The sequence below is a fragment of the Schistocerca cancellata genome, chromosome 1 (assembly GCF_023864275.1).
Source record: "Schistocerca cancellata isolate TAMUIC-IGC-003103 chromosome 1, iqSchCanc2.1, whole genome shotgun sequence".
Classification (NCBI taxonomy): domain Eukaryota; kingdom Metazoa; phylum Arthropoda; class Insecta; order Orthoptera; family Acrididae; genus Schistocerca; species Schistocerca cancellata.
The window spans coordinates 927,190,937-927,263,025 of record NC_064626.1 but is presented as its reverse complement, the minus strand read 5'-3'; positions in this window follow the sequence as shown (position 1 = coordinate 927,263,025).

Here is a 72,089-nt window from a genome sequence, read left to right as displayed (position 1 = left end):
TTTTGGTCATCAGTGTTCTAACTGGTTTGATGCAGCTCGTCACGAATTCCTCTCCTGAGGAGAAGCGCTTGTAACCTACGTCCACGAATATTTGCTGGATATATTCCAATCTGTCTCCCCTACAGTATTTACCATTTACGACTCCCTCTTAGTACCACGGCAGTTACTCCTGATGTGTTAACAAATTTCCTATCAGCCTGTCCCTTCTTCTTTTCAGTGTTCCCAGACATATCTTCCCTCACCGATTCTGCGGAGAACCTCCTCATTCCTTACCTTATCAGTCCATCAGATTTCAACATTCTTCTGTACCTCCACATCTCAAATCTTTCGATTCTGCTCTGTTCTGGTTTCCCCACAGTCCATGTTTCACTATCATACAATGCTGTGCTCCAAACGTACATTCTCAAAAATATATTCCTTAAATTAAGGCCTGTGATTGATACTGGTAAACTTATCTTAAAAAGGAATGCCCTTTTTGGCAGTGTTGGTCTACTTTTTATATCATTCTTGATCGTCCATCATAGGTAATTTTGCTGCCTAGATAGATGAATTCCTTAATTTCGCCTACTTCACGATCCCTAATTCTGATGTTAATTTTCTCGCTATTCTCATTTCTATTACTTCTCATAACGTCCGTCTTTCTTCGATTTACTGTTAATCCATATTCTGTACTCATGAAACTATCCATTCCCTTCAAAAATTTTTGTAAATCTTCTTAACTTTCACTGACGACAGCGAATCTTCACATTGACATACTTCCACTTTGAATTTTAATTCCAGTCTTGAACCTTTCTTTTATTTTCGTCATTGCTGGTTGGTTGGTTGTTTTGGGGGAAGAGACCAAACTGTGAGGTCATCGGTCTCATCGGATTAGGGAAGGACGGGGAAGGAAGTCGGCCGTGCCCTTTGAAAGGAACCATCCCGGCATTTGCCTGAAGCGATTTAGGGAAATCACGGAAAACCTAAATCAGGATGGCCGGACGCGGGATTGAACCGTCGTCCTCCCGAATGCGAGTCCAGTGTGCTAACCACTGCGCCATCTCGCTCGGTCGTCATTGCTGCTTCGTGCACAGAGTGAACAGTGTGGGCGAAGACCGCATCACTGACTTACACTATTTCTAATCCTAGCACATTATTCTTGGTCTCGTATTCTTATTGTTCCCTCTTGGTACTTGTACGTACTGTATTTTACCCGTCTTTCTCTATAGCATTCTCTTATTTTTCTCAGAATTTCGAACATCTTGCACCATTTTAAATTGTCTAACACTTTCTCGAGGTCGACAAATTCTATGAACGTGTCTCTGTTTTTCTTCAGCCTTGCTTCCATTATCAACCGCAATGTCATAACTGTCTCCCTTGTGCCTTTGCCTTTAGTAAAGCCAAACTGACCGTCATCTAACGCATCCTCAATTGTCTTTTCCACTCTCGTGTATATTACGGTTGTCAGAAACTTGGACGCTGTTAATCTGAGTGTGAGATAATTCTCGCATTTGTCGGCTCTTACTAACTCCGGAATTGCGTGGCTGTGGTTTTTTCGAAATTCTGATAGTATATTGTGTCTCATACATTCTGCACACCAGTGTGCCACCTCCCCAATGATTTCAGAAATCCCAATTGTATGTTATCCACCCCTTCTGCCTTATCTGATCTTAAGTCTTCCAAAGCTCTTTTAAATTCTGACTCTAATACTGGATCCCATATCTCTTTTCTATCGACTCCTGTTTCTTCTTCTATGATGTCGTCAGACAACTCCTCCCCCTCATAGTGGCCTTCAATGTACTCTTTCCACCTACCTGCTCTCTCCTCTACCTTTAAAAGTGGAATTGCCATTTCACTATTAATGTTACACCCCCTTCTTTTAATTTCAACGAAGGTTGGTGTGATATCGGATACTGAACATATAAAAAGAAGGTCAATACGAAAAGTCACAGGACTATTTGACCCATTGGAAAGTGTCACCAAAATGCTGAAAAATCTAAATTGGTAAAAGTTTGAGGATAGATGCCAGCTATTCCAAAAAAGCTCACTTACAGAATTTCGAGAACCAGTATTAAGTGAAGAATCTAGAAAGTTACTACAAAACCTACATATTGCTCCCGCAGGAACGGTGCGCACAGATGCTGTTAAGCAATCACTGTTCTCGCGCTCCACACGTGAATGAAACGGAAAATAAACCTTAATACGTGTTACTATGGAAAGCAGTCTCCGCCATTCACTTTGTGGAGTACAGACTTGGAGGTATTTGTGGAATATTTTGTTTAATAAGCGGTACCCTTTTTAAGAGTACGTAAACGTGTTATTTTTCGAGAGGTACACAACTAAATTTTTCTCTAAGGAGCGAACTTCCCTAACCACTCACTGAAGACAGACCGGCGCATCTGTCACGTTGTTAGCGCCCCGGTTGTCAAGAGTGCAGAAATTTATGGCCGACCCAATTACCTCTGGGAAACGCCGTGCGCCGAAAGGGCAACAGCTGCACTTTGCACGCCTCGTTCGTACGTTCACTTGCTCGAAAACATTACTCAAGTCAATGCGGCTGTGCCTTATTAAATACGAAGGCGAAAAGTCCAAGTGCTCTTTATGCAGCGGCGTACCTTTCTCCTCTTCGATCGAGGCTAGAGGTCGCAGGCAATTTCGGAGTAGCATATAGCACTGCAGATGTTAATTTCCACACCTAGACCGCAGCTGGGCTGCCCTCAGGTTCCAGGATATCCCCCACTGCCGGTGGCCGCCTCGCTTGTGCCCTTGGCCTTCATCCTCAAGACAAGATTCCGGACTGTGCCCGTTCTCCCCTGTCCCCTTAATAGCCGGCCTGATTGGCCCGCGGAGCCCGGGTTAAGGAACCGATATTTGTCTGCGCCGATGGCCGACCATTACTGAACGAGCCTACCTCTTGAGGTAACGGCTGCCGTTCAGGAAAGAGTGCGAGGACAAGCGAGTTAAACCGGGTCCTCTTTAAGTCCTGATGTCTATCTCAACCCGAGAAGGCACACAATGATACACTCCACATCTGTGGTTCGACAGTAGTAACAATGCATTCTGTCGAGCCACGGTCTCATTGATACATCTGTGAATACGTCTCAAATTCTCTTTGCTGACAACACCAGGAAAATGTGAAACTTTTACTGCAAAGCATACGTAATCTTTAAAAAATAAAATTTAATCGCAAGATCCAAACGCAAGTTCTGCATTGCAACAAGTAATTTGTATTTTCAGTGTTCTGAAAACTGAGGGGCACAGTTCGCATCGTGGTGAATCAGATAGGCAGTTCTCAGGAATGTTCTAAGTCGTTACAAACTCATTTGCACGTTTTAAACAGAAATATTGCTTATGGTCCAGCGACAGATATTAAGTATTTTGTGTAATGTACTTTCCTAGTTGATAAACTGTTTATTACTTTCTTACGTAGCCATAGTGACAAAAGCCGGAATGGACTAGATAACGAGCGGGCGTAGCACAAGACAGTGTTTGTGCAAGTTCTTTTGTTCTTTGTGCTTTATAGACAACTTTAGCAAAGACGAAACGAGAAAAAATGAAGGCATCTTCATTAAAGCTACCTCATAGCTGCTATATTTCTTTCTTTCTATGCTAACGTTTCAGAATAGGGTTTACGGTGACGTTTACAAATAACAGCTGAAACTACAAGCTTACAATAACTGGTCACAGTTTACTTTATTTCCACTACGCGTTTCGGTAGTTTAAACTTCCATCATCAAGTGAGTTTACGACAGTTGATAAGACATAGTATACGTGTTGTGTGTATGACTTTTGGGCAACCTGTGACGCTGTCTGGTACAATAATACAAAACAAAGTGCTGTTTTAATGCAAAAAGGGTGAAAATCTTCGAGAAGACGGCTAGTAATATAATTTTATATATCTTTAGTGCTCACAGATTACTTTTTATCATGTGTACTCGTACATCACATACAGTATCATGTACAGTGTGCCTATAAAATAACGGGACTATTGCTGTGAAACATTTTGTTTCAGAAACGTACTGTACATGTTTACTTATTGTGACCCTCAACATGCTCCTCTACCCCTGCAACACTCCATGCGAATTTTCCATTGATGGAAACAGTGCTGGAAGTCTTTTTTTCTGTGAGCTCCGTGATGACGTTTGCCGTTTTAATGGATTGGAATATTCGTCCCTTTAGTGCAGATTTTTGGGGAATAAATGAAAGTCATACTGTGCTAGTTCAGGCGAATAGGGTGGGCTGGATGCTGTATTTCGCTAGAAACCTTTTGACAGACAATGCGATAGGAGCCAGTCCCGTGTCTTGATGCAGAACTCATGACGTTCTTCCACAATTCAGGTCATCTTTTTCTTATTTTCTCACGTAGTTGAGGTAGAACCTCAAGGTAGGAATGTTGATTAATAGTTTGGTCTTCAGGTACTCAATGAAAATACACAATTCCATGAATGTCAACAACAAAAAATAATCTTCGCTCTGAATCTTAATTTGCTCATTCGACCTTTCTTCGCTCTCAGTGAAGTTTGGTCCTTTTAGAGCATGGATTGACGCTTAGTATCTGGATTATAAGTGAAAAATCAAGATTCGTCACATGTTATCACTCTTTTCAAGAAATTGGGATCATTTTCAGTGGCCCTCAAAGCACAAACGTTTTCAAGGGCTCCTTTCTGGTCGATCGTGAGAATGTTCGGCTCCAGTTTCCCACACACTTTCTCATGTTAAATTGATTATGTAAAATTTACCTTACGCATTATTTGTCAATTTATACAGTTTCGACAATCGATCTAAAGCCTAATCGATGGTCAGATCGAATCAGATTAACTACTGTTCGTGTACTTTCATCCGTACTTGAAGTTGAAGGACGTCCCGGGCGTGAGTCATTTTCAGCGTCTTCTCCGCCATCTTATAGCGCTTGAACCATTCAAAAACTCACGTATGCGACAAACAGCCTTCGATATAAACTTCTTTCAGTAAAATACAGGTATCAGTAGCAGATTTTCCAAGTTTTATGTGAAACTCCACGACAGCTCGTTGCCCTGTTATTACACTGATCATTTCTCCAACAAAACAGGATAACCATTCTTACCCTAACGAAGGCAACCACACTAATTTGTCTAGACATCAGAGATGCCGCATTCGACTGAGAAGACTTCACGCTTCACAGCTATTGGATGTTCATCTTTGGCGCATGCATACTTATTGAATAATAACATCAGTCCCGTTATTTTATAGGGACACCTCGTACACTTCGTATTACTGAATTAAGCTTACGTCAGTAATATGAAGTAATGTAAACACGACAGTAAAGGAGCCTGTAACCACTGAAAGTAACTGATTGCTGTAACGTTCCTCCGTATTAAAGATACACTCCCTGTTTACATACTTACTGCTCAGCAAGCTGATGATTAAATTGGAAATTTGGATGAAGTGTAGAGTACTTATCAGAGGAACGGCGAAAGACTGGATTGTGTGACACGTTCGCGTTCCTGTATTTGCACATGCCATTACGCCTCATACTAAGAAACATAAAGCAGTCCAGCAAGTAATAACAAAAGTCAGAAAATTTTCCTGACACTCTCATTTCGTATACTGTATTCCCAAACTATTGCATCGTACATCCTCTAATTCAGCGAAAACGACCTTCTCTTGCGATAAATATTCTATCCAGGCAATTGACCACAGGAAAAATATCATTGGTTTTGTGATATTTCGCAAGCTTACATGGCAAATATGTTGACTAATAATGCCTGTAAATGAGTATTTCAGTTGCTTATGATACTCCTGCCTTCCCGCGGCCTGGGAATATACTGTAATATTTAAAATCTCAAACATTTCCCAAATTTCGTGGACTTTTCGTTCGATACGTCTTTCTGCCTCATATCGATAATGAACTCACATGGTCTGTACCACAATAATAGAGATACCTCACGACAATAGTGCTGCGTCAGATCTCTGAAGTACGGACGGAGTAAAAAAAAATGTAAATTATATCAGGCTGATAACAGTAATTCAACAAATTAGGCGTCAAGAAGAGCCATTTCGATTAGATCCACCCATCTAAAGTGTTAATGTCGAACGAGATAAGGGTGACAATTATTGAACTACTAAATCGTCATAACTTCAGAACGGCTTACGGTAACACTTTCAAACTGCACGGTTGGCCGCGGGGCATGATGGGATTAGTATGAATCCGGATTTCGCGATCGAGAAGTCTCTTCATTCTCAGCGGGTGAGTGTGTGGTGTGCAACGTCCAGTCAAGGAATAATAGGTGCAATATTCCTTGATGGCACGGTGACTACCGAACGGTACGTGAAGGTTTTGAAAGATGATTTCATCCCCATTATCCAAAGTGACTCTGATTTCGACAAATGTGGTTCACGCAAGACGGAGGAGCGTGTTCGATGTTCTGGAGGAGCACTTTGGGGACCACATTCTGGCTCTGGGGTACCCAGGGGCTACTGGCCTGGACCTCGATTGGCCGCCATATTCTCCGGATCTGAACACACGCGACCCCTTTTTGTGGGGCTGTATTAAAGACAAGATGTACGGCAACAACCCCAAAGCCATTGCTGAGCTGAAAACAGCCATTCAGGAGGTCATAGACAGCATCGACGTTCCGACGCTTCTGCGGGTCACGCAGAATATCGCTATTCGCCTGCGCCACATGATCGCCAAGGATGGTAGGCATATCAAACATGTCATAACCTAAATCAGAATATCTGTAGTGACGTTTACATGTAGAATAAAGTGTGTGAACGCTGTATTTTGTAACTAATTTACGTTTTTCTTCATATAGTTCAGTAATTGTCACTGTGTATGTGTGAGCATAAGGACACTGGAAAAACCAGACGTGATATCTGTGAGAGAATCACTTATCAAAAATAATTCATTTGAAAATAATTATGTCAAAAGTTAAGTAAAGTTCTTTTCAGTCCTTAACTTGTTTTGAACACGGCATTGCCTTACTAGACATAGTGCTGTTGTAAGTCGTCTTCGCTAGTCCTCCTCCGACCTTTGAAGTGAGTTACCCAGACAGTTATAGAGGGGCCATCAGTTAAACGTAGAATCCGAATCAAAGTCCAGCCTAGAATTTTTCGCGTTAACAAATTATTGTCAGAGGCGAAAGACGTGATAACCGACAGAAAAAATATGTCAACCGGTTTGGGTTGAAATCGGAATTTATATACTTGCAGTCTCACGCTTTTTTTGCTTCATTTGTCATTTTCTTCCGTAGTTGAAACCAAACTTCAGGAAAACAATGTTCTTCTCTCTTCAGATACCAACGTTTACGCATGTAAGAAAACTTGGTGACCAAAAATTCTTATTTCTAGAAATTTCGGAACGATTTTATCTTCTGCACTCTAGAAGTGCTTAATTCCTCACGGAAATTATCCCGGTCTCATGTATACCTGTGTCGAGACTTCACATCGACGTTAAAACTACTGCAGAGAGAAAACTAACGCAAATCGGGTACTGCACTAGTCAATGCTTGAAACAAAATGAGGTGATAGAAATAAAATTTGTTCACATAATTGTCCATTCTAAAGTGAAGCGGAATTTGAGGGTTGAACGTATGTGTTCCTTACCACCATCGAAAGAACTTCACAGTGGTATTGGGCGCGCACTTAGAGGGAAAAAGTCTTCTGACCTAAAATTAGGCACCAAAATTGGGGTTAATGAGAAAACTAAAAACATTATACGTGCAGAGGTAGGTAGGTGGGCGACGAAATGGGGGAGGGTGAGCGAAAATATGGTTAAGGATTGTAGCGAGGCTGCTTAGGACAGCAATAAAATGACACACAAGACGTTGTGGAACAGTCGCCTGTAATTCGCCTTCAGCCGATGGGCGAGTCGCTAGTGTTCGGTTTTGAGATGTGTCACCTTACCGTTGAAGTCTGGATGCATTGCCGTAGGTAAATGTTGCACATGTAGCCCATTCCAGTTGCGCATCTTTGCAATACGCGGAAACTGACAAATAAATACACAGCGTCCTGTGATTCTGGAGTCAACTAAATGCAATTTAATTGTGATGCAGCGCCACACTGCTGTACTGAATGAACGGTGCCTGTAGCCGCAGCGCAGTGTTCTGGACACTGACAGCTACAGTCAACGACCAACGCACTTCAACTTCCGTGTAGCACTGGCGAAGTCCTCGGATACTGGCACCCATTGAGAGGCTCCCGCATAAGGGAAGAATATTCTGATAGCAGTATTTATACCTCGCAGGACCAGACAGTCACCGTCGGGCAGCTAGACTATTTTATGATGCCCACTCCACGTCGGGCGCTGCCGTGAAGACAACCTACGATGCAGCTAGCATCACCGTGATGTGGTGTCGAACTCTAGCCTGCTGCCTGACCACACAGGCTCGTCCCAACTCTGCCCTCTGATGTCAGCGTGCGTCTGCTCTTCAGGATCCAGTCACCTCCCCACTGAGGTCTCTCCTGCCCGACGCCAACAGGCCTCATGCAGTCAGCTATAGCCGTCCATCCTCAGCGCTGACTTTGGGTCTCCGGGTCGCTCTACAGCCGCTTTGCAGCCTTCACCAGGACAACGTCAGACGCCGCAGCCGGGTCTGCCAAGGGGTCAGCTACACGTGAAGTCCACGGGAGCCTGACGCAGCATCAGCATCAGCCATCGCTGTGCACTGCCACTGCTCACAAGGACGGTGTGGTGTCACCGCCAGACACCTCACTTGCTAGGTGGTAGCCTTTAAGTCGGCCGCGGTACGTTAGTATACGTCGGACCCGCGTGTCGCCACTATCAGTGATTGTAGACCGAGCACCGCCACACGGCAGGTCTAGAGAGACTTCGTAGCACTCGCCCCAGTTGTACAACCGACTTTGCTAGCGATGGTTCACTGACAAAATACGCTCTCATTTGCCGAGACGACAGTTAGCATAGCCTTCAGCTACGTCATTTGCTACGACCTAGCAAGGCGCCATTACCAGTTACTATTGATACTGAGTCATGTACAGTCAAGAGCGACGCTCATCAAAATGGATTAAAGTTAAGTATTCCACCAGCTACGTCCGTTTTTCTAAAGTCTAATTTCATTGTCCTGTTCCAGACCTCACGCCAGCCTGCGTGAGCTAAAACGCGTGCCTTTCGGCTTCCTCTAATAATACGGTGTTGGCTCTCCTGCCAACCCACAACAGACGGCGCATGCAGCGGCGCATTGGCAGCACTCGCCAAGCTCCCAGAAATCAACACCAATGGTTCAAATGTTTCAAATGGCTCTGAGCACTATGGGACTTAACATCGGATGTAATCAGTCCCCTAGACTTAGAACTAGTTAAACCTAACAAACCTTGTAACCTCCCCCTCACTTACCGACCTTAATGACAGTGAAAAATGAAACCGCGTGTACCTAATGGGAGTTTTGGAAAAGCAATCGTCACCGAAGTTAACCTGTCGGTAAAGAGGGAGGAAAGGGTTACATTTTAATGAAAGGAAATGTGCTAATGAAACTGGTGGAAATTAATTTTGAAAAGGGGTAAAGTTAATAAAGAAAGTAAATGTGCAGCCATTACGTTAACAATCAACTAGCGGTAATTAGGTATTTGAGATTTGGGAGAAATCACGGTCGCCAGTCCTAAGGACAATTACTATAGTAACTGAAAAAGAAAGGTTATTACACATATAATTAGCACTAGAAGCGTGGCAACTGAAGGTTGACACGTGTAGTGTGAAAACTGAAAGTTTGTCAGAAGTAATAAATTTCGCTACACCCTGACTTAATTTAGCAAAAGAATTAATAAAACCGGAAAATCGAAAGTTAATTTAGTGACTGAAGTTAATAGTGAGCTTTCTTTCTGAAGCACATCGAAATTCAGTAAAATACGGTTAGTCTTGGACTACCTCAACAATCATTTCAAAAACTACTTGAATCTACGCAATTTAGAAATAAGAGATTTAACTTTGAACTTGAATTAAATGATTCTGAACAATTAACAATAGTAAAATTTAGTACGTACCAAGCTGAGCTGCAGTCACAGGTAAGCTAAAATACGGTAACAAAGCTCGCACTCTTAATTCGTGCTTGTGTAATCTGAATATTGTAGCCAGCTATTAATGCCATAATTGAACTTTGAAATTAAAGCGGTGAAAACGAGTTAGCTATATTACTTTAATGCTGGCGTTTGAATTTCAACGACACTCGGGTTCATTTCGGAAAAGGAAGGGACTCTGCTTGGTAATGCAATTGGGACAATGAGCAACAAAAGTTCATGCTAAGTTGCTGTAATTATAGTGACGAAAATGGAACAGTTTGAAAAGCTGAGGTCTGCCATACAGTTCTAAAACTTTACGTGCGTCCAGTCTTCCTCGTCGGTTGATTGAAGGTTTGAAGCCGTCGGTCGAGGAGGTGGCGACAGTCACTCATTGTCGGCCGTCGCTGTTGCAGAAGCTGGATGTTGGCGCGCCTTCTTCTCGACACGGTCACCAGACGAAACGCGCTCTTGATGTGCGCCAGATAATGCTTCCCGTCCGCGACACCATGTCAGAAACTATCATCGCAAGTCGAGCGCAATTACATGCTGCCAAACCCCGAAAGCGCGGCAACTCGCGGGAGCGTCACACGACACACCTGCTCCACTCGCTACTCCAGCCAGACTCCCCCTCTGCTCAGCCCGCGCTCCACGCGGCAGAGTTAACACTACCAAAGATCCTACACACTTTGATTCTTCACACGACCTCTCGATGTAATCGTTCGATAGCAGTTTTCCCTAGGCAAGACCCAGCGTAAAAATACAAATAATATTCACGAAACAAACCAATTATACATCGACATAAATGTATAAATATATATATACCAACAGTAAAACAATTACAATATACAAAGAGACAGAAATGTCATATCTTGAGGTAACAAAGCAAGGAAAAAAATAATAGTACAATAGATGGAAATAGGAGGATATTCATTTCCGGCGTTACAACCTAAGGACATCACTCACATCCATGGACGAGGCAGGATTCGAACCTGCGACAGTAGCAGCAGCGCGGTTCCGGACTGAAGCGCCAAGAACCGCTCGGTCACAGCGGCCGGCCAAGGGATGTGTCAACTTGCGGATAAAATTCATATTTCCCTCGTTCGCTTTACAGATGACAAGATGTCAGTGTAGGACACCATACGAATGCTCCTGGAAACCCATATATTGTAAAATCAAGGTAAGAACAAAAACGAATAAAAGGTGTCTTTAGGCCACGTTTTGATCAATTACAACCTGAAATATGTTCACTTTTTACAGTTGTTCAATAAACAAAATTTAATTAAAAAAACAGAAAAAACAGTATTTGACATAAAAGGCGGAACCTATATCCAATAAGAAGTCTGGACTCTGAAGAACTGGCCAGCGTGACTGCACGCACAGTAGCTGCGGCCGGATCTGCGCGCCTGACGTCAGCAGGGGGCAGTCAGCGGCAGTAATTACTCCGCGTTGCCGGCCTGTGCCCTGCCCTCCCTGGTCTGGACGGCTGCGTGGCGTGTCTGCTCGGTCCAGCCGCCGCCACCGCCTCTCAGCAGGTGCGGAGACGGCAGACACCGCGGGGGGCGGCCGACCAGTAGCCGCCACCTGGCCCAGTCCCTAAAATACCTTCAGCCACGAAACCCAGTATTGACTCCGCCTGTCGACTCTTCCTAGTAGCTAGCAAGTGCATCCAGCAGGTCCAGAAGAGAGCCCACCTCTTTATATGCCTTATTCACATCCTTCTCGGCGTCGTCTCTGAGAGCGAGGGATCTAACAAATGAGATGGACAAAAAGTGCAAAAGGCTAAGCAGGAACGGCCAGAGAACAAATGCAAGTATTTAGAAGCACATTGGTTGGATGGTTGGTTGTTTGGGGAAGGAGACCAGACAGCGTGGTCATCGGTCTCATCGGATTACGGAAGGATGGGGAAGGAAGTCGGCCGTGCCCTTTCAGAGGAACCATCCCGGCATTTGCCTGGAGTGATTTAGGGAAATCACGGAAAACCTAAATCAGGATGGCCGGACGCGGGATTGAACCGTCGTCCTCCCGTAGAAGCACATTCCACAATGGGAAAGAGAGATGCCGCCTACAGGAAAATTAAAGAGGCCTTTGGTAGCAGCTGTGTGGATTTCAAGGGCTCACATGGAAAACCAGTTCCAAACAAAGAAGGGAAGCCGAAAGGTGGAAGGAATATGCAGAGGATCTATACAAGGGAGATGAACTTAAAGGCAAAATTATAGAAAGGGAAGAGGGTGTAGGTGATGATGAGATGGGAGGTATGAAACTGCGAGAGGAATTTGACGGAGCTCCGAAAGATCTAAGCAGCAAGAAGGCCCCGGCAGTAGATTTTATTGCGTCAGAACGACTGATAGCCTTGGGAGAATCAGTCATGAAAAAAATATTCCAACTGGTGTGCATGATATATCAGACAGGCGAAATACCCTCAGGCTTCAATAAGAATGAAAAATTCCAGTTACAAAGAGAGCAGTTGGGAACAGGTGTTAAAATTACCGAACTATCAGTTTAATAAGTCATGGCTGCAAAATACTGACACGAGTCCTTTACAGAATAAAGATAAAACTGCTAGAAGCCGACCTCGGGTAAGATCAGTTTGGATTCTGGAGAAATGTAGGAAACGCGAGGGAATATTGACCCTGCGACTTCTACAAGATAGGTTAACGAAAGGATAATGTGCGCTTATCGCATTTGTACATCTAGAGACAGCTTTTGACAATGTTGAAGGGCGTTCTCTCCGTGAAGTTCTGACGGAAGCAGGGATACAGTATGACGAGATTTATTAGGGAACCTACTTTTCCATACCGTCCTTAATTAGGAGGTATCAAAATTGGAAGTAACGTTTGATGTATTACATAGAAATGAGAGAGAACAGCTAATAAATGTAAATTACTTGGTAGATACAGTAGCGCTAGTACCTCTCAAAGGTTGTCCGTGAATGTAGCGCTCTGCGCAAAGTCGCAGCTTTAGGAAACCTTCACGAAATGCGAGCAGATACACAGAATATGTTTATAGACATATTTTTTTTCAAACTCTCCCCGACGTGAGTGAGAGAGAAATCGGGAGAACAGTAAGGCGCACATCTGACGACGCGGCCCATCGCTCTTCGTCGCGTGGCGTTTACAGTTATCCGAAAATGGCCGCTTCTCCGAACAGGGAGTGTGAGCGAGACGGCTAAGTTGAAACTCGGTGAAGGAGACAAAGTTAATGTCACTCAGGGGCGCGATGCAAAATCTACCTTACCACGAAAATTTACACAGAGAAATTCTTCTGTTGTTCTACTGTGGCAACGTGCCTAATTTTAAAAAATGAAAAAATGGGTTGGCGAAATAGGAGGAGAACTGCATAGGTTTTCTGAAAACAGCTGTCGAATGAAGACCAACGGTTTCCGTATTGGAAGAAGACGTCACTTCTAGAGGGACAGTCTCTGAAGGGTGAGCCTGTGTTTTGGATGCCGGGTTCGTGCGCCACCGCGTTCAGTGACTCTGCAGTAACCCAAGTTGCAATATTCAAGTAAACTCACTGTGCGTAGCAAAACCCTGGCTCAACTGTTCCTTTCATTTCTGCCACACTCAAATGATTTCTGTACGTTTTTCCACCGTACTGCAGCTCTAGAATCGATACACGGTCACAATATTGATGTCCAAAGCTGCACGTAGATGTTGAACATTTATATTACGTGTACGGTTATTCTAATGAATCATTGGTAACTATGCGAAACTTGAGTTTCTACTACCGTATAAAATATTCATATAACTTACGGGAATGTAGTGGTGACGTCTTCGACAACCGCCGATATTCCAACACATGAACGCTCCTCCAATTTCAAGTCACAGATGCTAGTAGAGACCACAATGGAACAGAATATAAACGTAGGGAGAGCTACAGAAACCAAGAACCATAATACGAAATGTGCAAAAGGACAACATACACATACCCTAAACAATAGCGCCACCGTTGTGGCCGAGCGGTTCTAGGCGCTACTTCTGGACCCGCGCGACAGCTACGGTCGCAGGTTCGAATCCTGCCTCGGGCATGGATATGTGCGATGTCCTTAGATTAGTTAGGTTTAAGTAGTTCTAAGTTCTAGGGGACTGCTGACCTCAGATAATAAGTCCTATAGTGCTCAGAGCCATTTGAACCATATGAACCACCTAAGAATCGGAAATGAGCAGCATTAGAAGTTATCGACAGCAATTATTAATTACCAATGTGTTGGCAAGTACAGTATACGAAAAAAAACGTGTGTAATGTCCTTAGGTTAGTTAGGTTTAAGTACTTCTATGTTCTAGGGGACTGATGACCTCAGATGTTAAGTCCCATAGTGCTCAGAGGCATTTCAACTTTTTTTTCACTCACTTCACGGTAAAAAGATTAATTCCCACGTTTACGGAAACTAAACGTGCTACACACAATAGACTCCTTCAACAGTGGATTGAGGTCACGCATGCTCCCGTAGCTAAACATAAGTTACCAGCTATAGAAACTGAAAATTCCTAGAGGGACGAAATTAGGAACAGGGACAATGTTGTGGCCCGTTACCTTACAGCAGCGTGTTTTGGTGGGGCTGAAACATGGAAGGACGTTGTCTTAGGAGTGCCAGAAGCCTCGGTGCTGGGCCCGCTATTGTTCTCCTAACATGTCTACATCTACATACATACTCCTCAAGCCGCCATACGATGTGTGGCAGAAGGTATCTTGCTCCACTTCTTGTCATTTGCTTTCCTGATCCAGTCGCAAATGAAGCGAAGGAAAACCAGTGTTTATACACCTCCAGAGAGCCCTACATCTTTTACCTTCGCGGTCCTTACCCGAAATGTACGCGGTGATTATAATCAAACTTTCGCTCTCTGAGTGAATGTGGCGGAAAAAATATTTACTTTATAGGGCTGTGCGAGGCAGCATTTGCGTTGCAGTAGTATTAGTGTCATGACTTGTCGTTTAGATCGGTACTGGCACGGCGACGTAGAGCTGAAACACAAGCATTAGTACGCATTACAGTTGCAGACAGTCGACATGGGTTTGGACAAGGAGAGCAGGGCTTTACGCGTAAAGCTATTTTATGAAAACAACAGAAATAGTGCTGCTGCTCTTCGCTAGTAACGATGCAATAAATCAGTATGTACAGGCCCTCTTTCTGCACGGGTATTGAAGATCGTGATTCAGAAGTTCGAATTAACTGGCGGTTTGGGCAATGCTCCTGGAGCGATCGACGGCCAAATGACCCCAAATTGTTGAGGAAGTCACTATTGCCATGCCTGAGAATGCTGGATACAATGTGCGACCTTTAATTACTGCACAAGCTGTGTCACGACAGGTGAACATTTCATCGTCCACCGTTCTTAAAGTGCTGCGAACAATTGTGAAATAGGTTTCTCTAGTGTTGGTCCAGTATGTCGCGGATGCAGATGGTCGTCACAGTGAGCAACCTGTAATCTGGAGCATAAATGTGGTACGCAATTAAAGTATTCCAACATTATGTGTTTCATTCAAACGTAGGGAGAACTAAATTAACCAAGGACCGTAATATAAAATGTGCAAAAGGACAACATACACATACCGTAAACAATAGCGCCACCGTGGTGGCCGAGCGGTTCTAGGCGCTACAGTCTGGACCCGCGCGACAGCTACGGTCGCAGGTTCTAATCCTGCCTCGGGCATGGATGTGTGTGATGTCCTTAGATTAGTTAGGTTTAAGTAGTTCTAAGTTCTAGGGCATTGATGACCTCAGATAATAAGTCCTATAGTGCTCAGAGCCATTTGAACCATTTGAGCCACCAAAGAATCGGAGATGACCAGCATTAGAAGTTATCGACAGCAAATATTAATTACCAATGTGTTAGCAAGTACAGTATACGAAAAAAACGACTCACCAAGAAGAAATTATGCAAATGCGATAGAAATCGGTATAGGTGATGTACTACATGTACAGAAAAACAGATAAAAATTACAGAAAAATTGGATAATTTATTCAAGAAAAAGTGCTGCGCTAATTGTGCTAGTCAGTAACTCGTTGGTCCACCTCTGGGCCTTATACGAGGAGTTATTCGACCTGTTATTGATTGATAAAGAGGTTGGTTGTCCTCCTCAGTGAGTATCCTGCCAAACTCTAACCAACTGACGAGTCACATTGTCGAAATGCCGAGCTGATTGGAGGACCCTGCCCGTAATGCTCCTAGCGTTCTCAATTGCGGAGAGGTCTGGCGACCTTGCTGGACAAAGTAGGGTTTGGAAAGCACGTAGACAAGTAGTAGAAATGCTCGCCTTATCCGGGCGGACATGACCTTGCTTAAATGTAAGCCCAGAATGATTCCCCATCAAGGTCAACAAAACGGGGAGTAGAATATCATCTACGTAGCACTGAGCTGTAAGAGTGCCGCGGATGACAACCAAAGAGGACCTGCTATGAAAAGAAATGGTATCACCCGTGGTTGTTGGGCCGTATGGTGGGCGACAGTCATGTTGCCACCCGACCACTGTCCGGGGAGTCTCCAAACACGCCTGCGGCCTGGAATCTCATTGACTGGAGTAGAATTGTCTTCAGTGATAAGTTTCGCTTGTAACTGAGCGCCGATGACCTGGGAGAATCTGTCTGGAGACGCCACTATCAGCGATGGGATACCAACATGACTGTCACCCGCCATGCAGCCAAACGACCGGTAGTGATAATAGAGGGTGCCAAACCCTATCTCGGACAGCAAGGTGGCCAGATCTCTTCCCTGTTGAGAAGATTTGGACCATTATAGGCAGAATCCTCCAATCAGGTTGGGGTTTTGACGGTTTAATGCTCCAATTGGACAGAATGTAGTACAATATCCCTACCTATAAACAGCATGTCTCAACGTATCATAAATGTAAATCAATGCATCATGACTAAGACGTCAAGGAAAGCAAGGCAGTCAGTCTTTCAACCTGCATCTACCCAGCTCCACAGTGAAGTGAACATTTGGATGAAATGAAACTTCCAAATTTTTCAGATCATCCGAATTGAAAATGACATTCTTTAACATGACGTATAGTGATTGCGACTCTGGAAGTAGAGAGATTACAGCTTATAAAGAGACGAGGTGCAGTCATTCTTCCTAGACACAATCTGCCTGACCTACAAGAAGGATGGGACAGGGGGAGATTGGAGGGGGACGGGGGGACGGAGTGATACTCGTACGCCGCGCAGAATGCAGATGTGGATATGGAGCTGGAGATGGCTGACCCAGATGCGGGCAGTTTCTGGGCCTGGCAGGCCTTTCGACAAGGAGGCAGAGCGCGGCGCGCAGCGGAGGGGCGTGGGGCGGCGAGTGAGCCGGCTGCAGCCGGGGGCCGAGGGCCGGGGGCCGGGGCACGTCGCAATGCGGGCAGCGCAGATTCCGGCCGCCTATCTCCGGCGCGGCGCGGCGGCTCGGCTAGGGTCGCGGATCGGGGTCGGTCGACGACCCCAGCGCAGGCGAAACGCACAGTGCTCTGTCGGCACAGCCGCGACCCACATCTGTCGCCGGGCGGCCTCAAACTGCGGCTGGCCATCCCGCTTCCGGCAAAAAAACCGCGCGGCTGCTGTTACTTGGTTTCCTGAACCGCCAGCTGGGTCAAACACTAACAAGTGATGAGCGTTGATTCACGAGCTAAAATGTATCTTACGATACATATCCGAAACTGTATTTGTAATTGCTGTCTTAATGTTGAACATTTGTGCACCATCATCACAGTGCACTCAGAACTACGAAACCAAAATGACATGTTGTTCAAAATTTTAAATTGAATTGTAAGAGTCCATCTTTGTTGTTTAATGACGAAATGACACAAAAACTAGTTTTCCTTCATCAGCTAACGTTGGGGTCCAGATGAATTTTCAGCGAGAAGAACTTCAGTAAAGCACTCTATACCGTTAATTGAGACATATGGCTCACGAAAGTGCGACAGCTACAATTTTAAGATAGAGCACTATAGTGGTTTGAAAAGTAGTTGAGAAAAATATGGTAGATGTCCAAAATTTCGTCATCTTAATATGTTAGGTCATGTGTAGGCCATAGAAGTTATGGAATTTATTGTTTACTTCTGGTCAAGCAACAAACTGTTGTTACATACTATAATTAGAGTCTGATAAATATCAAAACTGCAAAAACAGAAATACAATGTTCGTAATTTCATTCATCCCAAAAATTCTCAAATTTACAATTAATTTATACGTATTTTTCGATTCTAACTTTGCCAAACAATTTAACTATTACAAATCACTTGAAGGTCAGGAAAGAACAACGTTTTCTGGTTAATTTCAGTCTTCTATACTCATGTCACGTATGCGCAGATGAAGAGCATATTTCGTGACACAAATTTGTGCAATGTACCCATTTCTCTCCGCTTGCGTTCTCCTACATGAGTGAAGGAAAGTAATCTTTATAAATAGCAAATGAAATCAGATTTTAATAATTGTTTCAAAATGCAACTGCAAGGGGGTGAAATTACGAACATCCCGCGAACTACTACAGTGGCCGCTACAGCAAGATGGATCAAACCCATGACTACAGGAACTGCAGGCGAGAAACTACCACATACGTCTGAAATACAGGCCAGAATTTGAACTTGAATTAGTGCTCAAACTAGGAACATCAGGTTCTTCAAAATGTTCAAATGAATGTGAATTTCTAAGGGACCAAACTGCTGAGGTCATCGGTCCCTACACTTACACACACACACCCATGCCCGAGGGAGGGGACTCGAACCTCCGGCGGGAGGGGCCACGCAGTCAGTGACATAGCGCCGCCTGCCGGAGTAGCCGAGCGGTTCTAGGCGCTTCAGTCCGGTTCAAAATGGTTCAAATGGCTCTGAGCACTATGGGACCTAACATCTGTGATCATCAGTCCCCTAGAACTTAAACCTAACTAACCTAAGGACAGCACGCACATCCATGCCCGAGGCAGGATTCGAACCTGCGACCGTAGCGGTCACGCGGTTCCACACTGAAGCGCCTAGAACCGCACGGCCACACCGGCCGGCACTTCAGTCCGGAACCGCGTGACCGCTACGGTCGCAGGTTCGAATCCTGCCTCGGGCATGGATGTGTGTGATATCCTTAGGTTAGTTAGGTTTAAGTACTTCTATGTTCTAGGGGACTGATGACCTCAGATGTTAAGTCCCATAGTGCTCAGAGGCATTTCAACCTTGGCACCTCTAGCCGCGCGGCCAATCCGCATGGCAGCAGGTTCTTAATTTGACTGCTACACTCACTCACTTCACGGTAAAAAGATTAATTCCCACGTTTACGGAAACTAAACGTGCTGCACACAATAGACTCCTTCAACAGTGGATTGAGGTCACGCATGCTCCCGTAGCTAAACATAAGTTACCAGCTATAGAAACCGAAAATTCCTAGAGGGACGAAATTAGGAACAGGGACAATGTTGTGGCCCGTTACCTTACAGCAGCGTGTTTTGGTGGGGCTGAAACATGGAAGGACGTTGTCTTAGGATTTCCAGAAGCCTCGGTGCTGGGCCCGCTATTGTTCTCCTAACATGTCTACATCTACATACATACTCCTCAAGCCGCCATACGATGTGTGGCAGAAGGTACCTTGCTCCACTTCTTGTCATTTGCTTTCCTGATCCAGTCGCAAATGAAGCGAAGGAAAACCAGTGTTTATACGCCTCCAGAGAGCCCTAAAGCTTTTATCTTCGCGGTCCTTATCCGAAATGTACGCGGTGGTTATAATCAAACTTTCGCTGTCTGAGTGAATGTGGAGGAAAAAACATTTACTTTATAGGGCTGTGCGCGGCAGCATTTGCGTTGCAGTAGTATTAGAGTCATGACTTGTCGTTAAGACCGGTACTGGCACGGCGACGTAGAGCTGAAACACAAGCATTAGTACGCATTACAGTTGCAGACAGTCGACATGGGTTTGGACAAGGAGAGCAAGGCTTTACGCGTAAAGCTATTTTATGAAAACAACAGAAATAGTGCTGCTGCTCTTCGCTAGTATCGATGCAATAAATCAGTATGGACAGGCCCTCTTTCTGCACGGGGATTGAAGAACGTGATTCAGAAGTTCGAATTAACTGGCGCTTTGGGCAATGTTCCTGGAGAGATCGACGGCCAAATGACCCCAAATTGTTGAGGAAGTCACTACTGCCATGCCTGAGAATGCTGGACACAATGTGCGACCTTTAATTAGTGCACAAGTTGTGTCATGACAGCTGAACATTCCATCGTCTACCCATCTTAAAGTGCTGCGAACAATTGTGAAATAGGTTTCTCTAGTATTGGTCCAGGATGTCACGGATGCAGATGGTCGTCACAGTGAGCAACCTGTCCGCCGCTCGTGGTCTCGCGGTAGCGTTCTCGCTTCCCGAGCACGGGCTCCCGGGTTCGATTCCCGGCGGGGTCAGGGATTTTCACCTGCCTCGAGATGACTGGGTGTTTTTGTTGTCCTCATCTTTTCATCTTCATCCAGGAAAGTGGCGAAATTGGACTGAGCAAAGATTGGGTAATTGTACGGGCGCTGATAACCACGCAGTTGAGCGCCCCACAAACCAAACATCATCATCATCATCAGTGAGCAACCTGTAATCTGGAGCGTAAAAGTGGTACGCAATTAAAGTATTCCACCCTCTTATGTGTTTCATCCACTGGTGTATTAGTTATCTCTCTCCCGCATGGCCTTAAAAATGTCTCCACAAAATCTTATTGTGCTGCGATATCTTGTTTTTCATTGGACCCTGTCAAGTAGCGGACGTTTAATTACAACTGTACGTTTGTGACAGTAGAATCGCTCCGTAGTCCAGATGCCGGTTCTCTAAATTTTCTCAATAGTATTTCGCGAAAAGAACGTCGCCCTCCTTCCACGGACTCCATTTTAGTTCACCGAGCATCTCTGTAACAGTTACGTGTTGAGCGAGCCTGCCGAGAACAAATCTAGCAGTACGTCTCGGAATTGGTTCGATATCTTCCATTAACCTGATCTTGCGCGAATTCCAACCACTCAAGCAGTACACTGTAATGAGTCGCACAAATTGTCTACACATGGTCTCCTTTGTAGATCAGCTACACGTTCTTGAAATTTTCCTTATAAAGTCAAATATTCGTCATCCCTACTACCAAAATTACGTGCGAATTCCATCTCACATCGCATTCAAAATCACACCTAGATATTTTAATCGACATGACCATGTCGAGCAGCACGCCACTGATACTGTAATCGAGCATCACAGGATTGTTTTCCCTATGTGACGGTACGTCACATAAATATTGGCATTTTTAGCGGTTGTAAATCGTAGTTTACGTATTTTATGAATATAATTAGTGTAAAAGATATAGTTAATGTTCTTGGAACACCTGATATGCAGCGATAGCATTTTATTTAATGTCTATGAAAATAAAAAAAGGATCGAAAGAGACGCGATTGTACGGCCGAGGAGGAAGGACGCATTTTATGAGACACACACTGTTTTGTTTCGCTATGCGGAAGACAGCCATTGAGCGGCTACACATATTTTATGTAAGTTATTCATATTCGTTGCCAAAATAAACTTGTTATTATTATTATTATTACAAAATGAATTTTTTTGTAATAGTTGTCACCTCAAATGCTCGCAGTGACTAATTATTTTTAATAAGCATTTTTTTAGTAATTTGCTCTGCGAGAAGCTCATCTTCCTATGCAGCCTCTGGTCGGCCATTACGCGCCGAAGTATTAATTTATTTTCATTGTTGTTCAAATGGCTCTGAGCACTATGGGACTTAACATCTATGGTCATCAGTCCCCTAGAACTTAGAACTACTTAAACCTAACTAACCTAAGGACAGCACACAACACCCAGCCATCACGAGGAAGAGAAAATCCCTGACCCCGCCGGGAATCGAACCCGGGAATCCGGGTTTTTCAGTGTTAACAGTAGATGTAAATGCGAGAGATTTCGTTATAAGAACCTTTTTAAATTGCAACAGATAATTAATTTACGTTAAAGTTCATATTTTTAAACTATACAGATTCCATGAGTTCAGTAAGTTTTATCTAGGCCGCTCCACGGCAACAATCGAAATTCTCTCAAGCCTTGGTTTGCAGTCAGTAAATATAAATTAACAAAATTACATTAAATTCCGTTAACGGCAACTATATTTTAGTCATCACGTTCAAAATCTAAAGTTGGTACATGAATAACTGAGGCCCTTCAAGAACCCGTTTCATATTTACTTCTGCACGTAAGTAAAAGTGATAAGAAAAGACAATATCCCTGAGAGAAAGAATCATGCTGATAAATTAAAAATAAAAATATATATATAATATATATATATATATATATATATAAATAATTTTTTGTATGTGATGTAACGAATGACAACGACGTCACAAGTGACGTCACACCTACTTAAATTTTTCTTCGTTTAAAGGAAGCCCTCATTCATCACACCAAATACAAATTTTGTGTAAGTCGTCCTACGTCCTTCTACTGCCATTCAACGACGATAGTTTCCCATATACAACAGTGTCATCAGCAAGCAGATTACTTTTCGCCCTATTCGTCAGAATATTTTTGTGCATAGAGAACAAGAGCGGCCCTATCACATTTCCCTGGAGCACCCATGATGATGCCCTCGCCTCTGATGAACTCTGGCTGTCAAGAACAGCATACTGGACTGAATTACTTAACATATTTTCCAGCCACTTACTTATCTGGGCCGGCCTCTGTGGCCGAGCGGTTCTAGGCGCTTCAGTCCGGAAGCGCGCTCCTGCTACGGTCGCAGGTTCGAATCCTGCCTCGAGCATCGATGTGTGTGGTGCCCTTAGGTTAGTTAGGTTTAAGTAGTTCTAAGTCTATGGGACTGATGACCTCAGGTGTTAAGTCCCATAGTGCTTAGAGCCATTTGAACCATTTTATTATTTTTTTTTTACTTATCTGGGAAGCTGTTCTGTATGTTCGTTAACAATCTGCAGTTTGGCACCTCGTCAAACGCTTTTCGGAAATCTAGGAATATGGAATTTGCCTGTTGCCCCCTATCCTCGATCGCGGATATCATGTGAGAAAAAGGGCAAGCTGGGTTTCGCACGGCCGATATTTTACAAATCCGTGCTCATTTGTGGACGCAAGCTTTTCCGTCTGAAGGAAATATCTTATATCCAAACTGAGAACGTATTCAAGAATTATGCCGCAAGCCGCTGTTAAGCGTATTGGTCTGTAATTTTGCGGGCCAGTTCCTTTACTCTCTACATACAGGAATCATCTGTGCTCCTTTTCAGTCGCTTGAGACCTTGCGTTGGGCGAGAAATTCGAGATAAATGAAAGTAAAGTACAGGATCAGTGCTGTAGATAACACTCTAGAACACGGAACAGGAATGCCTCTTGCTACGTCCTCTAACGGGAGTTTGTGCAGCGGCCAAATGACGGTACGTCTGTAAGATGTTCCATCGTGAATGACTTCTTAAACGCAAAATTTAAATTTCTGCTTCTCGACGAGTGACTGGTTAGAAGCCTTCGATCCATTTAGTGATTTTCCGCAGGACCAGAAGTTCCTCAGGTTTTCTACAATGTCTTTCGCTAAAGTATTGCAGCAGGATTTGTTACATGCTTTACGCATCAATCTTATTCGACACTTTGTACTTAAGAGAGCAATTTACGATCAGTTTAAATTCTGTCTATAATTCTTCAACGTTCATCACAATGGAACTGCATAACGTCGATCATTGTCTAACTAGGATGCTAACAAATACTTATCAGCTCTTTCAAGCAAAATACTCTCGTACCCAAACTTTATTAATCATCGTCCTTGTATGATGATACCACAATCACTAATCTCTGCCGACACTGTCGACAACGTCAGAACTGTTAGTAGCTACGTATCAGTAACATCTTGCCAATTCATTCCTCCTATAAAAATCTTTTCTACGTCGCCGACTCAGCCGTAGTTAAGTGCTAGACATGAAGATATCGGCGCTGCCGTCAGCCGGATGAATGGCGATCAGCCTTCAGTGATGAGATGGGCACAAAACCGAGGCGACCATGAGTAATTTTAGCGTCCCTTCAATAACTAAATAGTTTTAAATTCCACAAAGAAAACATGTTGTACTGTTCTCGGTAGTATTCCAACACCATATCAGGAAACGGTGAAGAACGTGTGTGTAATTTTGGAGGAGGGCTACCACTGTGGCTTCAGACGTTTTGGAGAATGTTGTGCAATGACCCACTCTGCCGAAACTCCACCACTGCGATGTAAACCATGGCACGAGTAGTAAAAACTCAAGATCTTTGGAACTAATCATGAACGCTTGTGCCCGTTACACGTACAACATCCGCCTATTTGACCATGTAAGTGATTCAAGCGCATAGATGATGATGATGTTTGGTTTGTGGGGCGCTCAACTGCGTGGTTATCAGCGCCCGTACAATTATCCAATCTTTGCTCAGTCCAATTTCGCCACGTTCCTGGATGATGATGAAATGATGAGGACAACACAAACACCCAGTCATCTCGAGGCAGGTGAAAATCCCTGACCCCGCCGGGAATCGAACCCGGGACCCCGTGCTCGGGAAGCGAGAACGCTACCGCGAGACCACGAGCGGCGGACTTCAAGCGCATAGTTAAGATGGTTGCGGCCAGACAAAACTGGGCACTACCTTTTGTCAGCCTTACACTCTCTCTAAACATTAGCACTTAGAGGCAGATTTTCTGCGTTAAACAATAATGCTTCCATCTTCTTCCTGTTATGCATGTGCCTCGTATATAACATCGCTGGATCCAAGGCTGTCAGCAAAGCTGTCAAAAAATAACTTTACAAGATCACACAAATAAAAAGTAATCATATAAATAGCGAGATCATATCATTACAAAAAGACAATCTATATTTACATTTACTCTCCTAGATGCCACATGTACCACTCATACCACATTAGACGTACACTTAATAGTGGCAATTCGCCAAAACGAGCTCGTTTTGTAACTTGCCTCACTATGAGTAAATGAGTAAATAGTGCAACATTTGATTTATACGTCTTACTTTTGCCTCTGGGCAAATATTTATTTAGGGTAGTCAAGGTAAACGGGACATACTCTGTATGAAACACAAGTTCGGTTTTCACAAGGTTACGGCAGGAGATCTACAGTGTTCTCAGACCAATGGAACGAACAAGGTATTACCCTGAAGTAACTTAGGGAAACTACAGGAAACATAAAAATTGGTGGTTAGAGGGGATTTCAGCAACACTCCTTCCAGATGTGAGTTTCGTGTTATGCGTAAATGATGTAAAAAAAAATAAAACAGAGAGAAAGAGATAGACATTGCGACAAGAAGACAGTTTCCTGCGAAGAAAACTATGAAAATGATTCGTGAAATGGCCATACAAATCACGAATTGTACAACTAATTTTTCAGTTCTCTATCAAGATTCTGGCTTGAACACAACTGTACGTCGTGAAGTAGAAGTCAAATAGCCGTATTTGCATTTATTTACGTCCAGTTTCACATGATTACTATCATTATAATGTTGAGGATAGGGCAAACAACGGTTATACACTAAAGACTACATATGAAGTGGACTCATCGGTGTTTTCAAGGCTGCCGCTGTGGCCGAGCGGTTCTAGGCGCTTCAGTCCGGAACCGCGCTGCTGCTACGGTCGCAGGTTCGAGTCCTGCCTCGGCCATGGATGTGTGTGATGCCCTTAGGTTAGCTAGGTTTAAGTAGTTCTAAGTCTAGGGCCCGATGCCCTCAGTTGTTAAGTCCCATAGTCCTTAGAGCCATTTTGTGTTTTCAAGCCGAAGAAGTGAGTCACTGCTCTTATTCTTGGTATTGATTCCGCGAACAAAGGTGTTTTCCGAAAGAGAGATGCATTACTAAAGACAAATTTTGTTCAGAAATAAATAAAGTGAGGAACAGTAGTTACTATACCTAGTTCCTTGAATAGTCTACTGACAGACGTTCTTGAATCAACATAATAAATATTTCATGTGTCGTATGTTATGTGAACCGGAAGATTTTAGTTTGGTTGGATGAGTTGCCCAAAAATATGTCTGTTAATACTGATTAAGATTTACAGATTTATTGTCGTTTTCTCTCAGGGGAATTCACATCAAGAAATTTTTGAGGACTTCAGAGTTATATTAGCACTTGTTATTAAAATACTTTTAATCATATTAATGCAACGATTTCCAGTGAAATACTGCGGGATTGTGTTGAAGTAAAACGCAGATACACACGATATTACTAAATGAGTTAAAATACACTGAAGCGACAAAAATCATGGGTTAGCAACAGGCACATACACAGATGGCGGTAGTATAGCGAACATATAGTATAAAAGAACAGTGCATTGGCGTAGCTGTCATTTGCACTTAGGTGATTCATGTGAATAGATTTGCGACGTGAGTCTGGCTGCACGGCGGGAATTAACAGACTGTGAACGTGGAATGTTAGCTGGAGCTAGACGCATGGGACATTCCTTTCGGAAATGGTTAGCGAATTCAATGTTCCGAGGTCCACAGTGTCAAGAGTGTGCCGAGAACACAAAATTTCAGCCGTTACCTCTCACCAAGGACAACGCAGTGGCCGACGGCCTCAATTAACGACCGAGAGCAGTGGCGTTTGTTTATGGTTGTCATCGCTAACAGACAAAAAACACTGCCTAAAATAACCGCAGAAATCAATGTAGGACGTACGACGAACTTATCCGCTCGGGCAGCGCGGCGAAGTATGTCATTAATGGGCTGTGGCAGCAGACGACGGACGTGAGTGCCTTTGCTAGCAGCACGACATCGCCAGCAGCGCCTCTCATGGACTAGAGACGACTGAAAATTAATAGCCTGGTTAGGCGAGGCCCGATTTCAGGCGATAAGAGGTAATGGTACGATTAAACACAAAATAGGGCCTGTTTTTATCTGTCATATGTGCACAACCTTGCGTGTTAGCACTAGTCAAACTAGACGAAAACTAAGGCCTACGGTGTAGTAGTACGGGGAGGCTCACCAGGCAGCGACGCTACGATTTATAACTATGGAAGGCTGTGTGTGAACAATTGGGAAGAACGCCCAGTGTCTGAACTAGGGTTAATTCATAAACTCATTTAAAGCTGCGCATCAGAGCGTCGAGAAACGTCTCACTTTTCGACAATACCTGTTCGTTTAAAGTCTTTGAAATTTGAAGTGAAAATATTTCGAAATTACGAATTTCTCAAGCAAATTTAATTTTCTACGTGCAGGATTGCAAGATTTTTCCAAACTAGGGGACCGATAGCCCTAGGCTTTAAGATGTTAGCGAAGGGGGTATACTTTTTTTTAATTTGCCCCTTTTTCGTTAGCAATTGTTCGCTGACTCTAACAGTAAATGACCTCCCGTCTGTCCGATATATTCGGCCGAACATTCTGGGCACCTAATTTTGTAAACCCCCGATTTCTAAAATAAGTGATTAGTGGGGTTCTCTTTACGGGGAACATCATACTGAATCGAGCTGCCGCGAGGAAAAACAATTTGCTTATTACTCTATTTAAATAATTTTACTTAATTATAAGAAAAAGGATGTAAAAACGGAATCGCCACTCGTGTAACCTCACATACTTCGTAAGTGTAGCGGGCGGGGTGGGGGGTGAGGGGGGCAGGGGGGGGCGTGGGGGGAAGGGTGGCCCGGGTCTGCAAAGCATTTTTGCGTTCAGAATGTAACCGGTGCACCAGCGATGTGATGTAAACATTTTTATGTGCTACGTAGGTTGTTCACTTCTTTTCTAATAGCATTGTCAGAAAGGGGGAGCTCACAAATTCTTACAACAGCAGCTCGAAACTAAGTTTGAGAATGGAGTGGAATGACTTTTGCCTTTTCTATGTTCATTCAACTCTCCACCGCCGTCCCATATCGCGCGATCCATCCCAGTGCCGAATTTACTGCATGGCCGCACTAGGTCAGGAAGACCATATCATAAGCATATGCTCTGCAATGAAATATATGCCTCGCGAAATTGACAGGAGGCTCGCCATACCTCCTTTAACATGCACTTTTGATGATGCACCATGGAGAATCACTAGATGATACTGATAAAGCCCGGGGAGACGGGGGGGGGGGAGAGGGGGAGAGATGTGTGGACCATCACATCCCAAGGAACTCATGGCTCAGCCTGTCAAAAGCGTGGTCAGAGACCACTCCCTGATCAAGGCACCACTAAGGCCAACAAGCCGCTGTGACGGCTATCACATCCAGATAGTTATTAAGCGCCATCTGCATATTATTAGCTCCTTCCATTGACGTTAGTTCCACAGAAAGTAATTGCGGCAAGATGCTCTTAAGGCCTGAAGCCTTGTGAAGATCTTAAATTCACAGTTGGGTTAGGTAAGCGGGGAGTAATGTTAGACCCCTCGTCCTCCTTTCGGCTTGCAGACCAGGATAATCAGGTCTTCAGCAAAGGACGGAGACAGCGGGACAGTAGGTGTCATCAGTTCCTGATACATCGACGTGCATCTAAGAATCATCAAATCTTGAAAGGCCCATCAGAACTCCAAGGGGATACCGTCAGAAGGTGCGAGATTATTTCTTGCACCCTTTACCATGGCCTCCTGGACATCTACGCGAGTAATGGGTATCACAAGAGATTCCGCTCCCGGTCTGTCGAGGGTACCCGATATCGACTGTGGCACTTCAGCAAAAGCTGGACCATCGTAATGCTCCTCACGATAAAACGGTCGGTAGTGGTCAACGAATGTATTCACAATGTTTGTCTGTGCAGTCAAAAGGTGGCCATCTGTCATGCCAAGAACATGGATCATCGTCCTTCGTCTTCACTGCCGATCGGGAAGAGTATGGGGCGTAGACGGAGGTTCACTGCTAACCTATTCTTGACACCGTGCTCACACCATACCTTCGAGACGACACCGCTTGTGTGAGATGACTTCCACCTTGATGCGACGAATCCCCGCCTGCGATTCAGGGGACGGTGGTCTTACCTTGAGTTCCCGGAGCAAAGTAAAGTAATATTCCGTCATGTAATGAAGCCATAAGGCGTCATCGCGCTCCGTGATGCCTGTTTGGTGCATTTGAGCCACTATTTCAGCGTAGAGAGATATCTCAGCAATTAATCTTCGCAGACAGTCTATACATCGACGACATTTGGCTCTTGAAGGCACGCTAGGTTTACTTCGAGCAGCCACGACTCCTCCATACATTCTGACGACGGAAGGAGACAGTGCAGATATATGAGCTATGATCGGGAAAGGCTAAGAGCCATCTTATTGCGTCCATTGTCGTTGCCTCTAGATCTGGGGAGACATAAATGCGATCGAGGACACTCGTAGACTGGTGACGTATGTGTATCCTGGGCAACCGCCATGCGTCTTTTTCCAAGTATCTGGAGGACGTAGTTCTTGTGACAGCACATGCAGTTCAGGATACGTGGCGTAACTGAGGTGTTGATCTTTCGGATGAAACACGCTGTTGAAGTCACCACCAAGAAAGCAGTTGTCATAGCGTCGCAGGAAGAGAGACATGAACTCCCCCGAATAGAAACGCAACTAGTCGCATCTCTTGTCAGTGCGAGAGACGCGTTTACAATCCACGTACCTTATGTGGTTACAGCCAACGCTCTGGACGACGGCAAATATGTCACCTCATCAACCTCAATGCCATTTCGCACCAGTGTGGCCATTCCGCTACCGGCATCATCAACAGGCGTAACGTGTGGAGCATAACCTTGGAAGTGTGGAAAGGTCTCCAAACGAACTTCTTGCACGAGTGCGATGTGCACATCTGCCACTCGTAGCATATCATGCGGCAAGTGAAGCTTCACTTTCGAACCGAGGGTGTTGAGATTGAAATAACCAATCGGGTAGGTCTGCTGCAAAATTGCAGGCGCAGGGACACTGATTGCAACATATGGATGTGATAACTCGATATCCACTTTAGTGGCCACGTGTGCATCTTCCTCAACTTCCTTCGAACGCCGACACAACTTCATTCTCGAGGAGACCTTCAGCGTTATCAGCTAATCGCAAATTAGGGGGGGGGGCGGATATCAGCCATTATCATTTCCTATGAGTTCAATGACGACGTTGAGACTGCAGTGGCAGGAGAGCGTTGTTTATCCCAGCCATCGTCATCATATTGTGCCACTTCTGACAAGGACTCAAGAGTGTCCGGTCCAGGTGTGAGCATAAGTTGCATGTTTCCATGAGTTATATCAGCACATTAAGTCTGGGCGAGCTGAAGCATCATTTGCCTGCGACTGTGTCACCCTGTCATTAGATGGTGTCCTCCTCTTCCTGTGTTTCTTCAGCGATCGTTGTTTACGTGAATGGCGGACGACTGTAAAGAACGCCGACGATCTGGCACGAATGCTACCGTGGGCATTATCATGGTGTCAACATTTATGCGCCACTGGCATTTTCGTCATCCGTCGACATCTCAGGGGTGGCAGAAATCGAGGGGGGGGGGGGGGGGGAGGAAGGCTGTGATAGGCGCGGGAGTCAACTCTTTCCACTGCAGCGCGTCAATCACCTGAGGAGCGTCGCTGGGGCGGCAAGGTACTGACATCATTCTTGTGCACCGCCACGTCACAGGCAACGGGGAAAGGATTGGGTCCGCAGGTGGCAGCTGAGCTATCCTTCTCTGCAGACATTCGAAACCACATGTTGCCTTCTTTGATGCATCCCAAGCATGTCTTCGGCTGTCTGTCGTAAAAGATGATGTTTCTACATTCTCCAATGTACAAATAGGATGGGACATGTTTATTAAAAATAACATGAACATCACTGATACCACTAAGGAAGAGGTATGGGCCGAAATGAGACCATTTCTCGGTTAAGTGATAGAATTTGAGCCCTTTTTAATCTCCCGATGGCTCATGACGCAGATTGCGTCGTTGAGAATGTTGAAATACACCACACTGCTAACTGTGGAAATGTGTATACCAACTAGTTCGTCACTGGGGATCTTTACTTACTCTTGGAGAAGACGTTTTAATTCCAGATATGGGGTCTAGCAAATTCACCCCTGAAACTGATTTTCAGCGTCGATTTTCTGCAAGAAATGGCCGTTCTAATCCACGAAAGCAGTAAGACACGCAAAACGGCCGAAGCACGTAGACAGACATCGACCTCGTGATCCGTGGCAGAGATGTAAACAGCAAGTCCGCGCCGCACGTCTCTTCGAGCCAAACTATTCACTCCTGCTATCCGTGCACTCTCTCTGGACGAGCCCAAACCTCTATATGTCACGATGTATCCTTCTATCGTAGTCCACTAAAATTCATCAAAAAGGAGAATGAGAAAACAAGGACTCGAGGCCGATGTTGTCACTGCCGTGAGCACTCATAAGCTTGTAATACTTATATGCTAGTCCTGCTGTAGGACTCAAAGTAATGTTTCGATCATTATGTGACGAATTTAGGGGGCTGCGATGTAAGGATATAGACAGTGTGACATGTGGAGATTTGGGTCGCTCTGGAGAGCGTACACGGATAGCTTAAGTCATTAAGGCGACCGCTCACGATAAGTGGAAAATGCGGGCTCACAGTCAGAAAATTAATTTCGAAAGAAATTGTAGGTTGTACTTGCAGCTGACGGCGGGGATTGTCTGAGGCTACAAAGTTAGCACTGAAAAGCATACTCCCGTTGTTCTGAACACGTCTATATTAGACACAGTTAAAATCCTCCAGCAAATGGCCATGAAACCCTTGGGTATCAGCACTGAAGAACGCAAACGGTTATATTTCTAGTGTACATGTATTCTCGAACGAGTATCACTTAATTAGGAACGAGGCTACGATTTTCTAAAATATCCTGGTAGCGTTACGGAGAACTGGCACTCCCCTCATGTTGTGTAGGTGAGCAGAAACGGCCGTGCCCGCCGCTTTCGTCGCATTAGGGCCGGAGCGCGCGCTGGCCGCCGGACAATTTGTTCGCGAGTTATCGTGCCGCGGGACAAGCGGAAGATGCACAAAGCGGCCGCATAAAAGCTTTCACTCGGCGCTAAGTGACCCTTTAGTGGGCATAATAAATTTGCATACTGGCCCCCAGAAGCCTTGTAAATTACACCCGGACCTTCTATTTTTCTTGCGCGGGCAGCGCAAAACGCTTTTCAAAAGAGAGCGGCAGCCCAAGAAAAAAATGTAATTCATTATATCGGGTAGCCGAGCTCCATTGAACGAGTTTCATCTCACTCTCCTGGTATTAATTTCAAGTGCTTGTAGAGGGAAATAGGAGACTCTTACACAGCAATTTATCTTCCTCTGTAATCCAGACACAAATATACTTATGGCTTTCTAAAGTTTTTATTCAGTGATTGTGGAAAGTGGTTCCCTCACGACGTTCAAATCCGTTTTTATTGCGTCATTATGTAGCACAATGTACGTAGCTATGGATAAGTGCTGACTTTTATTGGCTTAAACGCCCGCTGAAAATTCTAATACATCAGTACCTCTGTTAGAATACCAAATATGCAGAATACTCATCGATAACTTTGCTTGGAATCTCTCAACGATGCGCGGGATGGCAAGGAGAAACCTTTCACTTCGCGCTGTGAATGTTTACGTCTTCTATTATGCTGTACAGTACTTCCATATGTCTGTAGTAGACCAACACCACAGTGCGGAACGCAACACAAAAGCCGACTGGGGTGGCCGTGCGGTTCTGGGCGCTACAGTCTGGAGCCGAGCGACCGCTACGGTCGCAGGTTCGAATCCTGCCTCGGGCATGGATGTGTGTGATGTCCTTAGGTTAGTTAGGTTTAATTAGTTCTAAGTTCTAGGCGACTGATGAGCTCAGAAGTTAAGTCGCATAGTGCTCAGAGCCATTTGAACCATTTTGCAACACAAAACGGAATAAGTCAAGCAAGGAAGACGTGGCTAACAAATATTTATTGACACTTTGTCCGTTGTTGTTACTGCCAGTTGTAGAGAATGATGAAGATATAACTGTAAGCCACTGCAGCATGATTCTTATGCTGTCAACGTACATTTCGCGTAAGTACCACGAAGATGGGAGAAATTAGGGCTCGTATGTAGGGTACAGACAATCGTTTTCCCCTCGCTCTATTTATGAATGAAAGAAAATGCCGTTTTGGCCTGAGCTTCCGGAGGCAAGGGTCATATGTGAGCGAAGTGTGCTTCCTTGTGTGAATTTGTGTGTATTGTATGTATGTGTGTGTGTGTGTGTGTGTGTGTGTGTGTGTGTGTGTGTGTGGGTGTGTTTTCTTTTCTGAAGAATGCTTTGACAGTAATCTTAATGTGTAATTGTCTTTTCGTTGTGCCCGTCTGCCACTCAACATGTCATCTTTACAGTGAGTAGCACCTCATCCTTTTCATAATATTGATGATATTCCAACCTGGACTTCCCATTGTTTGAATATGTCACGACACAGCTGCGTTTCGGGCAAGCAGATAAAGGTTCCACGTGTTATACTCATATAAGAAATGGTCTATAATTGTTGATTGTATCAGCGTTTAAATCTGACTTTCCATTTGCCTGTTGGTAGTGCGTTCCTCATTGTGTTGATTTCCGTTCATCCATTGAAAGCGAACATGTTGTTAGTAAATATGCAATCTTAACTGGACCTTGAATGATTTCTTATTTAGAGAACTCTTTCAATAGCTTGATAACAAACTGTATATGCTTGATTCGACACTGTAACCAGTTACCTGGGCACTTGACTTAAATCGATCGACCTGGATGGATAAGCCACTGGTCCTCCTATACAAATACGTAAACCAAGAGTAATTTGATTTAAGGAATCCTGGTCACTAAAGAACCCATCTTGCTGCAACCATATTAATTTGGAAATTTGTGGTAAGTTCATATGGGACCAAACTTCATCGTCTGCGGAGCTAGTTGGCATGTAAACTTGTACTACTGTGGTGGGTGTGGGCTTTGTGTCTATTTTGGCTATAATAATGCGTTCACTATGTTGCTCATAGTAGTTGACACGCATTCCTTTCTTCTTTTTCATTATTAAATCTGCTCCTGCATTACCTTTATTTGATTCTGTTTTTATAACCCTGTATTCATCTGACCAGAAGTCCCGTTCCACCTACCACCAATTTTCACTAATTCCCACTATATTTAACGGATTCATTTCCCTTTTTAAATTTTCTATCTTACCTTCGCTATTAAGAGATCTAGCATTCCATGTTCCGATCCGTAGAATGCCATTCTTTTTCTCCTGATGACGACTTCCTCCTGAGCAGTCCCCGCCCGGAGATCCGAATTGGGGACTATTTTACCTCTGGAATATTGCATCCAAGAGGACGCCATCGTCTTTTATCGATACAGTAAATCTACATGCCCTCGGGAAAAATTACTTCTGAAGGTTCCCCTTGATTTCAGTTGTACTATTTCTTCGTGTAGCTCAAGATTTATTGCAAGAAAACTATCTGCAGTCCTATGACAAGTATTCCTACTTGTTTGCTAAGATTTTGGGTCGGTTGCACTTGAGAACAATTGCATTTCCGTGTCTCCTATCACTGTCGAGCTAGTCGGCAAGTAGGCCTTGTATCACGCTTTCCCTCTCCCTCTCTTTCATTGGCATCAACAACACTGATAGGGCTCTAGACTCTACAGGCACAAACACTGGATACAGCATTCATACTTCGCGAGTTGTCTTGCCAATTTTTATATATGTTGCCGCTATCTAATATACGCGATCTCGTCGACAATGTCCGGACACTCCGGTGTATACAGAACTGACAACTAAATGTCAAGAGAGCTATTTGACTTCGAACATCGACTGGTCACTGTATGCCACCTACGCGACAAATCCTTCAGGGATTTTATATTTTCACCTTTCGTCAGTTAAATTCAGTATCTCTTGCGTTATCCAAATATTTCTGCTAGACCTTGTCTTTTTACTTATTTGACCCTCTGCTGCCTTCACTACTTCATCTCTCCAAGATGCACAATTGGTGGTGTGATTGTAAAGTGAAAACGCGAAGGAACAACCTCAGCTGAGTCAAGAGCAGGCAGGTCTCATGTACTAAAGGAAAGTGACGGTCAGAAGGGGGGAAGGTGGTTGTGAAATACCGCATGAAATCGGTGGAACAGTTCACCCCTCTAATCTAAAGTGCTCCCATCAGTCCAGTAAATACACTGGCTGTGCGTATGGAGGTAAAAAGGATGACGTACAGTGGATTTTCTGAAGCCACGCATTACTGTAGTCAAAATTAAACAATACTGGAGATGGCGTAAAGACTGACGTCAATGAACATTAGTGGATAACTACACTCCTGGAAATTGAAATAAGAACACCGTGAATTCATTGTCCCAGGAAGGGGAAACTTTATTGACACATTCCTGGGGTCAGATACATCACATGATCACACTGACAGAACCACAGGCACATAGACACAGGCAACAGAGCATGCACAATGTCGGCACTAGTACAGTGTATATCCACCTTTCGCAGCAATGCAGGCTGCTATTCTCCCATGGAGACGATCGTAGAGATGCTGGATGTAGTCCTGTGGAACGGCTTGCCATGCCATTTCCACCTGGCGCCTCAGTTGGACCAGCGTTCGTGCTGGACGTGCAGACCGCGTGAGACGACGCTTCATCCAGTCCCAAACATGCTCAATGGGGGACAGATCCGGAGATCTTGCTGGCCAGGGTAGTTGACTTACACCTTCTAGAGCACGTTGGGTGGCACGGGATACATGCGGACGTGCATTGTCCTGTTGGAACAGCAAGTTCCCTTGCCGGTCTAGGAATGGTAGAACGATGAGTTCGATGACGGTTTAGATGTACCGTGCACTATTCAGTGTCCCCTCGACGATCACCAGTGGTGTACGGCCAGTGTAGGAGATCGCTCCCCACACCATGATGCCGGGTGTTGGCCCTGTGTGCCTCGGTCGTATGCAGTCCTGATTGTGGCGCTCACCTGCACGGCCAAACACGCATACGACCATCATTGGCACCAAGGCAGAAGCGACTCTCATCGCTGAAGACGACACGTCTCCATTCGTCCCTCCATTCACGCCTGTCGCGACACCACTGGAGGCGGGCTGCACGATGTTGGGGCGTGAGCGGAAGACGGCCTAACGGTGTGCGTGACCGTAGCCCAGCTTCATGGAGACGGTTGCGAATGGTCCTCGCCGATACCCCAGGAGCAACAGTGTCCCTAATTTGCTGGGAAGTGGCAGTGCGGTCCCCTACGGCACTGCGTACGATCCTACGGTCTTGGCGTGCATCCGTGCGTCGCTGCGGTCCGGTCCCAGGTCAACGGGCACGTGCACCTTCCGCCGACCACTGGCGACAACATCGATGTACTGTGGAGACCTCACGCCCCTCGTGTTGAGCAATTCGGCGGTACGTCCACCCGGCCTCCCGCATGCCCACTATACGCCCTCGCTCAAAGTCCGTCAGCTGCACATACGGTTCACGTCCACGCTGTCGCGGCATGCTACCAGTGTTAAAGACTGCGATGGAGCTCCGTATGCCACGGCAAACTGGCTGACACTGACGGCGGCGGTGCACAAATGCTGCGCAGCTAGCGCCATTCGACGGCCAACACCGCGGTTCCTGGTGTGTCCGCTGTGCCGTGCGTGTGATCATTGCTTGTACAGCCCTCTCGCAGTGTCCGGAGCAAGTATGGTGGGTCTGACAGACCGGTGTCAATGTGTTCTTTTTTCCATTTCCAGGAGTGTAGAAACGCCTGATTTGTAATAATGAATCAAGCTATGCTCTGTGACAATCTGGTGGAAGGGTGGTTATGGTGAAAGCGTGGAGAATGTTATTTGTCAACACCGAAGTGTGGACAAAGTGATATTTCGGAATAGGGATGTGGTTAGGATGGGGTCCCCTTATTGCGCTCAAGGAAACGCTAAGTGCGGAAGGATATTAAGACATTTTTAGTTACTGTGTGCTGCGTACAGTAGAGGGAACGTTCGGAGACGATTATTGTTTGCATCCGCAAAGCAATGCAGCCTGTCATAACGTATCATCTCTGAGACAGTTGTTTGTAGACAATAATATTCATGAAATGAGTTGGCCTGAGCAGAGTCCCGACATGAAACCATTCACAGTCGATCCTGACGTCCAGCATCACTACCTTCTCTGGTTTAGCCGACTGAGGAAGAATGAGCTGCCATTCCTTCACTGTAAGTAAGCAAGAGTTCAAACAGTCGCAAGGGCGAAAGGCGGACACACCCCATATTATTCTCCGCTATCAAGTGTCTAAGATACCTTGGATCGCATAGTGTAGCTTTAAAGTCTAAAGTCGTAAAGATAATTTATGGCCATACTATGTTACATTCACAATGTTACTACAGGCGTCTGACATAAGTATCAGAAGGAAAAGATTTATAGAGTGACTTTTAAAAATATACCTACTTACTCGGTATAAAGAGGCGTGAAACCTCTGCGATAGCGCCATCATGCACATTCCCGTCGTCCGCCACTGTTTGAAATGTAATCGATACGTATAATTGGTAACGTTAAGGGCGTAACCGAGGTCACTGAGAGTGTTGGGTGACTTGAGCACAGTTTAAAAAAAAGTCTGCGTATTTTTCATTTGGCGAACAGTTAAGTTCCGTCACTGACAAATTGCTCGCTAACATGATAATAGGGTCGCGTGCAAATTTAGCACAAGGACGCCTCTCAAATGTCAGCCGGCAGCCGGGTGTAACGGTGCCGGCCGCCGCCGTGCTCTCGCGTTAGTTTCTTTACGAGCGCTAAGTAGGGCCGCGACTCCGGCCGCGAGGATAGTTTGCCAGCCAACTAGAGCGAAACGCGAAGCGCGCAGATACTGGAAACATAGCAGCGCCGTGGACTGCCGATCGCCGCAACGTGTTCAATAAAGATGCGGGGTTGACCTACTGAGCAGGCCAAGAAGCAGCTGCTTTATTTGGCTGTAGAGAATACGGGTCAGGTACAACGCGAAGTGCAGACGCTGTCGTTTCTAAGTGAACTGACGTCTTACTTGACAACGAAAACAATGAAGCAATGTTATCTTTGTCAGTCAGCAGTCATATGGACTACACTAGAGTTTCTGAAAATAGTAGCATCAGAAAAAGATTGGTCAGAGTACCAACGCAGTAGTGAAGCAACTTAAATCACTTAATAAAAGCAAGTCTTCTGGTCCAGACCGTATACCAAATAGGTACCTTTTGGAGTATGCTGACGCATTAGCTCCATGCTTAACAATCATATACAACCGTTCGCTCGACGAAAGATACATACCCAAAGACTGGAAAGTTGCTCAGGTCACACCAATATTCAAGAAAGGTAGTAGGAGTAATTTACTAAAATACAGGCCCATATCTTTAACGTCGATATGCAGCAGGATTTTAGAACATATTGAATATAATGAACTTTAGAACATATTGAATATAATGTTCGAACATTATGAATTACCTCGAAGAAAACGGTCTATTGACACACAGTCAACATGGGTTTAGCAAACATCGTTCCTGTGAAACGCAACTAGCTCTTCATTCACATGAAGTGTTGAATGCTATTGACAAGGGATTTCACATCGATTCCGTATTCCTGGATTTCCGGAAGGCTTTTGACACTGTACCACACAGACGACTCGTAGTGAAATTGCGTGCTTATGGAATGTAGTCTCAGTAATGTGACTGGATTTGTGATTACCTATCAGAGAGGTCACTGTTCGTAGTAACTGACGGAAAGTCGTCGAGTAAAACAGAAATTTCTGGCGTTCCCCAAGGTAGTTTTATAGACCCTTTGCTGTTCCTTATTTATATTAACGATTTTTGAGACAATCTGAGCAGCCGTCTTCTGTTGTTTGCAAATGACGCTGTCATTTATCGACTAATAGTCATCAGATGACCAAAACAAACTGCAAAACGATTTGGAAAAGATATCTGAATGGTGCGAAAAGTGGCAGTTGAGCCTAAATAACGAAAAGTGTGAGGTCATCCACATGAGTGCTAAATGGAACTCGTTAAATTTCGGTTATCCGATAAATCAGTCTAATCTGAAAGCCATAAATTCAACTAAATACCTAGGTACAGCAATTACGAAGAATTTAAATTGGAAGGAATACATAGAAAATGTTGTGGGGAAGGCTAACAAAAGACTGCGTTTTATTGGCAGGACACTTAGAAAATGTAACAGGTCTTCTAAGCAGACTGCCTACACTACGCTTATGCATCCTCTTTTAGAATTCTGCTGCGCAGTGTGGGATCCTTACCAGGTAGGACTGACGGAGTACATCGAAAAAGTTCAAAGAAAGGCAGCACGGTTTGTATTATCGCGAAATATGGGAGAGAGTGCCACAGAAATGATACAGGATTTGGGCTGGACATCATTAAAAAAAAGGCGTTTTTCGTTATGACGGAATCTTCTCATGAAATTCCAATCAACAACTTTGTTGACACCGACCTACATAGGGAGGAACGATAACCAAGATAAAATAAGGGAAATCAGAGCTCGTACGGAACGATATAGGTGTACATTCTTTCCGCACACTATACGAGATTGGAATAATAGACAATTGTGAAGATGGTTCGATGAACCCTCTACCAGGCGCATAATTGTGATTTGCAGAGTATCCATGTAGATGTAGATGTAGATGTAGATCTAGAAGGACTGGAAAATAGTGTAGCTGCAATAAGTGACTGTAGGGGGATGGCGTACTCGTCGACACATAGCAATATCTCCTTTGTGACTGAAGAGCTCGGTGTTAACACAATCGATCGAGAGCTCTCAAATAAAGCAAAAGCGAAAAAATATGTCTCATCAGTGTTCTAAGGGTGCAATTTGAGCAAGTGAGCTCGATCTGTGTTCACTGACAGTCTCTAGACAACGCGACTGTCGTACTGAGACTATTAGAATCGTATGGAGCACTCTGCTAGGACAGTGAATTATGTGTGGAACAAATAAAGAGGGCTTCGTTCGCAGCGACGAGCAGAACTGTATCCCTTTTACGACAACTTTCTGACCGACAGAATGCAGTACCGTGTAGCAGCATCACTACCATGCAGCTATGAACGCTAGACAACGCTCTTCATATACCTACAAAACAGGTAACATAGATAATATGTTTTGTTTGAGAGAGAACTACGATTGGCTGGCAGCTGGCCCTGACACTCGAGTTGTTGACACATCAGTCACAAAGTTATTTTAATCTCAGTGTGGGTGACACAAAGTTATCACAGCACCGAATGACCGTCAGGATCTTAATGGACAGTACCCCGTTCGTCACAGTGGCAGCACAACGATGGAGAACTCAACGGATATCTGGGACAGACAGGGTGATCGTAAAGAAATGTCTATGTTAGACAGGCAGATTTTAGAGAGATGGCGCACACGTCGACGTGTTTTCTGCCTTCGTCTACATCCTGTCTGTCTACCGCAATCAAGGTTAGCTGCTAGTATTCGAATTAAGGCGTCAGCTATTGTCCAGAAACTGTTAACAGGTTGTTAGGGACTTCTTGTAGTAGGGCGTTCCGTTCCTCGAAGAGTGCGGTTGACAACTGCTGGATAGTCGATAGTGCAATTGAGGAGCAGCAGTACATCTCCCGAACACATTCCTCGCGTGCTCTATGAGATTTAAGTCAGGGAAACCGTTCGTTGTGGCCGAGCGGTTCTAGGCGCTTCAGTCCGGCACCGCGCTGCTGCTACAGTCCCAGGTTTGAATCCTGCTTCGGGCATGGATGTTTGTGATGTCGTTAGGTTTAAGTAGTTCTAAGTCTAGGAGACTGATGACCTCAGATATTAAGTCCCAAGTGCTTAGAGCCATTTGAACCATTTTTGAAGTCAGGGAATGCGTAGGCCTGTCCATTCGTCGGATATCCTGTCGTTCCAAGAGATGCGGTGCAGCGTGGTCACCCATAAAAATGAAGGAAGAGCCGAATGCACCTCTGAAAAGACGCTCTTAGGGAACGAGTACAGTGTCACAATAACGTTGACGAATGAGTGTACCGTATTCAGACATTTGCGGGTCAGTAACCCCATGCATCATTACGCCTCCCAACACCATAACACTTGGACCACCAAAACCATCGTGCTCAACAGCATTCCTGGATGCATTACGTGTTCTCACCTCTCGCCATATGACGATACGTCCAGAGTCATTAGTCAGACTTAATCTGCTCTTATGCGAGAAGAGCACACGACCCCATCCTCGTTAGTCCAGGTGCTATACCTTTGGTGTCATCGCAAGCGATACCGTTGATGTGCAGGGGTCAACGGAACAAACATACTGTTCCACACAATCGCCATGCCACTGTGGAGCATAAGACTGCGTGCTTTGCAGTCTTGTTAAAAGTGGCTGCAACAGTTACACAATGTAGCGGTGTTCTGTTACTGTAGTGGACGACCATAATCGACCACCTTATTTCCGTCTGGCAGCAGTACCTTGTGGAACGCTCCCCAAGCACTTGAAACTGTGCTGTGAGCAATAGTCATCCACATGTTGTTCAAAAAATGGCTCCGAGCACAAAGGGACTTAACGTCTTAGGTCAGCAGTCCCCTAGAACTTAAGAACTACTTAAACCTAACTAACCTAAAGACATCACACACATCCATGCCCGAGGCAGGCTTCGAATCTGCGAGCGTAGCGGTCGCGAGGTTCCTGACTGTACCGCCTAGAACCGCTCGGCCCACATGTTGTCTCCAAGTAATGTTGTCATGAAGAACATCACTACAGTGCGCCGTAACTCCTCGCTGATTCACACACACACAAACACAGTGTCTTTATGCGTTTCTTATTCAACAACTTCGCGCTGTGGGGAGAGCCCCATTTGCAGCTGTAGTTCTGATGACCTCACTCCGTATGACGTCCAGCTTTCTGTGCCCGACTGGACATCTCTGACAACATACTCCCGCGCTTTCCACTGTGAAGACTGCTGTACAGTAAATGTTGTTATTGTTATGGTCTTCAGTCCGCAGACTGATTTGATGCAGCTCTCTCTGCTATCCTCTCCTGTGCAAGCTTCTTCATTTCTGAGTAACTACTGCAACCTACATTCTCCTGAATCTGCTTAGTGTATTCATCCCCTGGTGTCCCTCTACGATTTTTACCCTCCACGCTTCCCTCCAATACTAAATTGGTTATCCCTTGATGCCTCAGAAAGTGTCCTACCAACCGATCCCTTCTAATAGTCAAGATGTGACACAAATTCCTCTTCTCCCCTAATCTCTTGGGGATCGACTTGATCTATCCATTCTAATCTTTAGCGTTCTTCTATAGCTTCTATTCTCTCCTCGTCTAAACTATTTACTGTCAATCTTTTACTTCCATACATGGTTACATACACTCCATACAAATACTCTCAGAAACGACTTCCTGACAGTTATATCTGTACTCGATGCTAACAAATTTCTCTTCTTCAGAAACGCTTTCCTTGCCATTGCCAGTCTACATTTTATACCCTCTATTTTTCGACCATCATCAGATATTTTGCTCCCCAAATAGCAAAATTCATCTACCACTTTAAGTGTCTCATTTCCTGATCTGATTCCCCCAGCATCACCTGATTTAATGCGATTGCATTCCATTATCCTCGTTTTGTTTTTGTTGATGTTCATCTTATATTCTCCTTTCATGACACCGTCCATTCCGTTCAACTGCTCTTCCAGGTTCTTTGCTGTCTCTAACAGAATTACAATGTAATCGGCCAACCTCAAAGTTTTCATTTATTCTCCATGGATTTTAATTCCTACTCCGAATTTTTCTCATGTTTCATTTACCGATTGCCCAATGTACAGATTGAATAACATCGGGGATAAGCTACAACCCTGTCTCACTACTTTCCCAAGCACTGCTTCCCTTTCATCCCCCTCGAATCTTATAACTGCCATCTGGTTTCTGTACAAATTGTAAATAGCCTTTCACTCCCTTTACTTGACCCCTGTCATCCTCAGAATTTGAAAGAGAGTATTCCAGTTAATATTGTCAAAAAATTTCTCTAAGGATGCAAATGCTAGAAAAGTAGGTTTGCCTTTCCTTAACGTATCTTCTAAGGTAAGTCGTAGGGTCAGTATTGACTCGCGTGTTCCAACATTTCTACGGAATACAAACTGATCCTCTCCAAGGTCAGCTTCTACCAGTTTTTCCATTCGTCTGTACAGAATTCGTGTCAGTATTTTGCAGCTGTGACTTATTAAACTGATAGTTCAGTAATTTTCACATCTGTCAATACCTGCTTTCTTTGGGGTTGGAATTATTATATTCTTCTTGAAGTCTGAGGGTATTTCGCCTGTCTCAAACATCCTGTTCACCAGATGGTAGAGTTTTGTCATAGCTGGCTCTCCCAAGGCTATCCGTAGTTCTAATGGAATGTTGTCTACTCTGGGGGCCCTGTTTCGACTTAGATCTTTCAATGCTCTCACAAATTCGAAAGCAAGTACCATATCTCCCATTTCATCTTCATCTACATCCTCTTCCATTTCCATAATATTAGCATCGAGTACATCGGCTTTGTATAGACTCATTCCATCTTTCTGCCTTCCCTTCTTTGCTTAGAACCGGTTTTCCACATGAGCTCTTGATATTCATACAGGTAGTTCGCTTTTCTCCAAAGGTCTCTTTAATTTTCCTGTAGGCTGTATGTATCTTACCTCTAGTGATATATGACCCTAAGTCCTTACGTTTGTCGTCTAGCCATCCCTGCTTAGCCATTTTGCATTTCCTGTCGATCTCATTTTTGGAACGTTTGTATTCCTTTGTGCCTGCTTCATTTACTGCATTTCTATATTTTCTCCTTTCATCAATTAAATTCAATTTCTCTTCTGTTACCCAAGGATTTCTACTATCTCTCGTCGTTTTGCCTACTTGATCCGATGTTGGGGGTGCCTTCACTATTTCATCTCTCAAAGCTACCCATTCTTCTTCTACTGTATTTATTTCCTCCGTTCTTGTCAATCGTCCCTTAACGCTGTCTCTGAACTGCTCTAAAACCTCTGGTTCTTTCAGTTTATCCACGTCCCATCTCCAGCTTTTTGCAGTTTCTTCAGTTTTAATATAGATTTCATAACCAATAAGTTGTGGTCCAAGTCCACATCTGCCCCTGGAAATGTCTTACAGTTTAAATTCTAGTTCTTAAATCTCTCTCACCATTATACAATCTGTCTGAAACCTTCCAGTGTCTACATGCCTCTTCCACGTATAGGCCTACAGTCTTCTTTCATGATACATAAACCAAGTGTTAGCTATGATTAAGTTATGCTGTGTGCAAAATTCTACCAGGCGGCTTCTTCTTTACGTCCTTATCCCCCGTCCATATTCACTTATTACTTTTCCTTCTCTGCCTTTTCCTACTATCGTATTCCAGTCCCCCCATGACTATTTAATTTTCGTCTCTCTTAACTATCTGAATAATTTCTCTTGTCGCATCATACATTTCATCTTGGCTATGACAATGCGTTCACTATGCTGTTCGTAGTACCTTATCCGCATTCCTATTTTTTTATTCATTATTACACCTACTCCTGCATTACCGTTATTTGACTTTGTATTTATAAGCCTGTATTTACTTGACTATAAATCTTGTTCCTCCTGTCACCCAACTATACTAATTCCCAACATATCTAACTTTAATAACCTATCCATTTCGCTTTTTAAACTTCCTAAACCACCTGCTTGATTAAGGGAATTCAACGCTCCGATATGTAGAATGCCAGTTTTGTTTCTCCTGATACCGATGTCCTCCAGAGTTGTCCCGGACCGGAGATCAGAATAGGGGACTATGTCACCTCCGGAATATTTTACCCAAAATTTATTTTACAATTTTATTTTACAATTTTACCCAAGATTTATTTTACAATAAATAAAAATGCAGATAAATGCGAGCAGGACAAGGGCGCCGAGAGTTTCCTACAAAGTTAATTAAAATATAAACTTCATTCGTCTCGGGAATCCGGAATTTCGACGATTTTTGACTGATATCGATACCGGCAAGATATCAAAATATGTAACATAAATGGCCGTAGCTACTGACTGCAAGGACTTGGAAACTTAAATTTTTTCACCGAAAAAGGAGTGTAGGCCTTAGTATGAGACGTAAATTTCAACTTGACATGTTAATCTGTTCCCGAGAAAAAGGGGTCTGAACAGGCGGACAGACAGCCAGAGGGATAACGAATGGCAAAAAAGAAGAAAATACTTTTTCAGTTTGATACTGGTACAAATTAACAATTTTAGGATATTTTCCTGTGTTTGTACTGTGAAACCTTGCATATTGCCAAATTTCATGAGTCCAGGTCAGTGGAAGCTACTCTACAGGTTCTGATGAGTGAATTTGCAAGTATCGAAATATGTGGCATAAGTGGTCGTATCTTTTGACTGTCTTGACTTAGAACCTTAATTTTTTACATTCCCAAGGGATCATAGATACTAGCATATGACATTATAATATCAACTTGATACATTTATCTGTTCCTGAGAAATATGGGTCTTAAAAGTAGGACAGATAGACAGAAAGAGAGACGGACAACAAATCGATCCTAAAAAGTTATATCCTACTACCGATAGAAGAAAACCAAGTGTCACAGGAACTGTGGGAACACGGATCTCAACGATACGCGTTCCTTTTGTCACTCTGACATAAAATCCTGAACAACAGTTGCCATTCCCGACAAAAGCCTTTGAAATACCAGACACATATCATCAGAAGCGTGCAACCCGCAGATTGACAGCTCCTCAACCACGGGGCTCTTTCCTCTGTCACTCTTTGGCCGTAAACTGTCCCGTATTTTACGATAATTGGATGTAATTCCAGATTGCTGTCGAGTCCGGATCCGTGTCCGGGGAATGCCGCTGCATTCCAGTGGCGACTACTTGTTGCCTCGTTCGCGGTCGCATTTCTGGAAACTGGGTGACTGGAATTACCGAGCGAGGTGGCACAGTGGTTAAAGCACTCCTTTTTTGGAGGACAGGCTGTCAAATACGCAACCTGCAATGTAGATTTAGCTGTTCCGCAGCTTCTCTACATCGCAACTGCCGGTACGGCAATTTGGCAAATTTCCGTATACTTCCTTTCTCAATCCGAGACTGGTTTCTTCTTTGGCACATAGAATTCTAGGGGGGTGTGGACCTCTTTAGCACAGCGAACTGGTCGTATGTCTCATCTGAATGTAGATGCTAGCTTATTCCATGCTTGAGATTACTAACATGTGGGTTCATTTGACCTCTGCTCTTGATAAAAATCTCAGTGCGGAGTACAGTACCTGTGGCCGATGTACAATGGACAATGCAAACTATTTATTTAGGTACTTCCAAAGGCTCCATGCATGTCAAGGCCGGGTTCCACTTCCTTACAAAACCAAGCCATTTTCCTCCTGCTCCTGGCATGAACTGAGATTCCGATCGATGTTGCACCATGTCCTGGTACACTTATTTCACTATCTCTCTATGATGATGAATGTGCCACATACTTTTATAAAAGCTAAAAGAAGTGTTTTATGCTGGGTAGACACTTACATTCTCGACGAAAGTACATGACTTATCTCCCTCTCTTAACTGTTTATTGACTTATTTCAATTACGTAAAGATTATAGTAAGTCCTTCCGAAAGACCTTCAGCAGCCTGGGTCGTCTAGGATCTCCGTAACGTTTTCTACAGAATTGTTGAGTGCAGTAGTACCACTGTTCACCACAATTTACTGAAGATCCCATAAGTTGAGCACTGTGCCCAGCAGTTCCAAAAGAGCGCCAGACACACCATATACGAGAAGGTAGTACATCTGATCTGCAGAACTAGTCTTCTACATAACACACATACTTTCAAGCAGAATTCTACTACGGGTTCTGAATTGAAGCAATTATTTACCTGTAACAGGATCGTCGTTTCCAAGGAAGTCAACATGAATTTCGAAAACATCAAACATACAAATCCCAACAGTCATTATTCATACACAATATTCCATGTGCAATGGACAGAGGCAGCCAGATTGATATAACTTCTCGAGCCTTTTAAAAAGCTTTTGTTCCAGTACCAAAGCGACATGCACTAGAGGAAATACTTAAATATAGAATATCTATTCAGATTTGAGGTTGTACTTAAAATATCTGGTCAGTTAGGACTCAGTATATTATTCTCGACAGAGAGTCAAGTAATGACGCAAATTAATAGTCCTCTATGACCTTTACTTGGACCTTCATACAATGAAGTGACAGAAATCGTGGGATACCTACGAGTATCATGTCGGATCTCGTTTCTCCCTGTTTAGTACAGCAATTCGACGCGACATGGATTCAACAAGTCGTTGGAAGTCCCCTGCAGAAATATTGACCCATGCTGCCTCTATACCCGTCTATAATCGCAAAAGTGTTGCCGGAGCAGGATTTCGTACACGAACTGACCTCTCGATTATTTCTCATAAATATTTGATGGGATTCACGTCGGGCGATCTGAGTGGCCATATCATTCTCTCGAATTGACCAGAATGTTTTTGAAACCAATTGCGAACAACTAAGGCCAGGTGACATGGCGCATTTTCGTGCATACAAATTCCACCGCTGCTTGGGAACGTGAGGTCCATAAATGACTGCAAATAGTCTCCAAGTAAGTGAACATAACCATTTCCAATCGATGATCCATGTAAACACAGCCCACACCAGCTTTCACAGTGACTTTTTGGCATCTTGGGTCCATGACCTCGTGGAATCTACGCCACACTCGACTTCTACCATCACTTCTTACCAACTGAAATCGAAACTCATCTGACTAGTTCACAATTTTCCAGTCATATGATCACGAGCCACAAGAAGCGCTGCAAGTGATGTACTTGCGTCGGTCGTCTGCTGCCTTACGCCATTACAGCCAAATTTCGCTGCACTGTCCAAACGGATATACACTGCTGACCATTAAAATTGCTACACCAAGAAGAAATTCAGATGATAAACGGGTATTCATTGGAGAAATATATTACACTAGAACTGACATGTGATTACATTTTCACGCAATTTGGGTGCATAGATCCTCAGAAATCAGTACCCAGAACTACCAACTCTGGCCGTAATAACGGCCTTGATACGCCTGGGTATTGAGTCAAACAGAGCTTGGATGGCATGTACAGGTACAGCTGCCCATGCAGCTTCATCACTATACCACAGTTCATCAAGAGTAGTGAATGGCGTATTGTGACGAGCCAGTTGCTCAGCCACCATTGACCAGACGTTTTCAATTGATGAGAGATCTGGAGAATGGGCTGGCCAGGGCAGCAGTCGAACATTTTCTGTATCCAGAAAGGCCCGTACAAGGCCTGCAACATGCGGTCGTCCACTATCCTGCTGAAATCTAGGGTTTCGCAGGGATCGAATGAAGGGTAGAGCCACGGATCGTAACACATCTGAAATGTAACGTCCACTGTTCAAAGTGCCGGCAATCCGAACAAGAGGTGACCGAGACTTGTAACCAATGGAACCCCATACCATCACGCCAGTTGATAACGCCAGTATGGCGATGACGAATACATGCTTCCAATGTGCGTTCACCACGATGTCGCCAAACACGGATGCGACTATCATGATGCTGTAAACAGAACCTGGATTCGTCCGAAAAAAATGACGATTTGCCATTCGTGCACCTACGTTCGTCGTCGAGTACACCATCGCAGGCGCTCCTGTCTGTGATGCAGCGTCTACATCTACATCTACGTCCATACTCCGCAAGCCACCTGACGGTGTGTGGCGGAGGGTACCTTCAGTACCTCTATCGGTTCTCCCTTCTATTCCAGTCTCGTATTGTTCGTGGAAAGAAGGATTGTCGGTATGCCTCTGTGTGGGCTCTAATCTCTCTGATTTTATCCTCATGGTCTCTTCGCGAGATATACGTAGGAGGGAGCAATATACTGCTTGACTCTTCGGTGAAGGTATGTTCTCGAAACTTCAATAAAAGCCCGTACCGAGCTACTGAGCGTCTCTCCTGTATAGCCTTCCACTGGAGTTTATCTATCATCTCCGTAACGCTTTCGCGATTACTAAATGATCCTGTAACGAAGCGCGCTGCTCTCCGTTGGATCTTCTCTATCTCTTCTATCAACCCTATCTGGTACGGATCCCACACTGCTGAGCAGTATTCAAGCAGTGGGCGAACAAGCGTACTGTAGCCTACTTCCTTTGTTTTCGGATTGCATTTCCTTAGGATTCTTCCAATGAATCTCAGTCTGGCATCTGCTTTACCGACGATCAACATTATATGATCATTCCATTTTAAATCACTCCTAATGCGTACTCCCAGATAATTTATGGTATTAACTGCTTCCAGTTGCTGACCTGCTATTTTGTAGCTAAATGATAAAGGATCTATCTTTCTGTATATTCGCAGCACATTACACTTGTCTACATTGAGATTCAATTGCCATTCCCTGCACCATGCGTCAATTCGCTGCAGATCCTCCTGCATTTCAGTACAATTTTCCATTGTTACAACCTCTCGATACACCACAGCATCATCTGCAAAAAGCCTCAGTGAACTTCCGATGTTATCCACCAGGTCATTTATGTATATTGTGAATAGCAACGGTCCTATGACACTCCCCTGCGGCACACCTGAAATCACTCTTACTTCGGAAGACTTCTCTCCATTGAGAATAACATGCTGCGTCCTGTTATCTAGGAACTCCTCAATCCAATCACACAATTGGTCTGATAGTCCATATGCTCTTACTTTGTTCATTAAACGACTGTGGGGAACTGTATCGAACGCCTTACGGAAGTCAAGAAACACGGCATCTACCTGTGAACCCGTGTCTATGGCCCTCTGAGTCTCGTGGACGAATAGCGCGAGCTGGGTTTCACATGACCGTCTTTTTCGAAACACATGCTGATTCCTACAGAGTAGATTTCTAGTCTCCAGAAAAGTCATTATACTCGAACACAATACGTGTTCCAAAATTCTGCAACTGATCGACGTTAAAGATATAGGTCTATAGTTCTGCACATCTGTTCGACGTCCCTTCTTGAAAACGGGGATGACCTGTGCCCTTTTCCAATCCTTTGGAACGCTACGCTCTTCTAGAGACCTACGGTACACCGCTGCAAGAAGGGGGGCAAGTTCCTTCGCGTACTCTGTGTAAAATTGAACTGGTATCCCATCAGGTCCAGAGGCCTTTCCTCTTTTGAGCGATTTTAATTGTTTCTCTATACCTCTGTCGTCTATTTCGATATCTACCATTTTGTCACCTGTGCGACAATCTAGAGAAGGAACTACAGTGCAATCTTCCTCTGTGAAACAACTTTGGAAAAAGACATTTAGTATTTCGGCCTTTTGTCTGTCATCCTCTGTTTCAGTACCATTTTGGTCACAGAGTGTCTGGACATTTTGTTTTGATCCACCTACCGCTTTGACATAAGACCAAAATTTCTTAGGATTTTCTGCGAAGTCAGTACATAGAACTTTACTTTCGAATTCATTGAACGCCTCTCGCATAGCCCTCCTCACACTACATTTCGCTTCGCGTAATTTTTGTTTGTCTGCAAGGCTTTGGCTATTTTTATGTTTGCTGTGAAGTTCCCTTTGCTTCCGCAGCAGTTTTCTAACTCGGTTGTTGTACCACGGTGGCTCTTTTCCATCTCTTGCGATCTTGCTTGGCACATACTCATCTAACGCATAATGTACGACGGTTTTGAACTTTGTCCACTGATCCTCAACACTATCTGTACTTGAGACAAAACTTTTGTGTTGAGCCAACAGGTACTCTGAAATCTGCTTTTTGTCACTTTTTCTAAACAGAAAAATCTTCCTACTCTTTTTAATAATGCAAGGGGAACCGCAGCCATGGTCTCTGAGCTGATAGTCGATGCTGCTGCAAACGTCGTCGAACTGTTCGTGCAGATGGTTGTTGTCTTGCAAACGTCCCCATCTGTTGACTCAGGGATCGAGACGTGGCTGCACGATCCGTTACAACCATGCGGATCGACTGCTCGTGATACGAGGCCGTTGGGATCCAGCACGGCGTTCCGTATCACCCTCCTGAACCCACTGATTCCATATTCTGCTAATAGTCATCGGATCTCGACCAACGCGAGCAGTAATGTCGCGATACGATAAAACCCAATCGCGATAGGCTACAATCCGAGCTTTATCAAAGTCGGAAAGGTGATGGTACGCATTTCTCCTCCTTACACGAGGCATGACAACAACGTTTCACCAGGCAACGCCGGTCAACTGCTGTTTGTGTATGAGAAATAGGTTGGAAACTTTCCTCATGTCAGCACGTTGTAGCTGTTGCCACCGGCGACAACCTTGTGTGAATGCTCTGAAAAGCTAATCATTTGCATATCACAGTATCTTCTTCCTGTCGGTTAAATTTCGCGTCTGTAGCACGGAATCTTCGTGGTGTCGCAATTTTAATGGCCAGTAGTGTATTCGTCGCACGTCTCACAGTGATTTCTGCAGTTATTTCCCTTAGTGTTGCTTGTCTATTAGCACTGACAACTCTAAACAAACGCCGGTGCTCTCAGTCGTTGAGTGAACGCCGTCATCCGCTGCGTTGTCCGTCGTTAGTGGTAATGCCAGAAATTTGGTGCTCTCGGCACACTCTTGAACTGTGGTTCTCTGAATACTACATTCCCTAACGATTACAGCAATGGAATGTCCCATGCGTCTGGCTCCAACCACCAATCCGCATTCAGAGTCGGATGATTCCCGTCGTGCGGCGATGATCACGTCGGAAACCTTTTCACACGAATCACAAGAGTACAAATGACAGCTACGCAAATGCACAGCCCTTCTGTACGTTGTGTACGCTGCACTACCGCCATCTATACATGTGTATATCGCTGTCCCATGATTTTTCTCACCACAGTCTACATAACGTTAGAACCCGCCAAGTTAGACGAGAACGCCAATGCGCTACTTCCTGGACTCGGGTAAGCGCACCGGCCACGGATCGAATCCGCCCGGCGGATTACCGACGAGGACCGTTGTGCCGGCTAGCCTGGTTGTTGTTTTTAGGAGGTTTTTCACATCCCACTAGGTGAATACCAGGCTGGTCCCTACGTCCCGCCTCAGTTACACGACTCGCAGACATCTGAACACGTTCGCACTATTCCATGGATTACACTAGACGCAGACAGCTGGGGTACACTAATTCCATCCAGGGGGGTACAGGGTGGCGGCAGGAAGGGCATCCAGCTACCCCTTAACATTAACGTTGCCAAATCCGATCCTAACCATGCCGACCCTGCGAGCGAAAGAAGAAGAAGAAGTCTACATAACGTTAGACGTTAATGATGTATCAGATAGTACTGGGTGGTTATAATTAAACTTTCCCTATTTAACTAATTACCATACAAATGCCAAACTTGGTAGCATTAATGTCCAGAGTATGGGGTGCACGATTTCTATGCATCACAGTATCGCCGGCTGAAAGGATTACGGAAGGGTCCTCTTTCTCTACATGCTGTGCATGATGAAGAAGCTCGAATCAACTTGAAAACTCGGCGTCGCTCTGGCAATAGTCCGACGACCGGTTGCACTGCACGTGGTAGATGAAATCGCTTTTGCTGTGGCAGATAACGCAGCGCGCAATTCCCGATCGTCAGGCAGTGCGTGTGCTGTGTCACGACAGTTGAACATCCCGTGTTCCACCGTACGAAAGTTGCTTCGAACCATTCTCAAATGATATCCGCACAAGATCCATATTGTACAGCACCTTGGGCCACAGGACGCACAACATGTTGACATCGCTCTCCACTCACTTCCTCTCAAAGATTGAACTTGACGAGGGCTGGCTCAGGACTATCCTATGGGCAGACGAGGCTCATTTTTCTCTGAGGGTTGAGGCGAAGACACAGAATTGCCGACTGTTGGGATTTTCACCTCCAGTCACTGTGCATGAAGTTCCTCTGTGTGGTGAACGTGTCAACGTATGGTGTGGCAACACGGCTACGTTCATAATTGGCCCATTCTTTTTTGAACAGTTTGGCGCTCAAGGACTATAGACGTGCATTGTGACTGGCCAGCGTTGCTGCAATATTTCTTCGCCGGCATGTGATACCCGCTCTACAGTAGAGAGACACATTGAACTCAACTGTTTTCATGCAAGATTGGAGCCAACCGTACGTGAAAGTCACCTGCTTCCGCGGAACACATTTGGAAACGATCGAATTATCAGCCGATCATTTCCAAATGCTTGACCGGCAACCGGCACGATCATCTGGTCTCGCTCCCTGTGATTTCTGGTTGTGGGGCTACCTGAAGGTCAGTGTTTACCAGGGGAACATTAACACATGTGCTGAACTGAAGCGCAGCATATCAAGGCAGGTACCTAGCATACTCACGGACATGCTTCGTTCTGCTGTGCAGAATGCGATTCTGCGCTTTTAGAATCTTCTGGATACTGATGGGCACCATGCTCAGCTCCTTTTGAAGCAGTCATGTTACAGATATGTAACGGTATTATGTACCGTAGCGGCACATTAAAAGTGTTTCGATTGAAATGCTTCTGTATTATTTCTCTTCGTCATGTTCTTGACTTAAATGATACAAATTTCGGTACTCCTACGGTAATTAATTTCCGTGTTATAACTTGTTAAATAGAGAAAGTTTAATTATAACCAGCCGGTATCAATTTGCAATCTCATTCTTTTTGCGAATACTACGGTTGCCTATGAAGAGTTCTATCCACTGAAAAACTCAGCAACATCCGGAAAATATTTGTCGACGTGATGGTTTTGATGACTGGGGAATACTAACACAACATCAGAGTACGAAACTGTTAACAAATTCTATTTGTAACAATCTCTGCTCCCATTAACACGTTAGTTTGGAAAACATAATAAATGTCAAGAAGAGATAGGCCGTACAGAAACAGATACAGAATAAGGGAATCCTCAATCGGAAGACGTCTGACACTGAACAGTGGTCAAAACGAATAAACAGAAACGTAGCGAAACAGAAAATGCACTGTTTAAAAATAATGTGAAATTAAAGTGCTGGGCGTCTTCATCTGAGAGAAATTTGTCTATCGTAGTGTTCTATACGGAGAGAAATAATCGTTAGCGAGGGGCAAATACCTTCTCTGCTATCCCCAACAAGCAGTGAGTACTCCTTTGCAGCACTTTCATCAAACAACAACGTATGCGACTATTCAGCCACAAGTTCTGTTAAGAAACACTCCAACTACTGTCATCTGAATTTCTGTCCGAGTTTAAGATTCGGCTAAAATTACTCAATACTGGCTGTTGGATCTGCTTCTTCCAAGGTCAGTGAAGTTCTGTCTTTCCACCTTGTCTGTGTACTACCTCTGAGACGTTCACCAGTTGGTCGATGTACTAAAACTACACTCCTGGAAATTGAAATAAGAACACCGTGAATTCATTGTCCCAGGAAGGGGAAACTTTATTGACACATTCCTGGGGTCAGATACATCACATGATCACACTGACAGAACCACAGGCACATAGACACAGGCAACAGAGCATGCACAATGTCGGCACTAGTACAGTGTATATCCACCTTTCGCAGCAATGCAGGCTGCTATTCTCCCATGGAGACGATCGTAGAGATGCTGGTTGTAGTCTTGTGGAACGGCTTGCCATGCCATTTCCACCTGGCGCCTCAGTTGGACCAGCGTTCGTGCTGGACGTGCAGACCGCGTGAGACGACGCTTCATCCAGTCCCAAACATGCTCAATGGGGGACAGATCCGGAGATCTTGCTGGCCAGGGTAGTTGACTTACACCTTCTAGAGCACGTTGGGTGGCACGGGATACATGCGGACGTGCATTGTCCTGTTGGAACAGCAAGTTCCCTTGCCGGTCTAGGAATGGTAGAACGATGGGTTCGATGACGGTTTGGATGTACCGTGCACTATTCAGTGTCCCCTTGACGATCACCAGTGGTGTACGGCCGGTGTAGGAGATCGCTCCCCACACCATGATGCCGGGTGTTGGCCCTGTGTGCCTCGGTCGTATGCAGTCCTGATTGTGGCGCTCACCTGCACGGCGCCAAACACGCATACGACCATCATTGGCACCAAGGCAGAAGCGACTCTCATCGCTGAAGACGACACGTCTCCATTCGTCCCTCCATTCACGCCTGTCGCGACACCACTGGAGGCGGGCTGCACGATGTTGGGGCGTGAGCGGAAGATGGCCTAACGGTGTGCGGGACCGTAGCCCAGCTTCATGGAGACGGTTGCGAATGGTCCTCGCCGATACCCCAGGAGCAACAGTGTCCCTAATTTGCTGGGAAGTGGCGGTGCGGTCCCCTACGGCACTGCGTAGGATCCTACGGTCTTGGCGTGCATCCGTGCGTCGCTGCGGTCCGGTCCCAGGTCGACGGGCACGTGCACCTTCCGCCGACCACTGGCGACAACATCGATGTACTGTGGAGACCTCACGCCCCACGTATTGAGCAATTCGGCGGTACGTCCACCCGGCCTCCTGCATGCCCACTATACGCCCTCGCTCAAAGTCCGTCAACTGCACATACGGTTCACGTCCACGCTGTCGCGGCATGCTACCAGTGTTAAAGACTGCGATGGAGCTCCGTATGCCACGGCAAACTGGCTGACACTGACGGCGGCGGTGCACAAATGCTGCGCAGCTAGCGCCATTCGACGGCCAACACCGCGGCTCCTGGTGTGTCCGCTGTGCCGTGCGTGTGATCATTGCTTGTACAGCCCTCTCGCAGTGTCCGGAGCAAGTATGGTGGGTCTGACACACCGGTGTCAATGTGTTCTTTTTTCCATTTCCAGGAGTGTATTTTAGGGAGAGTACCCTCTGCTCACAGATCATGTTCTGCCCACTGTAGTCTTCTTCTTTCAATCACTCTCCAAGTATCAGCTTTCTTGAACCACCGACACATACCTTCATTGTGCCTTTTTTCCCATCTTCGTGTTCTGTTTTGTATGCCGCACCATAAGATTTCCTTACAGACTTCCTCTCAAATGCACGGGCGCGCTCTTCCATTGACTGTGTACTTGGCCATGTCTCACAAACATAAATGCGAGCGATTATATTGTGGGGCCGTTAGGAGTACGGAAATTTATATTTGTTTTTCATTCCGTACATTGAAGGGTTAGGTACGACATTAAATAATTTTCGTCGTAGGAATAGCAGATTAACAAGTTCATGTTGTGCGTGTATTCCAGGGGCAACCTTATACTAATGATCACCTAAGACAAAGAACATTAGTAGAATGTCGCCGCTGAAATACACGCAGAACAAGAGAGTAGCTTTTATGGTCTCCGATGTGGATCCTTATAGCATCAGATCTACTGTGACTCCCAAAAAGATGCATATATTTCACAGAGCAACAAATTGTACGAGTACGATATAATGGCTGACCACTGATATGGCTATTAAATCAACAATGACTGGATGAATTGAACCAGATCATGCCTAAACCTTTCACTTCGTATTCCCACAATTTTCATTGCATTTTCCTCTAAACAGAAAGGAAGCAATTTGCGTATACGGTGGAGGCGAACTATACCGACCGTATTCAGTGGTTAACACGCGCCAGAAAGGCAAGGTTCTGGATTAGAGTCCTGGTTCCTGCCACGAATTTTGAAAATAGCGCGCATTCCTCTGCAGTATGAAATATTAATTACGTTAACTTGCGTGCGCACCATGATTCATGTAAGACGCATACACGTCCCTCTGGTTGGTTACAGACCAGTCTCATTGAGGCGTGAGACTGTGATCGATGGACTTTGATGTTAATTACTTAATACCGTCATTACGGTACTTTGAGAGTGAGCGAGAAGCTACTTTTTCTTTTTATAATGTGACGATTGTACGCGCAGGGGCAGTAAAAGAAACCGCAACACAAAAATTTCGTGAGTAGGACTGCAAACGTCAGCTATGTTCTGTTACTCTACAAAACTATTTCGCTCAAGCAAGTGCTCCGAATATCGACCATCAGCATTTCGACTTAAGCTAATAGCGACGGATTGTCGCACATACTCCAACATCCCACATGATTAGTGCTCAATTTCAGGGACTGAGAGAGTCCTGTTTATCAGATATGTTCAAATACCAAACGTAGTCTTACAAACGTGGCTTGCCTCATGACCCAAAAGTTTAAGTCCGGGCACCTCTGGCATCAGAGATGGTAATGAGATTGTACCATTTCATCCATGGCCAACTTGTACATCAACTTAGTTTTTAACTCTCGCGCAAATCGTCACGGCTCCCTCTCTTTCAGAAAATACTCCGTTATACGAATTATCTATGTGATATCTTCAACGAAGTTAATGAAGACACCATTGAGGAATGTATTTCAGACGACTCTTGTCAGTGAAATTGACGTGCAAAACTTCCTGACGTGCAACCAAAGACCCTGAGCCAAAATATTCGGCCGGCCGAGCGGCTCTAGGCGCTTCAGTGTGAAACCACGCGACCACTACGGTCGCAGGTTTGAATCCTGCCTTGGGCATGGATGTGTGTGATGTCCTTAGGTTAGTTACGTTTAAGTAGTTCTAAGTGCTAGGGGACTGATGACCTCAGCTGTTAAGTTCCATAGTACTCAGAGCCCTTTTGAACCAAAATATTCAGAAAACGTCACCGAACAAAGACAGTAAATATGCCATAGGTGCTGGATATTTAGAAGGAGCTGGAAATATGCTAGCGGGAGCTTGATACTCATTTGGAAGAGAACCTTCACTGTAAATTCACCGTCAAGGAAACCTTGGTATTCGAGGTTGGTTACGCAGCGTGTTCAAAATTAATGGCAGTTCCTTGTTTCCTCGTTGAAAGTGCGAGCCGTGAGGCGAAATGTTACCTGTTGGCCTAGAAATGAAAGATCAAGACGTTTGTGGGGTCACATGTGCCAATGAACGCCCTTGTGCGTCGTGAGATAACGGTGAATGTTCACCTAGTCTGCCTAACAACATACCTACGAGAACTGCATCGGTTTCTAATAACAGGCCCCGGGTCGTTTAGAAGTCACGCAATGCTCGCTCGAACTGCCGGAATGAAATGAAATATATTACTTCGATAAACAGTTGTAGGAACGCAAAGAGTCATAAAACACTATGATTCCAATCTTTCGTTGAAGTTAATATGGGGGCTGAAACATGTCATGTCAGCTATCGTGACTGATCGCTCATTTGTTGATCGATCTATCGCAGTATCCGATGTATGCCATTTACGAGAAACTGGAGTTGGATACTTTATCGCGTTAAATGTTCCGGCCTTCAGATATCAGTCGATTCATCCAGTCGTTCTCATATTCTATCCATTATTCTTATGTCTTTCCTACTACCAAACATTATCTATTCTTAGCATGAACAAGAAACATATCGATATCTAACAAGAAAGTCATTTTGGTAATTTCTACGACCTTTAAATTCTCTGCTTCCCAAATAAATTTATGTAGGCTACTGCAACATTAGTATAAACCCCTGCATTTCGTCTCGTGCGTTAATTATCCAGCACAAATACATCTGACGCCGGAATAACACACAAAATCAAGCAGAGAAAATACAAAACTTTCGTTTCCACGGAGAATTCTTTAGAAAAGACTGCCAGCAAGACCACCGACCTATCTCTTCAAATACTGTTGCGTTCATAAGAAATTTACCAAGTTGGCCCGAAGAAAGAGATAATCCGTGGGCCACGATCGGAAGATAAAAGTCTGAGGTACATTTGAACGTTCCACCTTTGTGAGCTTGTGGACATAACATTAAAGGAAATAACCATTAATTTATGAAATACATTCCGTCGTGAAATGGAAGAACGGAAAAAAGAGACACATCTATGTGCTATTCACCAGAAACGATAAACTAATTACGGAAAATATGACTAAGAGTGGACGAGCTAACATTAAAATCACGTTTGTATACGCATCATCTACAAGAAAAAATTTTGTAAGGGTGTAGAAAAATAACCGTTACCTGCCATAATAAGAGATGATTTTATTTAACACACGACTGGTTTAGTTTTTGTGCACATCTTCTCGTTTACGATAGAGAACTGAAGCACCATTTCTCCATTCAATTATCGAACAAACGAAAGGATGGCTGACATAGTGTTTAGTGTATCTGGGATTGTGAAAGAGTTAAGATCCTTAGACGCCAGAAAGGCATCTGGCCCAGACTGTATCCCCGTAAGATTTTATATTGACTATGCTACAAATATAGCACCATTCTTATCCATCATCTATCAGAGATCTCTGGAGCGGCGGGAAGTTCCACGGGACTGGAAGAAGTCGCTGGTTGCAGCAATCTATAAAAAGGGTAGAAAATCGGATCCACATAACTACCGGCCAATTTCACTAATATCGATTTGTTGTAGAATCCTGGAACATATTTTGTGTTCAGACATAATGACTTTTCTAGACTCAGAGAAGCTCATCTGCAGAAACCATCACGGTTTTAGGAAACAACGGTCATGCGAGATACAGCTAGCCCTCTTTGCGCATGATAAACAAGCTCTAGATACCGGCTTCCAGGTTGATGCCATATTTCTCTACTTTCGAAAGGCGTTCGACTCAGTTCCGCACTGTCGCTTGCTACAAAAAGTGCGCGTTTACGGTCTATCCAATGACATATGCGGTTAGATATAAATTTTTCTAACAGACAGGGAACAGTATGTCGTCCTGAACGGGGTAACTTCAACAGAAGAGTAACTTTAGGTGTGCCCCAGGACAGCGTAATAGGTCCTCTGCCTTTTACGATTTACATAAACGATCTGGTTGACAGTGTTCATAGCGGCCTTAGACTGTTCGCCGATGATCCTGTAGTCTACAGGAAATTAGTATAACACGAAAGCTATGAACAAATCAATGAGGATTTGCACAAAATAAACGCGTGGTGTAATGACTTGCAGTTATCTCTCAACATTAGTAAGTGTAACTTACTGCGTATAACAAGGCGAAAATCCACATTAATGTATGAGTGTAAAATAACTGATCAATCTTTGGAAGCGGTAACATCAGTCAAGTATCTGGGTGTGACTATTCGAAATGATCTCAAATGGAATGATCACATAACACAAGTAACGGGTAAGGCGAACTCTAGATTGCGGTTTATTGGTAGAATCCTGAAGCAATGCAGTCCCTCAACAAAGGAAATAGCTTACAATACGTTAGTTCGTCCAGTCTTAGAGTATTTTTCGTCTGTATGGGACCCTTACCAGTTAGGTCTGATTCAAGAGATGAGGAGGTCCAAAGAAGAGTGGCAAGATCTCATAGAAAAGTTTGAAGTGGGACACACTTGCAGATAGACGACGCGCTAAAAAGAAGGGGCTGCTCACTAAATTCCGAAATCCAATCTTCACCGAGGATGTAGAGCATATACACTCCTGGAAATTGAAATAAGAACACCGTGAATTCATTGTCCCAGGAAGGGGAAACTTTATTGACACATTCCTGGGGTCAGATACATCACATGATCACACTGACAGAACCACAGGCACATAGACACAGGCAACAGAGCATGCACAATGTCGGCACTAGTACAGTGTATATCCACCTTTCGCAGCAATGCAGGCTGCTATTCTCCCATGGAGACGATCGTAGAGATGCTGGATGTAGTCCTGTGGAACGGCTTGCCATGCCATTTCCACCTGGCGCCTCAGTTGGACCAGCATTCGTGCTGGACGTGCAGACCGCGTGAGACGACGCTTCATCCAGTCCCAAACATGCTCAATGGGGGACAGATCCGGAGATCTTGCTGGCCAGGGTAGTTGACTTACACCTTCTAGACCACGTTGGGTGGCACGGGATACATGCGGACGTGCATTGTCCTGTTGGAACAGCAAGTTCCCTTGCCGGTCTAGGAATGGTAGAATGATGGGTTCGATGACGGTTTGGATGTACCGTGCACTATTCAGTGTCCCCTCGACGATCACCAGTGGTGTACGGCCAGTGTAGGAGATCGCTCCACACACCATGATGCCGGATGTTGGCCCTGTGTGCCTCGGTCGTATGCAGTCCTGATTGTGGCGGTCACCTGCACGGCGCCAAACACGCATACGACCATCATTGGCACCAAGGCAGAAGCGACTCTCATCGCTGAAGACGACACGTCTCCATTCGTCCCTCCATTCACGCCTGTCGCGACACCACTGGAGGCGGGCTGCACGATGTTGGGGCGTGAGCGGAAGACGGCCTAACGGTGTGCGGGACCGTAGCCCAGCTTCATGGAGACGGTTGCGAATGGTCCTCGCCGATACCCCAGGAGCAACAGTGTCCCTAATTTGCTGGGAAGTGGCGGTGCGGTCCCCTACGGCACTGCGTAGGATCCTACGGTCTTGGCGTGCATCCGTGCGTCGCTGCGGTCCGGTCCCAGGTCGATGGGCACGTGCACCTTCCGCCGACCACTGGCGACAACATCGATGTACTGTGGAGACCTCACGCCCCACGTGTTGAGCAATTCGGCGGTACGTCCACCCGGCCTCCCGCATGCCCACTATACGCCCTCGCTCAAAGTCCGTCAACTGCACATACGGTTCACGTCCACGCTGTCGCGGCATGCTACCAGTGTTAAAGACTGCGATGGAGCTCCGTATGCCACGGCAAACAGGCTGACACTGACGGCGGCGGTGCACAAATGCTGCGCAGCTAGCGCCATTCGACGGCCAACACCGCGGTTCCTGGTGTGTCCGCTGTGCCGTGCGTGTGATCATTGCTTGTACAGCCCTCTCGCAGTGTCCGGAGCAAGTATGGTGGGTCTGACACACCGGTGTCAATGTGTTCTTTTTTCCATTTCCAGGAGTGTATTATTACCACCAACTTTCAAATCGCGTAATGATCATCAAAATGGTTGAAATGGCTCTGAGCACTATGGGACTCAACTTCTGAGGTCATCAGTCCCCTAGAACTTAGAACTACTTAAACCTAACTAACCTAAGGACATCACACACATCCATGCCCGAGGCAGGATTCGAACCTGCGACCGTAGCGGTCGCGCGGTTCCAGACTGTAGCGCCTAGAACCGCTCGGCCACCTCGGCCGGCTAATGATCATCATTCAATGATAAGGGAAATTAGAGCTCGTACTGAGGCGTTCAGACAGTCGTTTTTCCCTTGCGCGATCCGCGAGTGGAACAAAAAGGGGGGGAGGGGGATGGAATATGACATTGGGCGAATTGTGCCCTCCGCCACACACCGCTTGGTTGCTAGCGGAGTATATATTTAGATGTATGTAGTTGTAGATGTTTAAATTCTAGTGCATGTTTCCAGAGTCTGTGTTGGATATCACGCTTTAAATGAAAAACAAATAATGTGATGATGACTAAAAAGACACAAACAAAACATTTGGAAGTAGTTAAGCAACAATTGTTGCAAATTATTATAGTACTTAGATAAAGCTGGTGTATCCACATCGTCTTCACATTACATTTATCACATTTGTTACAAATATGTTATGTTTCTTTTTTTACACGTTAACAGCGTATTAGTCACCATTCTAATTATTGGTGGTTCCATGTTATATCTTCCATAAAGCAGTGGCACTTCAGACACACACCCACTCACAAGGTGTTTACATTTATGTGAAAAGCTGTCTGCTGCAGTCCGGAACCGCGAGACTGCTACGGTCGCAGGTTCGAATCCTGCCTCGGGCATGGATGTGTGTGATGTCCTTAGGTTAGTTAGGTTTAAGTAGTTCTAGGTTCTAGGGGACTGATGACCTAAGATGTTAAGTCCCATAGTGCTCAGAGCCATTTGAACCATTTGAAAAGCTGTCTCTGGGCCCAGCGTCATAGCTGGGAAGAAACAACAACTAATATTCTAGTAGTGAATGCATAGGTGCATAGGTCTCGATAGCTGGAAGTCTATGGCACGTTTCTTGGCTGATTGGTATTTTAAGCTTTTATTTTATTTTCACAAGCTGCGACATGGGTCGCGGATTAAAACAATGGTCAAGGAAGTGTTGGATAAATTTCTTTTATTTCCGTGAATAATCACAAACCATTTGGTTCTTAGACTACCGGGTTTGGTCAGCAGTGTCCGTCTTCAGACCTGTTTTATAATATGTACGAAAATACTAATTCATGAGCTGTAGTGTTATTGACAGTACGACTATACCGGCACTTTGACCTAGTTTACACTGTATTTTAAACAGGTGCGACGAATATAAGCTGATTTTGTGTATATTTTGTGACGATGCCGCTGTGGCTTTATTTTAGTAGAAAATATTATAAAACAGATCTGAACACAGTCACTGCCGGCTGAATCCAGTCAAACATTTTGTGATCATTGACGGAAATAAAAGAGATTTGTTTTTTTTTTCTTTTATTACTTCTCGGCGTCGAGACGGGATAATTCGCGTTTATTTTACGAAAGGCGGTTTTCTGTGTTGTCTATCTCTTAACTAGGACATGTTTAACATGATTCATGTGTTAAGTCTTTAACAGGCCAGACTAACTTTTAACCGCAAGCTAAGAACGGTATAGCGCGGCTTTTCTGCTCTTTTCAATCGTAAGCTCTATGTATTACGACACGCAATTTTCTAAAAAAAACTCTGTCAATGTGATACAATTCTGATATGTTAATTGTTAATACATTCTAGTACATACAAAGTCGAAATTCGTTTACGCGAACATATTATTAAACAAACATCTGAAGAAGGCAGAAATTACAATTTATAAAAATGGTGGGGTTATTCCAACCAGTCAAGAGGTTATTATGCCCAGTGCTTTTTAGTGTCAAAATCACAAACATTTACCACACATAAACTTTTTCGTCTTTTTGCACCCACACTCACTTCATGAAACCATGTAGCACACTTCATCCAGTGAAGCTGCCAGTCAAACTTGTTATCGCTTCCTTCATATCGTTCTCGGACCATGAAGCACTTGACTTTCTCCTATTTGCATGTATAGATCACCTGAAAAGAAAGCAAGAAAACTTCTTCTTTAGAATTTCGCAGTAAAATATCAGTTAAACTAATAATTTGACTGATCGGAACAGGACGAAACAGCCCCATGTGCAAACATTTCGAAAGACGCAGCAAATTAGACCTTTGCGCAGAAAGCCAGCAATATTGATGGTACACACATTGCATAACTTGTGGTCTTATGCAAGTAACAATAAGAGTCTAAAATATCAGGTCATTGTGCATGATACTCCTTAATTTGTTAGGCTGTATTATTTAACTATGGCAATAATTCATCAGAATTCGCTTGTTCTTCTGTCGTGTTAATAATGTAACAAAAGACACCTGTATTACAACCACATGCAGCGAGACAGAAATAATGACTCACACTGACGGCAAAACGACCTTGACTCTGGTGAGGCACTAGTGCACTGCTGCGTCATTTCGTATTTCAGGTGGATAGCCTCGTGAGCGAAATAGCATCGCTGTGCCCTATGTCTCTGAAAACTGAAAGGCCCTTCTGGCCCCTTCACTTCCGCTGCAAAGCCCATCAGTTCCTTTTCCAATCACTTTTTTTAACTTTTTCTGTTAGTATTTCAACGTGCAAATATGACGTGTAGTCATTTCATTTCTGTTATGGAACACGGGGCAACAATCGGTGATTGAGTTCACAGTACTTAAATGTCTAGGGATTTTCATCGGTGAAGGGATGGATTTCTTTTCTTAATACTAAGTTTCGCCCACTGTAAGCGGCGGCTCCATTCGGCCGGCTTCATTCGGCCGAGGCAGGGTGGCCAGGGATCACGTCATTGTGGCGAGTCGGTGACCTTCCCGGAAGGAAGCGAGGACTACGTGAAAGCGGTAAAGGGCAGGCCAGCCTCCGTCTTTTGAGTTGCCGCCAGGTTTCCCCGACTCTGCGCAGGCCAAATGGCTTTACTTCTCGCTCTCTGTGTTGCTAGAAGCGTTTCTTCGTGGTCATATGACAGAGTGCTGGTGTGCGGCGCCCGCACTGCTTGGGGTGTTAGGGTTAGCAGAAACTGCCCTCTGGCTCTGCGAGACGCCCGCCGGGTAGGCACCGCACGTAAACCAGCAAATTTTCATGTCCGGTCACTGCACCTCACGCTTGAGTTGTCTCACACAAAGGCCTGTGATCGGTGGGTGGTCTGCGCATTTTGGTTCTGGCGGACGCCTTGAGAATGGTACAGGGTGTTTTTCTCTTGTTGTAGCGGGAGCAGAGAGCGTCTGTTTCGAGGTCATGATTGGTGCGGTTCCAATGCTAAGACAGAATCGACAATTTTCGAGAGCAACGGGACGGGTGTCCATGTTGTGGTGAAAAAGAGAAAGGCCTCAAGGATCGCTTTTGGACTGTCGATGAGTGAATTTTCTTTACCTCTTCCATATCCATGGAGAGATTCATACAGAGTTGTGCTCTCAGGATGCCCAGTCGAAAACAGACTTTGCACGCGGCTGCAAATTAAATCATGCTTCAATCCGGAGTACGGCGGACGGGATTTGGCAGCTGATAACTCTTGCAGCTTCGACGTTGTCACCATACACCTGTCGGCTACACTTCACACGTCTGCAGTTTTGGTAAAGTGTCGCAGCACGGGCAGATAGGGAATTCTGAGCTATATTACCACCATTTGCTGCCTTGTTGCCATATACAGTAGCAGCAATCAGCGTCTCTCTGTTTATATTCAAACCCATGTCTTTTCTGAGTGTGTTCAATCTCTGTTTTGAGTTAGGTAAAGTCCACGTTAGTATTAACGACCCTCCACTCAGTAGATTCCACGGCTTGCTTGCTGTAGCCAAACAAGGAACGCAGACATGGTTCAAATGGCTCTGAGCACTATGGGACTTAACTTCTGAGGTCATCAGTCCCCTAGAACTTAGAACATAACTAACCTAAGGACATCACACACACCCATGCCCGAGGCAGGATTCGAACCTGCGACCGTAGCGGTCACGCGATTTCAGACTGTAGCGCCTAGAACCGCTCGGCCACCCCGGCCGGTAACACAGACATGTTCTGTTAGCAAACCAGCAGCAAATGTTGTTCATGTTCGAGATTTTTGTATACTCTGTCATTCTAATATTTTGTGTCAAGATCCAAGAATCAGTATTGTCCTTATAGAAGCTGTTCTAGCGTAGCACATAGTCTTATTGGTTCATGATCATCAGTTTAACTTCATCTCCAGTGTCACATATTTTGGCGGGGTTATCACATAAGTTCTTTAACAATTGCATTTATGAAAAATTAACCACCTCATTAGGGCCAAAATAAATTAGCGTACGATAACCACACTACAGTGCCAAAGTCCATCTGAGGGTGACGGATATCAAAATTCTTCCCTTTTGATACTGAGGAAAGTTAGTCAGCCCTAAACAGGACCCAACACAGGATAACTTTCAAGATTTTGTTAATGTTTCTGCAGTCTACATTCCGCCCATTGGGAACAATACTTCAGTATTCCATCTTTGTGATCCGAAGCAGTTGGCGTGTAGAAAAATCCTTTGGTAGGAGTAGCGATGGTTTGAATGCTCTACATTCAGAAGCGAATGGTACTTATCACGTGAAGTCGTCAGTGCACTTCACTTCCAATGTCCCAGAAATGTAAGCGTCCTGGTAGATGATCCTTTAATGTATTTCGCAAAGTTGTTCCTGTGTATGGGGCCACTAACGATGTGAAACTGCAGCAGCTTGATTCTCTCTTGTAGTAATCAGCATGTAATGCAGATGTAGCACCAATCAAGAACGGTAGAAAATATTTTAACTCATTAAATGTGACAGAAACCGAACTGCATAGCATCTGAGTACTCATCATGAAATATTAATCTCCGAGGACGAAAATGTGAAGCATGAGTGGATAATTTTCCTAAGTAGTGTACAGTACAAGTTAGACCAGAGCAAGGTTGTAAGGAATAGGGAAGGCACAATGGTGTACAGTAGCCATGTTAGGCAGTTGCTACGAAAGCAAAGACAGTTGTACCACAAGTTTAAGCAAAGTGAAGGTCTTCCTGTCAAGTGAAAGCTGAACGAAGCCAAAGTGAGAGTAAGGAGAGAATTCCGAGAAACGTTCAATGAATTTGAAAGTAAATCTTTTGTCAGTCGACCTGATCAAAAATACCATGAAGTTATGGTCTCAGTAAAGTCAATAAGAGGAACGAAACAATTTGTTCAGTTGCTCACTGACCATACTATCTTCTAACATTCTGCGTGGTGTCTGTTTGTTCTATATCGTGTCTCCCTACCACTTTCGCGCAACGACGCTCTGAGCGTGTTTTTTAGGGAGTTGACTAGTTTGAACCTGGGACCTGTTGCTGGTAAGGAGACGCCAGACCACACATGACATGTAGAATTCAGAAGAGTTCAGTGAGACTAGCCATGATATAACCAAATACTTAATGATTTCAGCGTCAGCTCCACTGCACTCCCTGTAAAAGAATCTTAATACTAACTAAATTTAGTGGAAGGGGTTCAAGGCTTTCCTATTTTTAGTTAGCTGGTAAAATAACGTCGAAAAAGCAGTTAAGTTTACCATTGGAAATTTTATTCTACTGACAAAACATTGTTTATAAATTGCACTATTGATAAAAGGAAATGTTTTATAACAGGATGGTAAAAACCAATTGCGTTCAACAAAAATGTGAACGAATATTCCCTGAATGGGTTTCCAAGTTCTACAACGGATCGAAGGATGACCTATGCCATATCACATCTATAATCTAGGTTTAAATTAAATTTCTTAAGAGAGAAAACTCTCAAAATGGTCTACAGTGACCCTCAATTATCTTTAATTACTCATCTAACTTGTCGTAAATTACAGTGGCTGATGTGGCTTCTCAATAACTATATAACAGAAAAATCATCGCGTTTCAGATTTTTACTTCAAGTGGCAAATGTGAACACCATGAGCTTTAATTGACGATCGACACTAGTATTACGCAAAAAGGGGTGTAACAGATGAGACTTCTGCAGTTCTAAGTGAAGCTTTATGCGCTGTTATGCGGCATCGCGTGCGTTCATTACCTTGTCGGTGTTCGTCAGGGGGCGGCGAGCAGCACAGCTCCGCTCACCTCGCCGTCTCGGAAGCAACTCTCCTAACTTCTCCTTACTACAATTTACCGAAGTTGGTTTAAAAAAACTATCTGGCTGTGTTTTCATCTGACCAATCAGGGTCTCAATGTTAACCTTAAGCTCCGCCTACCAAAAATTCCGTCTAGCCAATGAGAAACGTTATACTTTTCGTGGTGGGGCAATGTTTTTAAAGTTTGCAACGAACAGAGACGCGAAAAAGTCTCACGCTAAAACTTGCAGCTGGTGTGGTCCTTTAGTGTTATCGTAAGATCTATACTGTTCTTCTGGAGGGCTCTATCTTTTAACATGGGCTGGGGGGTGGTCCTAACGTAACAGAGGCGCGGAAAAGTCTCACACTAAAACTTGCAGCTGATGTGGTCCTTTAGTGTTATCGTAGGATCTATACTGTTCTTCTGGAGGGCTCTATCTTTTAACATGGGCTGGAGGGTGGTCCTAACGTAATAAAGACGCGAAAAAGTCTCACGCTAAAACTTGCAGCTGGAGTGATCCTAGTGGTTAGCTGGTGACGTGGGTGTCCAGTCCGTCCCTTATCGTAGGGCCTTCTAGCTTAGCACTGTTCTGCTCTCGGCTTCTGTTCGCGTTTCTCCCCTCGGAACTGCGTCTGTCTCACGGTGGGAAGGTATGACATGCATTTAGGCATTCTTGTGTTAGTCTGTGGTATTCCATTTGCTCACTCGTTACTCGTATTACTTTGGTTAATTTAATGTCACGATTTATTCGGAGCTATGTGACATACTACTGGATTTGCTTATCATGTCAGGGTTTTCATGGAAGGTGTTGGATTTGCCTGACACCTTACATCTCAGAAACAGAGGATGACAAAGACATGGTCGAAATACCGGATTCGATTGTTTCTTTTAGTCATCACAACGAAACGGGCCAAGCAGAGTCGTTTTAAAAAGGTCACATTCATGACGCGTCTCAGATGGTACTTGTTTGAAAGAGGATCTGTTTTCGGTAAGACGCCACGTTCGTCACTTCGACGGCGTCCTGGCAAGCGAACCGACACGCTCTCCTGAGTTGGCTGGTCCATTAGTGGAGACAGGTATGTGAATGTAAAAGCTTAGTTGGCAGAAGTGTGTAATTCGTTCCATTTCAGCCTCAATTATGACAGGGAAGAGTTTTGAGATCACATATTTAGATTCTTTGACTTAGCGTTGGGGTAATTTGATCGTCACTGCTTTGTTTGGACTTGAGCTATCACCCTGCATATCCTTCCGGTGCCTTAAACATCGTGGGTTCACTTTCTGAGATTGTTTGTTCAATACCCCACGTACCGTGTGGAGAACTTTTTTGTGAAGTTCAATACCATCTCAATGGACGAGCCTTTGTGTTCTAGCACACACATTCGCGATCTCTTACCATCTGAATAACGTTGCTACGCGTTTTGTAGTGCGTGAAATTCTGTCTCGAACAAACACCAACATCCAGGGAGAATTACTGCCCGTTCTGAGTTTTCACAAAATATTTATAACTGTGTATCTTTGATGTAGCGGTGCTCACTGCATTCTTCATCCGTTTCCTGTCTGCCTTGCTAATATTAGTGGGTAGAAGAAATTGTTGTTCGCATTTCGTTGTACCAATGTTCGTAGGTAAATCAGAGTTCGTACGGAAAGATACAGGTGATCATTTTTTGCGCGCGCTATATGAGATTGGAATAATAGAGAATTGTGGAGGTGGTTCGATCAACCCTCTGCCAGGCACTTAAATGTGATTTGCAGAGTATCCATGTAGATGTAGATAGTAGAGCAAATATGAATACATGGTCAGTCTCAAATATATGAGGCACATCCAATGAAACAATAATATTTTCAATATCATTAAAACGGAAAAAGTTAATTTACAGTAACTAAATATTTTCGCCTTGAATCTTAAAATTAACAACTTTTAAACGTTTGTTGTAATTCCAACAAACGATATCTCAGTTGACAGCCTTGCACTGTAGCTATCGTCCATGAAACTTAGGTATTTGTATCTGTTCAAATGGTTCAAATGGCTCTGAGCACTGTGGGACTTAACATGTGAGGTCATCAGTCGCCTAGAGCTTAGAACTACTTAAATCTAACTAACATTCATGCCCGAGGCAGGATTCGAACCTGCGACCGTAGCGGTCGCGCGGTTCCAGACTGTAGCGCCTACAGCCCCTCGCCCACTCCGGCCGGCCTACCCCCAAGGAACAAACCCCTACTAATGCGTCAAATCTGCCTTTTCGACATACGTTCCGAGAATCGTTAAATATCTCAAAGCTTTCTGCTTTTGGTTTCTGCCAGCTCTCGGTCCCTAGAAACACACACACACTCGCACACGCACATGCACACACATGGATATAAACACACACACACACAGATATAAACATCATGAATAGACGTTAGTTTTCAACACTTACTTCGTTAGCTTGGCAACATGTAGGTAAACAAACCAAACAGGAGGAAACACATAATGAACTTAACTCACAATATTTACGTCGTGAAAAGCACAATGTTCGAACAAATAGCCATAACTAGTGGCAAAAGAATAATAGTGCACCACAAAGAAGAAGGAGTAACACGGTGAACAGTGTGAAAAGAAAAGTTCGGAATACAAAATTGTGCTAATGTTTCGGAAATGAAACGGTAGTGACACCTCCAGACCACATGATAGGAAATACAAATGCCAAGAAACTGTAAGTAATTACTTATTTACATAAAATAACGCGACGTCAACTATTTGACAGTCTAAAAATAACAAAACTGTGTCGTTCTAGATACCTCTGAAGATGTAAGAAAGAGGCTAAACGTGTCTGGGGAAAAAAATTAAGTTGCACGATGAAAAAGGAGTTTTATTCATTAAACAAATACTTTTGAGCGGCGCTCTCAAGGTAACGATGCTATACACTTTAATGTTTGTACTCGAAGAAGGCATACCCGTTTACGGTAATTTGGGTTATTCGGTCGTGTAGTGTTTGGTTCTGGGCGGTCGCTGCCATACTTTAACTTTTTAAGGGAATTTTTATTTTAAGAGGTCTGTATTTGCTCCAATGTAGAAGTGTAACCTTTTCCGCTTGCGTTACGTAAATGAGCACAAACAGAGTACGAGTTGCTACTCTTTACATTTCATGTGTATTGTAAATAATAACGCCGAACCCTGAATTATTTGAGCTGGAAAATATTTTGTGCATTGTCATCAGGAAATGGTCTCAGTTTTCGCAAGTCTTTGATCACTTTTTAGCTTGGAGATGCGGCTACCATTCACGTAACGCTCTCAACACAGAGAGCCGGCCGGTGTGGTCGGGCGGTTCTAGGCGCTTCAGTCTGGAACCGCGCGACCGCTACGGTCGCAGGTTCGAATCCTGCCTCGGGCATGGCTGTGTGTGTTGTCCTTAGGTTAGTTAGGTTTAAGTAGTTCTAAGTTCTAGGGGACTGATGACCTCAGATGTTATGTCCCATAGTGCTCAGAGCCACTTCAACCAACCTCTCAACGCAGCTTAATTGAATTTAATAAGATTATTTCCGTCTGTATTATGCTTAGTTATCGTAGGACCATTTTTCGTTTATTTGAATTTTACTTTCTTCGATAAATATTATTCAATATAATTGTCTGCCGACATCAACTACAAGTTAGAATAAACCCATTTATAGTAATTATTCATTTACCTTTTTTTAATATGTTTGTTCACAGTTATAACTAATGCAAGATCACAGCTACAGGTTATTATTTGCAGCGAGTTAGCTACTGGGCATGAAAGCAGATGTGTGTGGCTCGACCCTTCGACATTATCCAGCTAACATTATCCAGCTATTCTTTTTAAACAAAATCTTGCACAGCCCAGTTACCAAAGCTACGGGAAAATCGGGTAAAATTGCAGTGGTTTGCTCCTATGGAATTCTGGTTAGAGAGCAACTACTCAACTGAATATCCATTAGGTTACATCGCGTCATCAACTTAGAATCTTTACCAGGCTGAATAATAGAGCAGGAAGAGAAGATCTAGTAAGTGCGAGAGCTTTAAGGATATGCTCAACAAACTGCAGTAGCAGACGTTGTTAGAGAGGCGTTATGCATCACAAAGAAGTTTATCTTTAAAATTCCTAAAGCGTGCGTCCCGGTAAGAGTCGGGAAACACGTTCCTTGCACCCACATACAGCGGACAGGCAAAATAATGTGAACACCTGTACTTACTTGGAAATGGTTTATCAGTAAGGTGTCGGACCCCCATTTGCCCGTAATACAGCTGCGTTTCTACTTGGAATTCTGGTATATAATGATTGTATAGTCTCTAGTGAAATGTTACGCCACTCTTCGATCAGAATCTCTTGTAACTTCTGTTGTGACGAGGGAGACGGAAATCTGCTCCGGAGTCTACGCTCCAACACCGCCCACAAGGGTTCGATAATGTTCAAGTCCGGGGTCTTTGCTGGCCTGGGAAGAGGCT